At 47.6% G+C, this 70,432-nt stretch overlaps 3 protein-coding genes and 1 pseudogene across 5 annotated transcripts in view; all 4 read right to left on the bottom strand.

Annotated features, from left to right (window-relative positions):
* Positions 1 to 13,689, bottom strand: part of SIGLECL1 (SIGLEC family like 1) — a 15,812-nt gene extending 2,123 nt beyond the window's left edge. The window contains exons 1-6 of one of the 2 annotated variants that reach the window (XM_040458188.1): positions 13,445 to 13,689; positions 12,972 to 13,141; positions 9,627 to 9,745; positions 2,478 to 2,586; positions 742 to 1,023; positions 517 to 622 (exon numbers count right to left, since the gene is read on the bottom strand). In XM_040458188.1, coding sequence (XP_040314122.1) covers positions 517 to 622; positions 742 to 1,023; positions 2,478 to 2,481 — 392 coding nt within the window. In that variant the 5' untranslated portion in view covers positions 2,482 to 2,586; positions 9,627 to 9,745; positions 12,972 to 13,141; positions 13,445 to 13,689. The remainder of the gene's footprint in view (positions 1 to 516; positions 623 to 741; positions 1,024 to 2,477; positions 2,587 to 9,626; positions 9,746 to 12,971; positions 13,142 to 13,444) is intronic. The other variant, XM_040458187.1, reaches the window with a different exon arrangement.
* Positions 13,690 to 24,158: 10,469 nt separating this feature from the next.
* On the bottom strand, positions 24,159 to 31,826 carry LOC121018942 (sialic acid-binding Ig-like lectin 5). 2 transcript variants are annotated; one of them, XM_040458059.1, is made up of 9 exons: positions 31,689 to 31,826; positions 31,199 to 31,603; positions 30,747 to 31,025; positions 30,505 to 30,552; positions 27,022 to 27,243; positions 26,657 to 26,941; positions 26,251 to 26,350; positions 25,878 to 25,959; positions 24,159 to 24,484 (listed from the first exon to the last, which is right to left on the bottom strand). In XM_040458059.1, the coding sequence occupies exons 1-9, from the start codon at positions 31,738 to 31,740 to the stop codon at positions 24,311 to 24,313; spliced, it is 1,647 nt and encodes a 548-aa protein (XP_040313993.1). In that variant the 5' UTR covers positions 31,741 to 31,826; the 3' UTR covers positions 24,159 to 24,310. The 2 variants fall into 2 exon arrangements, with proteins under 2 accessions (XP_040313993.1, XP_040313992.1); XM_040458058.1 differs by having other exon boundaries at positions 27,022 to 27,279; positions 31,689 to 31,824.
* A 10,222-nt stretch (positions 31,827 to 42,048) lies between these two features.
* LOC121018959 (myeloid cell surface antigen CD33-like) lies at positions 42,049 to 50,566 on the bottom strand. The gene is given in 7 exon segments (XM_040458092.1): positions 42,049 to 42,529; positions 47,685 to 47,766; positions 48,055 to 48,151; positions 49,357 to 49,404; positions 49,634 to 49,912; positions 50,051 to 50,428; positions 50,489 to 50,566. Coding segments are annotated over 7 exon segments (1,137 nt in total). The 5' UTR covers positions 50,529 to 50,566; the 3' UTR covers positions 42,049 to 42,316.
* Positions 50,567 to 61,966: 11,400 nt separating this feature from the next.
* On the bottom strand, positions 61,967 to 63,057 carry LOC121018895 (myeloid cell surface antigen CD33-like; annotated as a pseudogene).
* Between the last annotated feature and the right edge of the window lie 7,375 nt (positions 63,058 to 70,432).

The following is a 70,432-nucleotide window of genomic DNA, read 5'->3' as shown; positions in this document are numbered from 1 at the left end:
CTGACCTCTGGCAGCTCTGCCCTTCTCACTCTGGGCTTCTAGCCAATACATTTAGCCAGGTTTCGAGAGTCTTTATGAACTAACACCAAGACGCTTTCTCAACTTCATGTTCAGCCATTTCCCATCACTGTCAATGCATCTGACATTGCACACAGACACCGGCAATTCCTCAAATGTGTCTCTGGGGTCTGCATATGCTACTTTCCACCCAGCAAATGAGCACTCAGCCCCTCAGGGCCGCTTTAGACAGCACCCCGGGGAGCTCCGCTGGCTTCTCTGTGGCTGCCACTTCCTCCTTTGCTTTCTCCTTTATGAAATTCACTGAAAGCCTCTGTCCCTTGGGCCTTGTTTGTGGCTGAGCATAGTCCTGAGGGCCCTGGACTGTGGTGACCATGTCTGGTGCCTCCTTCCCTTACCAGACCCTGAGCTCCTTGGACGCAGGGGTTCTGTCTTTCCCCTTCCCCGCTAGCACCCAGGCCAGGGCCTGCTGGGTACGGTTTTAGCCCTGGTACTCACATGAGTGGGATGACGCAGAAAAACAGCAGTGAGGCTGCAATGGCTCCATAGACAACACCCTGGATCAGCCCTCTCATGAAAGTCTGGGGAAGAAAAGAACTCTTTCCTGGAAGGAGAGAGCATGTGAGAAAGTCTTCTGTCCTGAAAGCTTGGACTTGGAGTTCGAGCTCTGCTCCCTCCCCAGCTCACTCCCTCACCCAGATACCGGGCCCCCTCTACCCTCACTTGGCCTCAGTAGGATGCTCAAAGCATGGGTTCCATTTTGGTTCTTCCCCTCACAGAGAAGGCTTGTGCTCATTCTTGGCTGCTCTGTCAGGCTGATGGTGCTGTTGGCCCAGGGGGCAATTATGGTGGAAGTCACGTGGACACTGCTATCCACACTGTTCGCACCCACGGGAGCCCCTCCCATCCACCACTGCACGGAGGGTGTGGGGATGCCATAGAAGGAACAGCTGCACAGAAGAGTCTTCTCCAAGGAACAAGAAGAATACAGCAGCCTGGCAGGTGCTGTGGGGAGGAAGGATCAGCAATCAGCAAGCAGCCTGACTTCCTTTCTCCACTTCCTCCAGGACCCAGCCTTCTCCTTATTTGTGACTCCCAAAGGAGCTTCCAAAAGACTTTCTGGAAGCCCAGAGGAGCTGGGCTTCACAGACAAGTTCCCCTTCATCCTTTCTCCTCACCTGGCCTCAAAGTGAACGCTGGACCTGACTAATGGCAAGGGAACTTTCTGAGGATCTACATTGCCTCTGAGCCGTTACCTGACCCCCACCGCCACCCCCAGGCTCTTCCTCCCATCCCTCAGGCTCTGCTCCTTCCCCGTTCCATCTGTGATCAATTTCTTCCTCTCTCTCTCTTACTGTCCAGATGCTGTTGGGCAAGTCACTTCCCTTTCTTTATGCTTTCTCAGTTTGGAAAATGGGGGTATTTGCTGAACTGTATCATGCTATTATCGATGTAAGAATAAATGCCCTGGAGCACCTGGGTGAATCAGTCGGTTAAGCATCTGACTCTTGATTTTGGCTCAGGTCATGATCTCACGGTTCCTGAGTTCGAGCCCTACACTGAGCTCTGTGCTGATGGTGTGGAGCCTGCTTGGGATTCTCTCACTCCCTCTTTCTCTCTCTCCCCCCAGTAAGTAAATAAACTTAAAAAAAAAAACAAAAAAAACAATGAATGCCCTATGGTTGGCAGTGTTCCTAGCTGAGTACATGGTAAAATGTTCCCCATTCAATAAATAGAGCACCTTTCTAGATTTTCTTCTTCCCAGTCCCAAGTGGCCTTTGAGCACTCATCCTAAGCAGAGATTGCTATGGTGTTTTCTGAGTAAGAACATTTGAGCCTGCTTCACTCTACACAGAATGGGTGGGATATGTTATCCACTTGGTGACTTTCATCGGTTGATAAATAAGGAACAGTCACCCTCTTCAGGGTCTTCAACAAGGAATCAGTTCTTAGCGTTACTGACAAAGCATATGTTGTCACCGGGAGTCGTTTGAGATTACTGGAAGAAAGGGGTAATTTTCTCTTAAAGAGTACCCCTTGATCTTGGACTTTTCATCTGGGTCACATGGAGGCAGGGGGATGAGGAAGTTTCAGGGACTCTCCCTGACTGCTGTCCTCTGGATTATGTATTTTTACCATCTGGGAAAGCATGCCTGTGGACAGTGACTGACAGACACGGGAAAACTGACTACCCCTGGGTTTTCCAGCATTTTGTGCTTCTTGTACCTTCAACCTCCTTGGCTGAGCGCCCACCCTCACCCCTAACTCCGCTCCCCGACCCAGTCTGCTCTTTGCCCCAGACATCCCCAGCCCTGCCAGGACCCGACACACAGATGTCTAATCCATGTTGGTTATTTGGTACCCTAACCCTTATGTCCTCTTCTCAGACCTCTGCAGCCTAGCCCCGCCCTGGTCCTGGCACCTCAGACACCTCCAGCACTGCCCCTCACCCCACTCACCCATCTGCAGCAGCAGTGGTCCTCAGGAAGAGGAGGGGCCCGGGGTCTTTGCCTCAGCTGGCTCTCGCGTCAGAGCCATGTGGTTCAGAAGGGACGAGACGGCAGGTAACTGAAAGGATGTGGGTGGGAGAGCAGAAAGTATTCTTAGCAAGCCAGGGGCTTCTGTTTCTGGTCATCCTGGAGGTCTGTTCATCCTCAGAAGCAGGAATTACATGGGGTGAGACGTTCAAGAGCATCTAGGGACAGGAAGCACCCCGATGACCTCCGGTGGGGGGGGGTGCCCAATGCTGCATCTCCTTCTTTCTCCGCTGGTCTTTCCCTCCCAGACCCAGCCCACTTGGGAGAAACTCAGTTACCATGTCCCTTGGGTTCTCTCTCAAAGCAAATGGGGTTTCATGGAAGGGCTGTGTGCCTCAGAGGTACAGGACCAGTCCGGGTGTTTGGCATAACCCACAGGAACCATGAGAGGAATTGCCTAGAGCAGGAGCGACTCAGGCCAGGTGGCCAGGGAGGAGTGATGGTCCAGAAAGACAGGCTCTGCATCAACAGCAGAGAGCCGGATGCAGGGCTCTAACTCACGAACCGTGAGATCACGACCTGAGCTGAAGTCAGATACTCAACTGACTGAGCCACTAGGCGCCCCAAGGATGGGACAACCTTAACAGATCCTTTGGGAAAATGGGAATGGACAAGAATTCCTACCTCTGATAGGAGAAGTTCCAAACTTCCTTGCTTTGCAAATGAGATGCTCCACAATTTTGCCTCACCTTTGCTGTTCCCCCCTGCGCCTTTCCCAACATTTTCCACACCAAAGGGAAAGTGCTGCCTTCTCCAGTGTTCACCTTACACATCCTTCCCCCTTTCACAGCTTTTCCTCTGGCAACTCTGCTCCGCCCACCTTCAAATCCTACTCCAGGTTCAAAGCTGAGTTGAGTGCCACTTCCTGCATGCAGCCTCTCCTGATCTCCCTGCCCAGTCAAAAGTGCAGAAATCTCTCCCCTTTCCAGAAGGACCCAGTTATTTCCTTTGTTGTTTCTTGAGGAAAGAGTCAGTTTTTCCCTCCTAGTAGAGTTATTTGTTTTTATGCAGCCAAACAACAACTCCTTATCCTGCTCTTCATTACTAACAAACCCAACTTTGTTTAGTGGTGCGTTGTTGCAAGTTAAAGCACTACTTTGTCCTCCTTTGCAGGTAACTTGGGGCACGTGACATTGTTTTATTGGAAGTGGGCTGAGGGTTCTCGGGAAAGTCTTCCTTTCCTGATATTGTCATTTCTTTCCTCCTTGTCGCTTTCTTCTCTTTCCTCCCTAGAATATGGATGTGATCCTGGAGGTAGAGCAGCCATTTGGCAGCCATGAGGTAACCACGAGGATGAACGCCACTCATGAAGGATATTCTAGCAGAATAGTTTGAGGAGCCCAATCCCTGATGGCCTTGTGTTACTGCTACACCAGCTCTGCACAGCCTATCTCTGTTCATCACTTTGGATGAGGAAGACAAATTTTTATTTGGTTAGGTCATTCTAGTTGGGAAACTAACACAATATCTTAGTAAAGAATCTACCTGAGACTGAGCCCTTTAAGGGAAGGCCCTACATCAAACAGACCTTTGTGACCTCAGAAGAGCTTAGAAAATGACCTTGCTTAGGGTGCCTGGGTGGCTCAGTCTGTTAAGCATCTGACTCTTTTTCTGTTTTTTAAGAGTTTATTTATTTTGAAAGAGAGAGAGAGGGAGGGGCAGAGAGAGAGAGAGAGAGAGAGAGAGAGAGAGAGAATCCCAAGGAGGCTGCATGTGGGCAGCTTGGAGCCCAATGTGGGGCTCGCTCTCACAAACTGTGAGATTGTGACCTGAGCTGAAATCAAGAGATGGACCCTTAAACTGAGCCCCCCCAGGCACCCCAAGGGTCTGACTTTTGATCTCGGCTCAGGTCATGATCTCACAGTTTGTGAGAGCGAGCCCTGTGTCAGGCTCTGTGCTGACAGTGCAGAGGCTACTTGGGATTCTCTCTCTCCCTCTCTATCTGCTCTTCTCCACTCAAAATAAATAGGTAAACATTAAAAAAGAAAGAAAGAAAGTGACCTTGTTTGGTAGTCACTGACAACATGTTCAACTGTCAGTTTTATCTTTTGTGAAACTATCCCCCCCCTTTTTTTTTTTAAATAAAGCATTGACTTAAGAGCAGGGGCCCTGGATTTGAGTACTGATTATATAAGCTATGTCACTGATTCACTGGAGGACCACAGACAAGTCCTTTCCCTCTTTGGCCACGAGTCCGCCATTTCTGCACAAATTCCTGGAAAAGGCAGGATGAGGGGACGTGTCCCTAGTCTATAATACCTTGTGGCAGACACTTCTGGCTTCTGACCCAACAGGTATCCCGGCACCATCATCCCTGTTGCTTCTACTACAGAGCCTTACGATAACAAATATTAATGTTCCCAGGTTCCCTTACATGAATGTCCTGGTAGCCAGGTGACACAGTTTTGGTCAAGGGAAGAAAAAAACCTTTCCAACCATATTGATATTTTACTGTTCCGAAAGGAACCTAGAAGGGGAAAAGAAAGCAAAACCCTAAAATTGAACACACACAAGATCTAGTAAACCAATGAAAACAATGATAACAGAACCATTCTGGAAGAATGTCTATTTCAAGTAACCTTTGAACACAGTGCTCTGACTCTACTGTCTTGAGGGAGACAAAGAGAGTTATCAATACAAACCCTTGGCTTTAAAGAACAAATGCTATTTCCATATTCTGTTCATTGAAAGAGCCTAGAAGCAACGACATATCCCTAGTGATAAACATGCCTAGCACCTATATCTTGGTTTCTAAACAATATCCAACATTGGGCTGGAGCCTGCATAAACCAGCTTTAAAAAGCTGATTATTGGGGCGCCTGGGTGGCTCAGTCGGTTAAGTGTCCGACTTCGGCTCAGGTCATGATCTCACGGTTCGTGAGTTCAAGCCCCGCGTCGGGCTCTGTGCTGATGGCTCAGAGCCTGGAGCCTGTTTCAGATTCTGTGTCTCCCTCTCTCTCTGACCCTCCCCCGTTCATGCTCTGTCTCTCTCTGTCTCAAAAATAAATAAACATTAAAAAAAAAAAGCTGATTATTAAATTTTCAAAAATGTTACAAGCTGGTTGTCAAACACGGCCATTATTAAAAATTAAATTATATAAACTTATAAACAAATTATATTAAAAGCAAAGATGGTAATCACTCGAAACTGATTACTCCCTAATTTTTCTAGTGCATTTTACTGTTATCTGTGTCCTTGAGATTATTTGCATCTATTGTACCTGTATGATGGAAATACCACATAACGGTGTGCTATTGTATCTCTTCCTAACTCTATATGATGAGTTGGTAGCTTGAGACTATCTCCAGTGAGAGTGTCTACACAGCAGAGGTTGGTAATACTACAATTCAAGGCTTCTTTTTCCCTTTGGAGATCCGGCTAGTAAATATTTACTAGCATTCCATTGCTAGTATTTCCCACTCAAAGGAACCCCTTCATGTTGGAACAGCCTTCCATAAACCAAGCAGCTCTTTGTTGGTCAACTGAGAGCTATTCACTGTCACCACCCAAGTGGCAATAGGATCTGGCAGCTCCTCGGGTGGTAAAAGGAGGGGAAAGAGGCCATCTGCTCCCTAATATGATGACTACTTCCTCACATTCCCATGGTACCAGGTTCCCCTGTAAACCATTTCCATTTTATTACAGAACTCTTCTGGGCACGGTCTTCCTTATTATCGTGTTTACCCAAATTACCAAAGATATCATGGATATTTCAGGTTTCAGGATTATTGTACTTCTCTCCGTCCTGTGGGCATTTTCAATCAAAGCTCAATAGCCAGCTAGTTGTCTGTCTCAAATGGAAATTTCCTGATTAAAAAAAAAAAAATCCCAGTGGTTGCCACTGGGTGGTGCTGGCTGGCTTTTGCCATAAACTGCAGTCTGCATAGACTCCCAAGACTTCACTCTAGTGGTTTTATGGTTAGGAGCTGGCCATATTCCCAAATGTAGAATGTGTGCCATCCAAAATCCAAATCAATCAAACGCTGGGTTTCTGACATGTTGTTTTTTTTTTCCTCACCAGATATCCTATATTCTTCAAATTAACAACCTGTGTGGGCCTGGGCAATTTTATTGGTTCCCATTTAGCATATACTGGCTGAAGGGAGGATTTACATGCCTCCTATTTCATAATACTAGGTAAGGGAGGTGTTTCCCAGTCAGACACGGTATGTACTTACATTCAGATAAAGGAGGAGACACAATGGCTTTACATAAAATCTGTTCAAGCATTCTATTTTTCATCTAAACAAACCCTCACTTTAACTCCTTCAATCCTTCTATTCCCATATCTTCCCAATCTAACTATAACTCCCACTAACCTCCAGCTTAAGGAGTCCCAGAAACATCTCTTCTCCTGACCATTTTACCACTAATGTGCATGTGGCTTTGAGTCTCCAGCTAGGCATGGAGCCAAAGAACTGAGGCCCTTTTATTTACTTTTTTAAAAATTAAAAAAAAGTTTTTATTTATTTTTGAGAGAGAGAGAGAGAGAGAGAGAGAGACAGACAGAGCACGAGCAGGGGAGGGGCAGAGAGAGAGAGGGAGACACAGAATCCAAAGCAGGCTCCAAGCTCCAAGCTGTCAGCACAGAGCCTGATGTGGGGCTCAAGCTCGTGAACTGTGATATTGTGACCTGAAATCAGATGCTTAACCGATTAAACCACCCAGGTGCCCCAATCATCATCTTTTTTAAAAAGAATACTTATTTACTTTGAAAGAGAGAGCACGAGTTGGGGAGGGGCCACCCGAGAACCCCTGACCAATCATTACCTTGATTAGGTCATGGGACCATCACCTCAAGCCATTTGAAGTTCAGGTCCCATTGTCATATTTGCCTTTGGACTTTTGAAATTCCTCAAAACTAGGGTAACTAGAACAGATTTTATTAGGATCCTTCAAAGTTGGGGGGGAGGTATCTGAGGCTCCCCCTGGTCTACCCAAACTCCAAAAGCACTGCACTCAGACCTTTGTTTTGATCCCATCAATTTCCATTTTATTCATTTATTTTATTTTTTTAATGTTTATTTTTGAGACAGAAAGAGACAGAGACAGAGCGCTAGTGGCGGAGGGGCAGAGAGAGAGAGAGAGAGAGACAGAGAGAGAGAGACAGAATCTGAAGCAGGTTCCAGGCTCTGGGCTGTCAGCACAGAGCCTGATGTGGGGCTCAAACCCACAAACTGCGAAATATTGACCTGAGCCGAAGTTGGACACTTAACTGACTGAGCCACCCAGGTGCCCTGATTCATAACTATTTAAAGATTTTTCTCTCTGTTGGGATGAGTCCCTTTGACACTCCCTTCATTTTTCTCCGTTCTCTTGTGAATCACTCACTCTAATTTTCTTTGCTACCTATTGTTCCAACATGACTTTTCCCTTTAGTAGCAGCCCTGAGGCCAGCAGCCATAGCTCAGACCGAACCGAACCCAAGCTTGGACCAGCGTTAGGATCCACTCCAGCTCTTTTCTTTCATTATAGGTCTTACAGATAAAAGCAACCAAGGGATGGTTATATTTGGCTGGTTTCTTGAGATTTTGAATTTCCTTATGCACCTAGTGAGTCAATTCCTTCAGAGTTGGATCCATAATTTAAAAAAAAAAGAGGGGCGCCTGGGTGGCGCAGTCGGTTGAGCGTCCGACTTCAGCCAGGTCACGATCTCGCGGTCCGTGAGTTCGAGCCCCGCGTCGGGCTCTGGGCTGATGGCTCAGAGCCTGGAGCCTGTTTCCGATTCTGTGTCTCCCTCTCTCTCTGCCCCTCCCCGTTCATGCTCTGTCTCTCTCTGTCCCAAAAATAAATAAACGTTGAAAAAAAAATTTAAAAAAAAATAAAAAAAAAGAAACACTGGTAACTTTAACTTCCTGTAACTAATTGCAGAACAGTTGCATTTTCATGCCCATGAGTGACTTTGGGGACATGTAGGAATGAAAGGTTCCTCATCCCCTGATTTCACATCTTTGTTCTTCCCAAACCATATGTTTCACTGAGTCAGGTTCTCGCAAATCTCATTTCTGAGGCCAACTGCAAAGTTAGGGAACAGTTCCAAAAAGATGGCCTCACTTCTGACACCAACTGCAGATTTCAGAGGTCTCTAAAACCACCCTCACTTCTAACACCAATTGCAAGTGTTAGGATCCCCATGACTACTCATAGGTTCGATAATTCACTAGAAATATTCACAGAATTCCTGAAAGCTGTTATACTCATGGTTATTATTTATTACAACTGAAGGATTCGTATTAAAATCTAGCCAGGGAAGAAGCACATAGGGCAGAGTCCAGGAAAGTTCCAACCAGAGTTCCCAGCTGTCCTCTCCCTGTGGAGTCATGGACAGTATAACTCATATTTCCTGGTAATGATGTGCGACAATATGCATGGAATATGACGACCTGAGAAGTTCACCCAAGCCTTGTGTCCACAGTTTTTATTGGGCCTTCATCACATGGGCCCGACTGACTGCTCCCAGTCAGTCCCATCACATGGGCTTGGGTCTCTGTCTGTAGGTCCTTCTGAAGTTGAGCTGGTACCACATGATCCAAAGACCTTAAATCACATTGTTACATGATCTGGTGTGGCCGGCCCCTGCCTTGAATCACATTTGCAGACTATTCAGTGTGATGCAAGGCCCCCAGGCAAACAAAGACACTCCTGTCAGGCATGGCATCCTAGGGGCTTAGATATTATTTCCCAGAAGCCAAGGGTGAAGGCCAGATCTTTCTTCAAGCTGGGTTAAATACCTTATCACAAAGAATGATAAATGCCAAATCCAGGGTAGCAGTAATTTCTAGGTTTGAGTGGGAAATGTTTCTGGGGAAAGGATATATAAGAGGTATAACACACATTCCTTTTATACCATTTTCACACCTTTCAATATGTCTGAAATATTTCACAATATTTAAATGAAAATCTGATCATTTGTCATTTATGTAAAAGCTTTATATATGTGTATTACATGAAAATATATATATGTTCACACATAATAGTTATATGTTCATGTATAACACATTCATAAATGCACAAACATAAATGAAACAAAGATCTGGAAAGATACATAATAAGCTGGTACCAGTACTTACCTATGGGTAGAGCAGTGATAAGAGGAAAGATTAAGTAGGATTTTCAGTTTTTATTCTATACACGTTGGCATTGTTTGACACGTAAGTTTGCATTCATGTATTACATTGGGGAACAAATTCTTTTCATAAAGATGAATTAGTAAATGAAAACAAAGACAGGATTGCATAATTAGACCATAATGAAATGTTGAAAATCTTTGACTGAGATAAATATTTATTTATGTACTAATACCTGTCAATTCCACCTGTACATCATCTCATTTACTACTCCCAAGAACCTGAGAGACTGAATATACAATGTCCATACCATATATGGCCCTCAAGCCTCAACTGTATGACATGACTCTGACCCTCACTTTGCAGCAACAAATACAAGAAGCCAAACCACAACCTCTGTGGCAATCGACCCAGTACAGTCAGAACTTGGTCAAAAACTTCCCTGTTTTTTGCCCCTGCTTCCAGCTCAGAACCAACCAAAGAAAGTGGACTCTGCTCCCCAATTCAACCACATAAGATACTCCCACTTTTTCTTTCTTCTTTCTTTCTTTCTTTCTTTCTTTCTTTCTTTCTTTCTGTTTCTTTTGAGAGCAAGAGGGGCAGAGGAAGAGAGAGAGAGGGAGAGAATCTTAATCTTAAGCAGGTGTGGAGCCTGACGTGGGGCTTGATTCCATAACTCTGGGATCGTGACCAGAGCCGAAACCAAGAGTCAGACGCTCAACTGACTGAGCCACCCAAGTGCCCCTAAATTGCCCCCACTTCGAATTAGCTAACCTCCAGCTTCCCCATGATAACACTCTCCTGTCAGACCTTATCTGAAACTCTTTTTCCCACTATGCTGCCTCCCTTTGAGTTGTTGCCACATGCAAGTGATGGTGGCTGACTCTCCTGTTACAGCTCTGAATAAGCAACTTGTTTGTTCTCACTTGGGTAGTCTTCGTTCATTTCCAGGAACCCTGAGGAATTAAGTCTTACAAAGGCCTCCTTATGGAGGAGGAAACTGAAGTGCAAGGTAGTAAGTGATTTCCTTAAATAAGTTAGAGATGGATCTAAAAGTCAAGTTCCGGGGCGCCTGGGTGGCTCAGTCGGTTAAGCGTCCGACTTCGGCTCAGGTCATGATCTCAAGGTTTGCGAGTTTGGGCCCCGCGTTGGGCTGTGTGCTGACAGCTCAGAGCCTGGGTTCTGCTTCACATTCTGTGTCTCCCTCTCTCTCTGCCCCTCCTCTGCTCATGCTCTGGCTCTCTCTGTCTCAAAAACAAATAAAACATTTTTAAAAAATAAAATAAAATATAACTCAAGTTCCTCTTGCTCCACACCAACCTCCCAAGGAGCAGAAAAATGTTTATAAACCACCTACATTCTTTGGCCAACAGGCAACAGAGCAAGGGTAGAAAGTAATATTAAAAGTTTAAACATCCTTGCTCTCATCTCAGAAAAATAAAAATAAAAACCAATCACCTAAAACTTAGGAAACATGTCTCTAAATCAAATGAACTAGCACCTAGGAAGAAATCAAGAGTTGAAAGCTCAGAGTCCTTTGTGACTACCCTCTTTTCTCTCATGGCCTGCAGCCATGTCGGAAAATCCTGTGGGCACTGATTTCAAAATACACTTCCCAGTCACCTCCACTGCTGTCACCCTGGCCCAAGACACCAGGCTCACTCACCCAGATGGCTGCAGGAACCGACTCACTGGCCTTGCTGCTCTACCTTAGTCCCTGTTCATTTTATTCCCCGTGCTGTGGCCAGAGGGAACCTATCAACACTTCAGTAACATCCTGCCCCTTCTCTGCTCAAAATTCTCCAGTGCCTCTCATCTCACTCCAAGTATAAGCCAAAGTTCTGCACGAGGTAGGTAGCCCCTCTCCCTTTACCTCTCTGACCTCACCTCCTGACACTCTACAGAGGCCCTGCTCTCTACTTCAAAGCACAGTCTGAGGGCGCCTGGGTGGCTCAGTCAGTTAAGCACCTGACTCTTGGTTTCAGCTCAGGTCACGATCCCACAATCTCACAGTTTGTGAGATTGAGCCCTGCGTCAGGCTCTGCGCTGACAGCTTGGAGCCTGTTTGGGATTCTCTCTCTGCCCCTCCCCTTCTCCCTCTCTCTCTCTTTCTCTCTCTCTCTAAAAACAAATAAATAGGGGCGCCTGGGTGGCTCAGTTGGTTAAGCGTCCGACTTCAGCTCAGGTCACAATCTCGCGGTCCGTGAGTTCGAGCCCCGCGTCGGGCTCTGGGCTGATGGCTCGGAGCCTGGAGCCTGCTTCCGATTCTGTGTCTCCCTCTCTCTCTGCCCCTCCCCCATTCATGCTCTGTCTCTCTCTGTCTCAAAAATAAATAAAACGTTAAAAAAAATTTTTTTAAAAACAAATAAATAAACTAAAAAAAAAGTACAGTCTGCTTCCTCTAATGAGTCTCAAGAAGCACATTCCTTAGTGGTGGCACTCTCACTCATTCTCTCTAGCAACCAACATTGTGAGCACCTTGTTTACGCCAGGCACTGTTTTAGGGAAAGGGAATTAAATAAGAATAAGAATCCCTGTCTTCATTCTAGCAGGGAGGGAAGGCAGACAATGAATGAGTTGGCAATCAAGATAATTTGATAGCTAGGAAGTACCATGAAGAAAAATAACGCAGGATAATAGGATAGCGGGTTATGGGATGGGGGGAGGGGGGGCAATGGAGAAACAGCTTAGGTAGAGTGGTCAGAGAAAGCCTCTTTGAGGAAGTGACATTTGAGCAGATACCCAGAGGGAGGAAATCCATATCGGCTCCCCTTTTTCCATTGCCAATATATTCCCCCCTTCTCCGATTTAAAACCACATTTGGGGGCGCCTGAGTGGCTCAGTCAGTTAAGTGTCTGACTTCGGCTCAGGTCATGATCTCGTGATTCGTGAGCTCGAGCATGTGACGGGCTCTGTGCTGACAGCTCAGCCTGGAACCTGCTTCCGAATCTGTGTCTCCCTCCCTCTCTGCCCCTACCCCCCCCCCCCCCCCCACACACACTCTGTCTCTGTCTCTCAAAAATAAATAAACATTAAAAAACAAACAAACAAACCACATTTGGATGTTGGAATGAGCCCCGTCTGGGTCCAGGCCCAGGCTTTGCTAGTAAATCACTGAATAACTTGGTCAAATATTTTCTCCTCTCTAGTTTTCCTTTGATTTCCTCATCTGTAACATCAGTGCATTTTCTGATTTGAGGTGTAGTGATCCATCTAGCTCTAAAATTCTGATTTCTTCTTGCTTTTCTCCTGCAAGGCTTTAGAGATACAGGGATGGCTCTTCATGCACCCTCTTTTTTCCTCCCCCTTATACTTCCCTTTGCCCATCTTTTCTCCTCTGCATTTTACCTTTGGCTCTCGTTGCAAGGGCTCCAGGATATTTTTCCTCCTCAGCACGCTTCCGACCGTGTATGACCTTGGCAGAGTCTAAATGCTACAAACGGCTTTTCCGACTCGCTGCGGGAAGCACCCCACTTTTGGACGACTGGCCTACTTATGCTGACTGGAAAGCTGATTTTCTAGGGACACCAAGGACAAACAGTGAAACTGATTAACCCGCTTACACTCGGGATAACCGTGGGACTAATGACTGAACGCCTCACAGGGGGATTAATTTATTAAGAGACGGATTCAGAGGGAGCATAATTAACAGATGAGCAGGGCAGTCTACCAAGTGGGTGGATTATCAGATTCACTGATTAATTGGTTTGCAAGGGGACTACCTTTTTGACTCATAAGGACGCTAATCTGATCCTTAATCAACAGACCGCTTGGTGGGCTTATTAGACTGGTGACCCCCCCTGGCTGCCCTTGAGGCCGACCCGGTAACCGACTTGGTGGCGGGCTGAATGCACACAGGCTCCTGGTGAACTGAGCCTCCCCAGACGAGCAACCCAGAAGTAGTCTCTGTCCCACCGACAGGCTCCAGGGGGCCTCTCAGGTTGCAGAGCCGTCCTGGCACCCAACCGACCCCCCCAGTGACTGCCAAGCCCAGGGCCGTCTGACTGCCAGAGAAGCCCTGCGTTATGGAAGCCCAGTTGGCGGTTCCAACGCGCCAGGCCGCGCATTCAACGGTAGCCAGGAAAGAGAAGAGGCCAGGAGAGGGCGCCCGACGCCAGCCGGCTTCCGTCGGTGGCGCGGGGAAGGTCGGAGGGCAACAGGAGTCCCCTGATCCCGCCTTCCAGCCTTGCATGGGGCGTGTCTACCCTGCAGCCAGTCACCGGCTGCATGGGCGTATCCCGCAGCCAATCAGCGGCTGCACGTGCCTTTCCGCCGCACCCAATCAAGGAGGCCGCTGAAGCTTGGCAACCCCCAGAAATAGTCTTGAGGACTTGAACCGGTTGTGGTGGGAATGTGGGTGCCCGTTTTCCTTTTAGAGAGGCCTTTCTTCATGATGCTAGTGAAAACTCTTCTACCCTGCCTGATTCTGCTGGCTCAAGCTCCTTGTTGCACTCATGAAACACTTTCTTAGCCATTAAACATTTTCTTTTTTTTTTTACGTTTTATTTATTTTTGAGACAGAGACAGAGCATGAACGGGGGAGGGGCAGAGAGAGAGGGAGACACAGAATTGAAAGCAGGCTCCAGGCTCTGAGCCATCAGCCCAGAGCCCCACGTGGGGCTCGAACTCACGGACCGCGAGATCGTGACCTGAGCCGAAGTCGGCCGCCCAACCGACTGAGCCACCCAGGTGCCCCAACCATTAAACATTTTCACGGGTCGCCTGATTGGCTCAGACAGGTGGAGCATCCACTCTTGATCTAGAGGGTGTGAGTTGGAGCCCCACGCTGGGGGTAGATATTACCTAAAAATAAAATCTTTTTTTTTTTTTTTTTTTTAGGACTGCCTGGGTGGCTCAGCCGGTTGAGCCTCCTACTCTTGATTTCTACTGGTCATGATCTCACGGTTAGTGGGTGGGTTAGAGCCCTGTCTGTGGCTCTGTGTTGGCAAGGGGAGCCTGCTTGGGATTCTCTCTCTCCCTGTCTCTCTGCCCCTCACCTGCTTGCGTGCTGTCTCTGTCTCTCAAAAATAAATAAAAACATTAAAAAAATTTTTTTAAAAACTGGGGCGCCTGGGTGGCTCAGTCCGTTAAGTGTCCGACTTTGGCTCAGGTCATGATCTCACGGTGCGTGGGTTGGAGCCCCCATCCAGCTCTGTGCTGAACGCTTGCTCAGAGCCTGGGGCCTGCTTCAGATTATGTGTCTCCTCTCTCTGCCCCTCCTCCACTCATGCTCTGTCTCACTCTGTCTTTCAAAAATACATAAATGTAAAATTAAAAATAAATACAAGTAAATAAATAGAGTTATCGTATTTGTTGTTGAGTTGCAGGACCTTCTTTTATTATCTGTTAATCCTTTATCAGATATCTGACTTGCAAATGTTTTTTTCCATTCTGTGGATTGCTTTTTCACAATGTCAAAAGTGTCATTAGATGCACGAAAATTTTCAATTCTCATGAAGTCCAATTTATCTACTTTGTTGCCTGAGTTTTGGTGCCATGTCTAAAGGATATTGGTCTGTAGTTTCATTTTCTTGTAGTGTCTTTGTCTGGCTTTGGTATCAAGATAAAGTTCGTCTCATAGAATGAGTTAGGAAGTGTTCCCTCCTCTTTGATTTTTTGGAAGAGTTTGAGAAGGGGTGGTATTAATTCTTTATTTATTATGTTTTTCTAAAGATTTTATTTTTAAGTAATCTCTACAGCCAATGTAGGGCTTGAGCTTGCAACCCTGAGATCAAGAGCCACACGCTCTACCAACTGAGCAAGCCAGGTGCCCCTAATTCTTCTTTAAATGTTTGTTAGAACTCACCCATGAAACCATGTGGTCCTGAGATTTTCTTTGTTGGAAGGTTTTTGATTCCTGATTCAATCTTACTAGTTATAGTGTAAGGGTTAAATTGTACTGTAGGGCTAACGCTTAGCTTGAAAGATAACAACTTTGTTCTGATACTGAAGGTCAAAAGATAACAACTTTGCTTTTACTCTTGTAAATCATACTTCATACTCTTGTGAATCAGGCTTTACCAATGAAGGAAACAAAACCTCAAAAAGAGCATCAGAGACAAGGTCAAAGAGATCCACTGGTTGCAACTTAGCGGCAGAAAATCTAAAATAATCACCTCATTCGATAACTGTTTCTGACTCATCTGGCAACTGTTTCTAACTCATCTGGGAACTATTTATCTGTTCTGTCCCAGATAATGATAAAGCGATGTGATCGGCTTTAAAAACTCTGTACCCCGGCTGTTCAGGGCCACACTCTTATCAAGAGTGTTGGTCCCGATCAGTCAGCCTTACCTCTCATTGTAATAAACTTTGTTGTGACTGTCACTGGTGCCCATAGCATTCTGTTTCAGGAGTCGTGTGGATGCAACAATAGGTCTATCAGATTTTTTTGTTTCTGATTGAGTCCTGCTAGATTGTGTGTTTCTAAGAACGTGTTCATTTACCTAGGTTACCCAATTTGTTGGCGTACAATTGATCATAGTACTCTCTTATAATCTTTTTAAAATATTTCTTAGTTGATCTAGCTAAAAGTTGGCCAATTTTGTTGATCTCTTCAAAGAACCAACTTTTGGTCTTGTTGATTTTCTTTATATTGTTATTCTATTTCATCATCTCCATTATAATTTTTATTATTTCGTTCCTTCTGCTAGCTTGGGGCTTAGTCCATTTTTCTTTGTCTTCCTTAATATGTGAAGTTAGGCAGTTTATTTGAAATCCTTCTTCCTTTTTAACATAAGCATTTACAGCTTTATATTTCTCTCTAAGCACTGCTTTCACTGCATCCCATGAATTTTGGCAGGCTGTATTTTAGTTTTCATTTGTCTGCAGTATTTTCTGGTTTTCCTTGTGATTTCTTCATTGATCAAATGGTTGCTTAGGAGCATGTTGTTTTGATTTCCACATATTTGTGAGTTTTCCAGTTTTCCTTCTTATCATCAATTTCTAGTTTTGCTCCACAGGGATCAGAAAAGATGCTTTGCATCATTTCCATCTTTTCAGATTCATTCAGACTACTTTTGTAGCAAGAGGAGTCCTTCCCCTTTTGCAACAGTCTCCTTTTCTTATGGCAATAATCCTTTTGAACAAAGTCTTGCTTTGTCTAAATCCAGGTTCATTTTTTTTTTTTTTTAATGTGGCAGACTGAAGGATGAAGTCCAACCTCCTCAGCCTGGAGACAGGGCCCTTGGAGAGCAGACTCCAGCCAGAGTTTTGGGGAGGAAATTAATCTTGTCTCTTTCACCCCAGGTTACAGCTAGTGCAGACTGTCTGCTCTTGCCCAAAAGCTACCAGGTCATCTCCCACTTCCTTGTGCCTGATGTTATCACTCCCCGGGCTGCTTTTCCTCTTCTCTGCTTGGCCAACTCCTGCTTGCCCCTCAAGGTGTGGCTTAAAAGTGGTTTCCTCTGAAAAGCTTTCTCTTTTTTTCTTTTTCTTCTTTTCTTAAATAAATAAAGTTTATTTATTTTGGGAGAGAGAGAAAGACAGCATGAGTGGGGGAGGGGGAGAGAGACAGAGAGAGAATCCCAAGTAGGCTCTGCACCATCAGCGCAGAGCCCGATACAGGGCTTGAACCCATGAACTGTGAGATTATGACCTGAGCCAAAATTGAGAGTTGGACATTTAACTGGCTGAGCCACCCATCCGCACTTGGAAAGCTTTTTCTTTTCTTTTTTTTAAAACATTTTTTTTTCAACGTTTATTTATTTTTGGGACAGAGAGAGACAGAGCATGAACGGGGGAGGGGCAGAGAGAGAGGGAGACACAGAATCGGAAACAGGCTCCAGGCTCCGAGCCATCAGGCCCAGAGCCCGATGCGGGGCTCGAACTCACGGACCGCGAGATCGTGACCTGGCTGAAGTCGGACGCTTAACCGACTGCGCCACCCAGGCGCCCCTCGTTTTTATTTTTTAAATGTTTATTTTTTTTTTTTACCTTTATTTATTTTTGAGAGACAGAGACAGAGCACTAGTCGGAGAGGGATAGAGAGGGAGACAGAATCCGAAGCAGGCTCCAGGCTCTGAGCCATCAGCACAGAGCCCGACGCGGGGCTCGAACTCACGGACCGCGAGATCGTGACCTGGCTGAAGTCGGACGCTTAACCGACTGCGCCACCCAGGCGCCCCTTGGAAAGCTTTTTCTAATCCTTTTCCCACCCCTGAGGCAGAGGTCAGAGCTTTTGCCCTTGGGTCCTCAGACCATGGGCTCTGCTTATCTGTTTAATATCCCACGCCCATCTTTATACGAGCCTCATCACACTGTGGGTTTTTTTTTTAAGTTTATTTATTCATTTTGAGAGAGAGTGTGTGTGCCTATAAGTGGGAGAGAGGCACACACACGCACACACACACACACACGGACAGACAGAGTCCCAAGCAGGCTCCACTCTGTCATTGCAGATCCTGATGTGGTGCTCAAACTCACAAGATCATGACCTAAGTCAAAGTTGGACACTGAAAACCTGAGCCACCCAGGAGCCCCCACACTGTGTTTTAATAGGTTGCATATTTCTGTCTCTTCCCCAAACCCTGAACTTGAGCTTTTCTGAGGCAGGAACTGTCTTCAGCTCTTCTGAGGCAGGAAGTATCTTCTTCCTCTTGGAAGAAGTGTTCCCATCATATAATGGGCATGCAGCAAAAGTGTAGAGAACAAAGAAATGGAGAGAAAAGCAAGGATTTCCCAAGGTTCCCCTTGTGAATGTGATGTAAAGCTGCGGAAATGTACTTAATTGCTTTGTAACTGGCCAGGAGTCAAGCAGTGTCTGCGGTCACCTTGAAAAGAAGAACTGGGGAAAGTTGTCGGTCATTCTGCATGTGTGAGTGCATAGGAGCTCAACCCTAACCCAGTGGTTCTCAACTGAGCACATTTGTGCACCCTCGCCATGGACATTTTGAAATGTCTGGAGACATTTTTGGTTGTCAAAAATAGGTGTGGGAAGGGGCGCCTGGGTGGCGCAGTCGGTTAAGCATCCGACTTCAGCCAGGTCACGATCTCGCGGTCCGTGAGTTCGAGCCCCGCGTCGGGCTCTGGGCTGATGGCTCAGAGCCTGGAGCCTGTTTCCGATTCTGTGTCTCCCTCTCTCTCTGCCCCTCCCCCGTTCATGCTCTGTCTCTCTCTGTCCCAAAAATAAATAAACGTTGAAAAAAAAAAATTAAAAAAAAAAATAGGTGTGGGAAGCCCCTGGCATCATGTGGGTAGAGACTAGGGCTGCTGCTTAACATCCTACAATGCACAGGACAGCCCCCTGCCCTCCCACACAATGAAGAATGATTCATCTCCTAATGCCCACATATCAATAGTGCTGAGGTTGGTTAGCAATGCCCTAACCCAACCCATGGGAGAATGCAGGGTTGGGGGTGGGGCCCAGGTAGGAAATGCAGCTTGTCTGAGGAAGTGGTATTTGAGCCAGATCTCAAAGGGTAGGTGCGCACTGTGAAGATGGAGAAAGGGGACAATATCACAGTGAGGTGGAACCATGTGAATAAAGCATGGAGAGCACAAGGGGCTGGGGATGTTCAGGAAGTGGCAAGGATGTGGCCAATATGTGTGAGGGGTGGTGGCTGAGGGAAAAGGGTGAGGCAGGTGGCTGTGGGATTGTGGAAATTCTTGAGCAGCCCTCATTGGAGTGGACACCATCTGGAGGGAGAGGGGCAAGGAAGTTAGCAAGTTAGGGACAGATGTGCTGATGGGGAACCCAGAGGCTGGGGAACTGGCTGTTTCAATGGTCCGGGGGTTGGGCAGAGAAGTCAAGTGAGATCTGATCTGGGCATGCAGAGGAAGGGACAAACTGGGAACTTGGTGACTCATGGAAATGGTCACTGAGAGAGGTGGAAGTGAAACTAAATCCTGGCAATGAAGACTTGAAATAAGCCTTACACTTCTTCTTTGCTCACTTGCCTTTCTCTGGAACCACGGGGTTGCCTGCTGGATCCGGGTGTGGGCGGAGAATCTGACATCACATGTCCACACAGGTTGAAGCCTAGAGATGTGTAGCCAGTGGAATGATTACTGGGCAGCGTTTGGCCCTTGGCTGAGTGGACTTTGACCAGCCTCCCGAGGCTGCTCACCACACACTGGGCACAATGCCACCCTGTGCTCATTAATTGCCTGCATTCTCAAATGAGTGAGCTAGGGAGTATTGTTATCCTCACTTGATGGAGGAGCAAGGGGAAACAGCAAGAGGTCAAATGGTGAAGTGGGCATTCGAATCCCAGCAGAATGACTGAAGAACATAAACTATTTTTTTTTAGTCAAGGGGAAATTCATGTAACATAAAATTAACAAAATTTAAAATTAATTCATTTTGGGGCGCCTGGGTGGCGCAGTCGGTTAAGCGTCCAACTTCAGCCAGGTCACGATCTCACGGTCCGTGAGTTCGAGCCCCGCGTCGGGCTCTGGGCCTGATGGCTCGGAGCCTGGAGCCTGTTTCCGATTCTGTGTCTCCCTCTCTCTCTGCCCCTCCCCCGTTCACGCTCTGTCTCTCTCTGTCCCAAAAATAAATAAACGTTGAAAAAAAAATTTTTTTTTAAATAAAATTAATTCATTTAAAAAATATCTCTTTTGAGAGAGACAGAGAGAGATCAGGGGAGGGGCAGACAAAGAGGGGGGCAGAGGATCCAAAGTGGACTCTGTGACAGCAGAGAGCCCAATGTGGGGCTTGATCTCACGAACTGTGAGATCATGACCTGAGCTGAATTTGGACACTTTACTGACAGAGCCACCCAGGAACCCCAAAATTAATGATTTTAAAGTGAATGATTCAGTGGCATTTGGTACATTCACAATGTTGTGTAACCTCTGCCTCTATCTGATTCCAGAACATTTTTATCACCCCAAAAAGAAACCCTTACACCCATTAAAGCAGGCATTCTTCCTTCCCCGCTTTCCACAGCCCCTGGCAGTCCCTCATCTGCTCTCTGTCTCTATGAATTTACCTATTGTGTATATTTCATATAAATGGAATAATATAATATGTGACCTTTGTGTCTGGTGTATTTCATTTAACGTATTTTTGAGGTTTGTGCATGTTGTATGTATCAGGGCTTCGGTCCTTTTTATGGCTGAATAAAATTCCATTACGTGGATAGACCACATTTTGTTCACCCATTCATCCATTGATGGACATTTGGGTTGCTTCTACCTTTTGGCTATTATGAAGGGCCTTAAACATTCAACTGCTTTCCCCTACCACCTTCATAAAGACCACTTAGACGGTCTCTAGATCCTGTGATTAAACTACGGTGGAGAGATGAACAGGGTTTCTGGGGTTCCAGAGGAGGGAGTTCCAGAATCTTCTCCAAGATAGCAGGAAGGGGTGGAAGAAGGTTTCATGCTGGAAGTTGGGCCTTGAGTACTAGTGGGCCTTAGGGACACTTTATACCATGGCCAAGGGGACCTCATTGCCTCCAATGGGGGAGGAGAGGATGTGGACTCACCAGGTTCAAGAAGTGGTTCAGACAGTGGCCTCTTAAAGGAACAGGCAGAGAAGACCCTAGATTGGGGCCTGTGAGTGTGCAGAAGGGGAAGAGGTCTGTTTTGCAAGATACCACTGAGGGCCAGATCAGAAGTTGTGCCCTGGTGGGAAGTTGCAGCTAATACAGGCACAGGAGTATGAGGCTCTCCTTGAAGAGATAGCAGGCACCATGCCAGTGGATGGACATTCCCACACCCTGGGTGGAGAATTGAAGGGAGAAGCCGACTTGAGGGAAGGCACGGAGCCAGTTTGGGATGCATTGAAAGTGAGGAGCCTCTGGTCCTTCAGGGAGAGATGTCCAGGAAAACATAGGGATTTAAAGTCTAGGAGAAAGCCTTGGGCTGGAAATACAAGTTGAAGGCCCTATGCACATCATCCCCTTGCACTCAAGTGCAAAGCATTTCAGAGCTTTCCTGAGCCCACTGCATGTGCTGTGTCCAAGGCTGGGCTCTGAAAACATAGGGTCAGACATAGTGCTGTCCTTGCCTTGGGGGAGCTTATAGTCTGGAGAAATCAGAGTTAGATATTTGCAAGGATAATCTTTTTAAAAAATGTAAACGTAGGGGCACCTGGGTGGCTCAGTCAGTTAAACATCTGATTCTTGGTTTCAGCTCAGGTCATGATCTCTTGGTTTCATGAGATCAAGCCCCACGTTGGGTTCTGGGCTGGCAGCACAGCACCTGCTTGGGATTCTCTCTCTCTCTCTCTGTTTTTCTCTCTCTCTTTCTCTCTCTGTTTCTCTCTCTCTCTCTCTCTCTCTTCCTCCCTCCCTCCCCCACTCACGTGTCTCTACCTCTCAAGAAAGAAAGAAAGAACAATGAATGCAAATTTTGTTAAAGAGTACTATTCATGTAGAAAAGGACACAAATCGCAGTGTGTTACTCAAAAATGTTGCACAGAGTGACCACATCTGAGCAGTTAGGACCCAGATCAAGACACAGATCTTGCCTGGAGCCCTCACGACACCCCCACTGTCCCCTTCCAGTCACTACCCACCCCCCCCAACAGTAGCCAGTATCTTGACTTCTAACAACAAAGATTAGTTTTGCCTGTTTCTGAACCTTATAACAAGGCTGTCACATAGTGGGGACTCTTGTATCTGGGTTCTTCCACTCCACATTATGTTTCTAAGATTCTCCCTTGTTGTATGGGTTGCTCGTTTCCTTCTTCCACTGCATGGATACTCTGTCGACTATCTACCTGTCTTAGTGCTGGTGGGCATTTGGACAGGTTCCCTTTTTCAGCCATTACGACCACAGCTGCCATGAACTTTCTCACACGCATTTGGTGAAATGCTTGTGCGCCCTTCTGTTAGATACACACGTTGCAGTGAAATTGCTGGCTCCTGTGCTCAGTGTTAGTAGAGAGTGACAAACATTTTTCCAAATGGTTGTACCAATTCTCACTCCCCACCCTGGCCCAGCGATATATGAGAGTTTCAGTAACCCTCTCCACATCCTCACCGACACTTTCTATTCTTGTCCACGGGCCATGCTAATAATCTTCTCTGGATCTTCCCAGTTTTAGTATATGTGATGCTGAAGCACACTTGGTATTCTTCAAGAAAAAAAATTTTTTTTAAGTTTATTTATTTATTTAGTGATCTCTACACCCAACGTAGAGCTCAAACTCACGATCCCGAGATCAAGAGCCGCATGCTCTTCCGACTGAGCCAGCCAGGTGCCCCAAGGAAAAAAAAATGTTTATTGTGGTAAAGTATACTGTTTTAAAGGTACAATTAGTGGCATTAAGTACATTCACATTGTGTAACCATCCCCATCATCCATCCCTAGAACTTTTTAAAGTGAAATTCTGTGCCTGTTAAATACCAACTGTCCACCCACTCTCCCAACCTCTCAGCTCTTTGGTAACCACTATGTACATCACTTATTTGTATTGTGGTAAAAACAACAAACCAAAACAAAACAACATAAATGTCTACCATCTTCAACATTTTTTTAGAGAGAGAGAGAAAGCACACACATGCAAGAGGGGGACGGGCAGAGAGAGAGAGAGAGAAAGACGGAAAGAGGGAGAGAGGGAGGGAGGGAGGGAGGGAGAGAATGTTAAGCAGGCTCCATGCTCAGCTAGGAGCTGGGGCCCCATCCCACATCTGTGAGGTCATGACCTGAGCTGAAATCAAAAGTCAGACAACTGTCTGAGCCACCCAGGCGCCCCACTCTTAAACATTTTTAAGTGTACTAGCTGCATGCACATCATTGATCTCTAGAAAATCTTCATCTTGCAGAACTAAAACTCTACCTATTACATAGCAGCTTCCTATTTCCCCCTCCCTGGGGGTTCCCCAAATTTCTAAGAATTTGATTACTTTAGATACTTTGTATAACTGGAATCATGCAGTATTTGTCTTTTGATGGTGGTTTATTTCCCTTAATGTAATGTCTCCAACACTTGATATTCTTGATATTGTTATTATTTTAGCCAATGTGGTCGTTGTGCTGTGGCACAGCATTGGGGGTTTTATTTACATTTCCTTGGCAGCTACTGAAGTTAAACACCTTTCTATCTGCTAATTGGCCCTTTGACTTTCTTTCCTTTTTATTGAGTTGTCTGCTTTTTTCTTACTGACTTTTGGAAGATCCCTATATATTCTTTTTATACTGTGGATGGATCCTTCGTTAGATACATGTATTGGGAAATATCTTCTCCTGTTAGTTACATGCAGAAAGAGATTTACAAGGCGCCTGGGTGGCTCTGTCAGTTAAAATCTAACTTCAGCTCAGATCACGATCTCACCGTTTGTGGGTTCAAGCCCCATGTCGGGCTCTGTGCTGACAGCTCAGAACCTGGACCCTGCTTTGGATTCTGTGTCTCCCTCTCTCTCTGCCCCTCCGCTGCTCACACTCTCTCTCTCTCCTTCAAAATTATTAAACATTAAAAAAATTTAGGGGCACCTGGGTGGCTCAATCGGTTGAGCATCTGACTTTGGCTCTGGTCATGATCTTGTGGTTCATGGGTTCGAGCCCCGCGTCGGGCTCTGTGCTGACAGCTCAGACCCTGGAACCTGATTCAGATTCTGTGTCTCCCTCTCTCTGTTCCCTTCCCCCGCTCATCTGTGCTCTCTCTCTCTCTCTCTCTCTGTCTCTCAATAAATAAATAAACATTAAAAATTTTTTTAAATAAAAATAAAAACATCAGTGCCTGACACGCATTTCCTCAGAGATGCCCTGTCTGGGCTCCGTGGGTGGGGTCGTCATTTCTGGGTCTTGATCTCTGCATACTCGGTGGTCTCCCGGTCCTGAAAGTTGTGTGGCCTCAGCCCGTGGAATGTGAGGGAGGCGTAGTGGAGCTTCCCCTCTTTCTCTGAAGGGAAGGCAGCTGCGGCTGGTGAAAGGGGGTCTGACCGGCTGTCTGACTGGCTGTGATCCTGAGGGGGAGGAAAGAAAGGCATTTGAGCTGGCCTTTGGGTCTGGACAAGGGAAGTAGGGGCTTGGGGAACACTTAACCATTTATCCACTTCGTGCCCATTTCCTGAGCATTCACTCACTCACTCACTCATTTGTAGCTTTAACAAATTTTCATCATAATGGCATTGATTCCTTGCAAATCCCCCCACCACTCCCCTATGGATGATATAACTGTTGTCATTCCATTTTATAGACAGAGTGTGCAAGGTCAAGAAACTCTTTAGGACACACCATCTCTGACCTCAGACAGCCTATCTGACCTCAGACAGACAATCCCAAGAGAGGACCTTGCCTATCAGAGCAAGGAGACAGTATCACATTGTCTTCCTCACACACACATGCAAATTATCTAATTGCACATTGTGATTTGGTGGGCAGAGGAAGGGTGCTGAGGGTGTGGGTGAGAATCACTGAGGCGAGTAGGAGCTCTGCCTCACCCCCCCCGCCCCCACCCAGAGGCTCACAGGGTGCTGGGGACAGGCCTGTGGTTATTACAGGGAGGCATGATGACAGTTTCCCTGCATAAGGCAGGGGAATATTGAAACTGGAGTGTGAAAGGCGATTAGGGGTCTGGCTGGTACAAATGGGGAGGGACAGAGGAAATCATGCATGCAAACGCACAAAGTCACAGAGAATGAGTCCTGCCTGGGGACAGGGAGCTCCTTTTGAGGGCGTGGGACAGATCACAGAACACCAGCCCAAGGAAATTGTGTAAAATACGGTCGCTCCTAGCCACATGTGGCTACTGAGTACGTGAATCATGGCGATTCCTCATGGAGGTGTGCCATGAGTGTGAAATAAACCTTGGATTTCAAAGACTTGGTACCAAAGGAAGGAGAAGAAGAATTAGAAGAAGAAGAAAAAGAAGAAGAAGAAAGAAAAATGCAAACTATCTCATTAATAACCTATACATTGATTACTGATGACGTGATGGTGAAGTAATATTTTGAATATACTGGGTTAAATAAACATATTAAAATAGATCTCATGCTTCTCTCTATTTAAAATTTTTTAGTGTTTATTTATTTTTGAGAGAGAGAGAGAGAGAGAGAAACAGAGCACGAGGAGGGAGGGTCAGAGGGAGAGGGAGACACAGAATCTGAAGCAGGCTCCAGGCTCTGAGCTCAAGAGGGAGACAGTGGGGGCTCAGCAGGGAAGGGTCTAGATGGAGGAGAGGGGAGAGGGAAAGGTGTCTCTCCAGTCTTTCAGATGAGAGCAGCCAGAAATCCCAAGAGAGGACCAAATTTGGTGGGGGGAGGGGTGGTCAAGGAGGGACTCACTTTTGGCATGCCGAGTGAGCCACCTCATGGCCCAGCCCAGGACACCGGATAGAAAGATGCCCACGCCACTCACCTGGGAGACTCTATTCACTGTGGGATGGACGTCATTCCTGTGCACTGCGTTCCCGGCTGATTTCTGCCTGTAGGTCTTCACTCTGAGGAGAGAGATCAGGGCCTTTCAGCCTGGCTGGCTCACTGCTGGGACCCCGGAACTGTCTGGCTGCGGGGACCACAATGAGAACACATCTTCTCTCCTTGCAGACGGCAACCACCCACCCCATGTGGGGAACAGACTGCTGGCCCAGGGGCCCGGAGTCTGAATTCCTGATGCAGCTTCCACCCACTGCGCTCCTCCAGCTCTGGGCTTTGAGTCTGGGAGATTTTTCCGAGTCCCCTCCCTGACCCAAACTCGCGAGGCCCTCGCCCAAACCGGGGCCACCACTCACGCGAAGAAGATGATGAGGCAGAGACACAGAGCAAGCAGGGCCGTGACACCAGCTCCCCCAATCGCCCCCTGGAGCACACCTGTCCTGGGCCCTGGTCTCCCTGCAGGTAAGGGGCACCCGGGGTGAACTCCAGCACCATGAAGCAGGCACCTAAGCCTCCAGCCTTCTGGAATCCATTACCCCGGGTTGTGCCCACTTCTATCCAGGACTGGCTCCTCTGTCCCCCTGTCCCTCTATGGGATCCCAGCCACCTATTCCCCCAGTCCCTCCCCCACCAACCTTCCGGTGACTTGGACCTCTGGCGCCCCTTGGCCCAGAGTCAGAAGCACTTCTCTGCTCCATCCTGCCTCGCGCCTCTCCTTCCTCCAGGCATCACCCTCCCCTCACCCCGACACAGCCCCCTGACCTGGCAACAGCAGGACGGTGGCGCTCTGTTCCCCATGCACATTCCTGGCCTCGCAGCTGAGTCTGAGGCTGGAGCCCAGCGGCTCCATGAAGCTCAGGTTGCTGTTTGCCCAGGGCCCCTCGGAGCTGGAGGTGACGGCCAAGGAGGCATCGCTGTGGTTCCCCTCCAGCAGTCCCTCCCCCAGCCGCCAGTGCAGGGAGGGGGGCAGCTGGGATTGAGCAGAGCAGGTGCAGTGCAACCCCTCACCCTCCCAGGAGCAGGAGGGACCAAACAGCTTCGGGGGTTCTGCAGGACGACAGGAGAGGGATCAGAGGAGCCCCACCTCCCAGGACCCAGGCATCCTTCCCAGGTGTGCTCCAACTCACTCTTCACAAGGAGGCTCAGGGATGCTTCCAAAGAGCCCAGCGGGTGCTGAGCTCGGCAGACGTATATCCCATGGTCCCCCAGTTCCACCCGGGGCAGTTGCAGGATCCCGGGATTTGAGGGTTGTGAGGGCTTCAGGGTCAGGCTGCCCCGGGTCCAGCTCAACTTGGCAAGAGGGTTACTGTTGTGGTCACAGACCAGGTGTAGGGACTGGCCCTCCTGGACTGGGAGAGATGAACCGTTGCCCAGAGCCTCAGGTGCTGGCAAGACAGAGAACAAGTTAAGCCCCGGCCCTCACCAGGGGTATTCTGTCTCCGTCTCTGTCTGTGTCTGTGTCTCTCTCTGTCTCTTTCTTTTCCTCACATCATTTAAGTCTGTTTCTTCTCTTCCACAGCATGATGGGCTCTGACGTTTGGGGTCAGCCCAAGGGGACAGAGCTGGGAGCGGGCACTACAGCCTTTCTAAGAATCCCTCTTGTATTCGTCTGAATTGCCTTGTTTCTCACCCACCTACCTCAGCCATCTGTGCCAACGCAGATCCCAGATTTGCCTCTAAGAACCTGCCGTTCTGTCTTTCACTAAGTTCACAAAGACCCGTCTCAGTTAGCCGGGTCTGAGAGTTCACAGTCTTGTGAGCGAGATGCCCCCAAATCACTGTGATGTGTTTTGTGACAGGGGTCCGTTGTGCGGAGGGAGCCCTGAGGATGGGAGTTCAGTGACACTGTCAGGGCAGGGAGGGCTTCCTGGAGGAGGAGAGGCTACAGCAGAGCAGAAGAGGGGCTGGGAGCTGGCTGGAGGATGATGCTGGTAAGAAGAGCAATTGAGGGAGGCAGACACAGAAAAGGCAGCTACGGCTGGGGTGTGAGAAGGCCCTGCACGTCAGGGAAAATCAAATAGTCCTGTAAGGCTTGAGTGAATGTGTATGCTTGGGAATGTTTACATATGAGGCTTCTGGAGGTTAAAAAAGTAATATTAGACGACAGAAAGGCAGAGGTTTGAAAGGAAATATTGGTACACACAACATTACTGGTAAATGGTTAACAACCAGCTCATTGGGGAGGGAGGAGGGGAGGGGGAAAAAAAAAACCAACCCTGACTTGTGACATTTGCCAATTTCCTTAGTGTAAACACATCCCTCCCGGCCAATTTCTAGCACCCAACTAGGTGTCACTGAACCCAGAGTTGAGGAAGCATGGACACAATTGGCTTCCGCCTACCAGTGAAAGCCAACTCCAGGAAACCAATGAATGCAACACTTCCCCTCAAAAGAAAAAAAAAAAAAAACATGTTTTTGCCTCACAAAGTCACCACATGCTAAGTCAAAGAGGCCATTATTAGGCTGCAAATAAATCCTTTCAACTAACATACAACTGATTTCCTTCATATAAAAAGAGCTTCTTCAAATCACTAAGAAAAAGTCCACAAAGAAATACAAACGATTCTTAGACGTAACAAAACATACACAACATTGTTTACAAAATGATCATTCAAATTAAAATGGCAGTGAGTTCACGTAAGATATCAGCAAGGATGAAATGAAAATGTTCAGCAGTTTGGGATTATAAAAAAAACAACTTCCATACCAAATGATTTGGCAGTCTCTGTAGAAATTACAAACACACCCTTTGATCTGGGACTTTTCTTCTTGAGACAATTATCTTATAGACACATGTACACATATGGGGAATGTTTGTACGAGTTATTTATTGCAGTATTATTTGTCTTATCAAAAGTCTGGAAACCCCGTGGCTTTCCACCAATGGGGACTAATGAAGTACTTTACATTGTAATATACTTCGAATTAGAAGACCATGGAGTCGTCAGGAAGCATGAAGAAGGTTTCCTATGTACTCATAGACAGTCATGGACTAACGTCACTTAGTTGGGACAAATGCATCATGGCGATGTAAGACTTTTAACAACAAGCAAAGCTAGGTGAGGGCTTTATGGAAACTCTGTGTACTATATAAACCTAAATTATGCCACGGTGAAAAGTCTATAAAAAATAATAGCCAAGTGAAATAAGTCAGTTTGAGAAAGACAAATACCATGTGATTTCACTCATATGTGGAATTTCAGAAGCAAAACAAACGAGCTAAGGGGAAAACATAGAGAGAAAGACAAACCAAGAAACAGATTCTTAGCTATAGAGAACAAACTGATGGTTACTGGAGGGGAGGAGGTGGGCAATGGGGAAATAGGTGATGGGGATTAAGGAGGGCACTTGTGAGCACCAGGCGATGTATGCAAGTGTTGAATCACTATTTCATACACTTGAAACTAATATTACGCTATACGTTAACTAACTGGAATTTGAATAAAAACCTTAAAATAATAATAAAGATGTAGAGCAGCGTATACAATATGGTGTGTAGGTATGTGTGTGTTTTTAAATGGAGATGCATAGATTACGTTTAGAAAGATAACCAAGAGGGGAGATACACAGGTGCTGAACAGTATTTTATTCTTATTCAGTTTGCCAGGGACTGGAATGGGTTCCCTTCAAGCTCAATGTCCAAGCCCTAACCCCCAATACGGTGGTATTTGGAGCCCTTTGGATGGGCCTTTGGGAGGTGATAGGGTTAGATGAGCTCATGAGAGTAGGGCACTCAGGATGGGGTTAGTGCTCTTATAAGAAGAGACACCAGACAGCTTTCTTTCTTGCTTTTTTTTAAAAATAATTTTTTAATGTTTATTTATTTCTGAGAGAGAAAGGGAGAGAGAGAGAATGAGCAGGGAAAGGGCAGAGAGAGAGAGAGAGAGAGAGAGAGAGGAAGACATAGAATCCGAAGCAGGCTCCGGACTCTGAGCTGTCAGCACAGATCCTGATGCAGGACTTGAACCCACGACTGCAAGATCATGACCTGAGCCGAAGTCGGACACCCCACCGACTGAACCACCCGGGTGCCCCAGAAAGCATTCTTTCTCTCAGGTGCGCTAGAGAAAACACGGCCGAAAAGCAACCCCTCTCACCCGGAGTGAGCTCTCCCCTGGAACCATATTGGCTGGAACCTTGGAAGCTTGACCTTATATTTGCCAGTCTCCAGAAATGTGAGGAATGAATGTCTGATGCTGAAGTCCCTCAGTCTGTGGTATTTTTTTCTGGCTGCCTGAGCAGACCAACACACTTTACGCTTACTATTTTAAAGAATATCATGTGAATGTTGAAGGAAACTGCAGGAACAGGCAGGGTCCAGATCCTAAGGGAACAGGGCGAGATTTGGGAGGAGGACGCAGCCCTCGCACCAGGGAGCGGCACACCCATCAGGCAGGGAGGTTGTGCAAAACCCCTTGGGAACAGGGTCAGGAGTGGGAGGAAGCCAGTTTGTAAGCTGAGGATCCAGTGCGGGGGGCCATCCCACCTCCGCTACCCCACACCTGGCCCGAGCCTTTCTCCCACCTGAGTTCTAAAACCCCAGCTCTGCTCTGAGGGGTGGAGACAGACGCCCCTTCCGCCAAAGCCTGAGAGAAGAGGTTGCGTCCTACCTGTGCCTTCTCTCAGGAAAACGCTGATGGTCAGGTTCTGGGGCGCATCTGGACAGATAGACAGAATTGTTTTCGGAGACAGGAAGATGAGGGTTGGCCCTATTCTCCCAGAAACCACAGAAATAGGAAAAGGGTGGAGTTGCATGCTTCCTTTCCTTCCTCCCCAGAATTCTAGACCCTGCCTCCCCCACCCCCAGCCCCCACTGTCCTCAGGGACCCTGGCGTCCTGGCCTGGCACTCACAGGACACGTTGAGCTGGATGGTCCTCTCTGTGCTCACGTTAGCTCCAGGGAAGGTCACTCGACAGGTGAGGTTGGTGCCGTGGTCCTGGGGCCCCGGGGTGAGGGTGAGCACCGAGGAGAAGTGTGTCCCGTGGCCCAGGGAGGCGAGGGCATCCCCGATCCAGGAGAAGGTCGGCGGCGTCCCCCTCTTACAGGCCCAGGGCACGCTACAGGTAATGTTCTTGGGCTGGCCAGATTCTAGGGGCCCCTGGATGTGGATGTCAGGTGTCCGCGTGAGAGCTGAGGGAGAAAGAGAGACAGAGACCCAGGCCCTGCGTGTGCCCCCAGAAGCAGCCTCTACACCAGGCCAGCCGTTTCCTCCCAGCCAGGATGGAAATCAGGGGGTCCCCTCCCGGACCTGCCCTGGGGCCCTCAGGACCCATGCATGTCCTCTCTTTGACCCCACTCCTTACTTGTCACATGCAGGAAGAGCCGGTAGTTCTTGAAATGATATTTCCTCCCTATGTAATTGTATTTCACATAAGACCCTCTCTCCACCCTAAAGAAGTATGTCCCCGAGTCCCTTTTCTGTGCGTCTCTGATGTCCAGGGAGCAGTTGTAGTCCCTGAGGTCTTCAGGGAGGTGGAAACGGCCTTGGGTCTCCTGCTGCACTTCACGATTGGGGTTGTTTGTGGCCACTGGAGCACCCTGCTCTGTATTGGTCCCTTCCCGGAACCAGTAGCCGTGAGTTGGGTCCTCCTCAGTGTATTGGACCGAGGGGTAAGAGAAACTGCAGGGCACGAATGCACATAGACCCTCCTGCACCATCATGGGTGTCTGCACTTGCAGGTGAAATCTGGAATCCTGAGACTGGGACCCTGTGGGGAATCAAGGGTCAGTGGCAGCCCCTGCCCGCCCGGTCCTCTCGCCTCCGGCCCCATCCTCTCGCCTTGGCCCACTCACCTGCACACAGCAGCAGCAGCAGCAATGGTGACATCTGTGGGGTAAGAGTCATGGTGCCTTGGTGTTACAGGACGGGGAGGAAGCCCCGATAGGAAGCCCAGGGCTGATGTCTGAAAAGTGACTGTCCATAGAAGAGGAACTTGTCTCCAGCATGCTTTCGGAGGTGGCGTGACCCTTAAAGATTAACCACTCCTACTTTCCAGATGGGGTTCCAGCAATCCACTGCCCCCCCGCCCCGGTCCCTGCCCGTGGCCGGTCCCTCCTGCCCCTCTGTCCCCACCAGGAGGGCAGGCACTACCCGGCCAATGACAGCTTCTAGAAGCCCAGAGGGTCAGTCCTGCCAGTGGTGGGGCTCAGGAAGGGGTTTAACCACTCTGCGCAGGGGAAGCTTGAGGCAAGAAGGACGGGGACAGGTCCCGCCCCCCCACACAGCCAGGTGAGGGAGATGATGATTAATGAATGAATGAACATGACAACTGCATCATCACCATCTCCTTTCGGGGGAGTGGAGTCAAAGGGGAGAGTGTCAGACTTTGTGTCTGGTCTTGAAAACTTCCCTAACACCCAAAAAGACAGAGACACTCCAGGCCACGCAAGCTCCTGTTGGTAGAGCGCGAGCTGGTAAGAACACAGGCAGGGTTTGTAGGAAACCCCATTGCTCTGTGCAGCTAGGAGGTGAGTTCCCAGGTCTGAATGGCCAGAGTGGATGGGACCAGGACTCCGAGGGGGATCTTGAGCTTCTTGATCAGCTCATAGCCCCCTGCCCCAGGCTTCCCTGGGGTTGCATGCACCAGGCCATGCCTGGGAATTGGGCATTTGCTGCAAGATGACAGCACAGCATGATGTTGAGGGAGAATGCCCAGGTGTGCCTGGCCCTCCCAGCCTCCAAGCCTCAGTTTCCTCTGGAGTCCCATGGAAGGATCACAGTCAATACTTTGTCTGGGGGAGAATCCCACAGGAGGACAGAGGTGGGCATTTTCAGCAGATGCAGGTGTGGCCATCTTGCATGTCAAATGCCTGGTCCTGTCCATTCCTCAGTGGTCATTCTGAGTCCTGCCTGTAGTAAGAAGCTCCTGGTGGTCAGCCCTGCCCTGAAGCTTCTTGGTGGTACTGTGTTGTGATAACCCTAGCAAACCAGTGCATGGGGTTTTTGAGAAGACGGATGTGTTCATACAAGAAAAGTGCTCCCAGCAGGCTGGTCTGGCCCACCCTGGGCAAAGTCCGCACAGTGGCCAGTGGCGGGCCTGTAGGAGAGGGCTGATCTGAAGACGGAGGAAAAGGGAAGGGACAGATTTGGTAACGGTCTCTTCTGTGCTCGGATCTCTGCCTCACTCTTACTTAACCCCAGCCACACCTCCCCTTCTCTCCCCAGGACAGGACAGGCTCTGTGGGCCCCTGTTCCAGCTGGTCCCTCTGCTGGCTGAGCTGCTCCCGTCTTCGGAGCAGGGAGTCCTGGAGGCTGGGCTGAGTTAAGGCTGACCTTGGGGGAGCAACTCCAGCCAGGGCCAGGACGGGGGAATCAGAGACACAGTCACAGCCTGGGGTGGACAGGGCTGACCCAGGAGCGAGGATGGGGCTGTCGGAGCCCGGAGGAGGGGGTGAGGATGTGCCTGGACGATGGGACAGCTGAGCCAGAGCTGGAGGGTGAGAAGGGTTTTCTGGGAGGCAGGCTTGTCTTATTCCAGAGAGCAGGTGGTGTGAGCAGACCGGGGGTCTGCCTGCAGCTCTGGCTGTGTTCTGGTCAGCCCCTGTGCATGTCAGTCATCAGGCTCTCTGCTCCAGGGGCCAAAGAAATCCAGTCTGATCTGAACCACCACGTTCCCCCACCCCCTCCTCCGCCTCCCATCTTCCTCCCTCTCCTCCCCCTCCTCCGCTCCTCCCCCTCCTCTCCTCCTCCTCCTCCTCCCCTCGCCCCCTCCTTCTTTCTCCCCTCCCACCCTTCCTCATCTTCCTCCTTGTCCTCCTCCCATCTTCTTCCCCCTCCTCCCCTTCTCTCCATATTCCTTCCCCTCCTCCCCATCTTACTCCTCCTCCCTAACTTCCTTCCCCTTCCTCTTCCCATCTTCCCCCTCCTCCTAACTCCCTTCCCTCCTCCTCTTCTCCTCCTCATCTTCCTCCTCCTCCTGTCTTCCTCCCTTTCCTCCTTCCCCACTCCTCCTCCTTCCCTCCTCCCCTTCTCCTCCCCATCTTCTTCCTCCTCCTCCTCCTCCTCCTTCTGTTTTGGGAAAGAGAACGGTAACTGAACCACCCGATGAGCTCTGCAGCCAATGAAGCTCATAGGTGTCCCAAGCAGGGGACCCTGGTTCCTCTGACCAGGTCTCTTCATCAACACCCAAGTTATCAGGAAGACGCCCCAAGGGCTTCCTCAGGGAGCCTAGAGTCAGGGTAGAAGGCGCTGGAGTATCCAAAAAGATGTTCTATTGGGTTGGGATGGGCCCAGGACCATGGGAAGATCTTTCCAAGCACCCTTGGGGGGCTCCTAGTATGTCCCATGAACTCCTCTCACACCCCCCATGGGGCCCTCAGAGAAGGATTGAGAGGGAACTCCAGGAACAGAGACACTTTGTAGTGCACCTGGGCCTCCCACATTGGCCCATGACCCCAGAGCCCAGCCATTTTTGCCCCCTGCTCTTTCACTCCCGCTCCCCTTAGGTGACTTCACTTTGCTTCTCACTGGTCCTGGCTTCGTGTCCATCTTCCAAAGACCAAGAGATGTTTCCATCATCCCTGTCCATTCCCTGGTGATTGGCCTCAGTTCTTCCAGACACAGGCCAGCAGCTGGGCTGGCGAGGTCTCTGGATCTGCCGATTCAAGGACAGCAGGGACAGGTGGATGGTGATGTTGGTGGGCAGGGGAGGTGTGTACGAGAACAAAAAGGTGGCCCACATGGCAGAAAGTGGCACAGAGTCACAGGGCACCTCGACCTTTCTCTTCTGCTGGGACATTGGATCTGTCTGGTCTGAGAACTAGGACCTCAGCCTTCCCAGAGCAAAGCTCCCTGCGTGAGGAGTCAGTGGCTAATGCCTCATCTTGTGTGGTTGTGGTGTTTGTGTATCTGTAGTGTATGTGTCTGTGTATATGCATGTGTACTTGTGTCTGTAGTCTCTGTGTGTGCCTCTGTTGTGTGTGTGTTTCTTTGGTTTGTGTATATATATGTGTGTGTGTGTGTTTGCTGTCTGTGTGTGCATGTCTGAGGTATGTGTGTCTGTGTATATTTGAAGTGTGTATGTGTCTGTGTATCTATGCGTGTCTGTGGTTTTTGTGTGTATTTCTGTATTGTGTCTGTATATATGTGTGTGTGATTTCTGTGTGAGTATTTTGAGCTGTGTCTGTGATCTCTATATATGTATCTTTGAAGTACATATGTGTCTGTATTTGTGTGTATGTGTGTCTGTGTCCTCTCTGTGCATATTTAAGTTGTGTGTATGTGTCTATATAAAGGCTTGTGGTGCGTGTGTGTATATGTGTGTGCACTCAAACGTCAGTTTCTCAATGATAACATCCACGGACAACATATTGAAGAGTATAATCCATTTCATATCCCCTATATATCTTTCTCTTTTGTTTTTCTTCAAACTCCTTATCATGAATCAATATAACACATAATCTGCTTAATTATTGTCTGTCTCTCTTGTCATTAAAATGTAAGCTTCCCAAAGGAACTTGTATCTCCCATCTACTGCTGAATCCACTCTGACTATAAAGATGGCTGGCATAACATTAGGGGATCAATGAATACTTGCTTTGAGAATTGTAAGGATGTTGGGGTGCCTGGCTGGCTCGGTTGGTGGACCACGTGAATTTTCATCTTGGGGTTGTGGGTTCGAGCTCCATGTTGAGTGTAGAGATTACTTAAAAAAATAAAATCTTAAAAAAAAGAATTGGGGCACCTCGGTGGCTTGGTTGGTCGAGCGTCTGACTTTGGCTCAGGTCATGATCTTGCAGTTCGTGGGTTCCAGCCCAGCGTCGGGCTCTGTGCTGACAGCTCCAGAGCCTGGTTCCGATTCTGTCTCCCTCTGTCTGCCCCTCCCCCGCTTCCTCTCTGTCTGTCTTTCTCTCAAAAATAAATAAACATTTAAAAAAAGAATTGTAAGAATATTTAGAATAAGTGAAATAAGATTGCTGGCTGTCTCCAATGAAAACGTATGTATTCTTTTTTTTTTTTAATTTTTTAATGTTTATTTTTGAGAGAGAGAGAGACAGTGCAAGTTGGGGGGCGGTGCAGAAAGAGAGGGAGACACAGAATCTGAAGCAGGCTCCAGGCTCCAAGCCATCAGCACAGAGTCCAATGCGGGGCTCAAACTCTCAAACCGGGAGATCATGACCTGAGCCAAAGTCAACACTTAACCGTCTGAGCCACCCAGGTGCCCCAAAAAGTATGTATTCTTTAGAGCATGCCCTTTTGGGGTTATCTGATTCTAGCATTTTATTGCCTTTGAACTATTTTATTTTAATTTAATTTAATTTTAATTTTAATTAAAAATTTTTTTAACGTTTACTGATTTTTGAGAGAGAGAGAGCATGAGAAAGAGAGAGACAGCATGAGCAGAGGGAGAGGCAGAAAGAGAGAGGGAGACACAGAATCCGAAGCAGGCTCCAGGCTCATGACCCATCAGCACAGAGCCCAACATGGTGCTCGAACTCAAAAACCGTGAGATCATGACCTGAGCTGAAGTCGGACACTTAACCGACTGAGCCACTCAGGTGCCCCAAATTTTATTTTATTTTTAATATTTGTTTATTTTTGAGAGAGAGAGGCAGACAGCAAGCAGGGGAGGGGCAGACAGAGAGGGAGACACAGAATCCAAAGTAAGCTCCAGGCTCAGCTGTCAGGACAGAGCCCGACACTGGGCTCCAATTCATGGGAGCCATAAGTTGGATGCTTAACCAACTGAGCCACCAAGGCACCCCTCTCTGAACTATTTTAAATGCTATGATTTATAGATAACTAATAACAATGCAAATAGTTCTTGTCCACAGACATGCATATACATTCTATCTGGCTGGGGTGGGGGTGGGGGACCTGAATCTTCCTACCAAGCAAGTTTTACATGCTTCACAAATTCATTTCAATGTTCCTTTACCCCATACAAATTTGTGCATCTTTATTTTTTTTTCAACATTTATTTATTTTTGGGACAGAGAGAGAGAGACAGAGCATGAATGGGGGAAGGGCAGAGAGAGAGGGAGACACAGAATCAGAAACAGGCTCCAGGCTCTGAGCCATCAGCCCAGAGCCTGACGCGGGGCTCGAACTCACAGACCGCGAGATTGTGACCTGGCTGAAGTCGGACGCCTAACCGACTGCACCACCCAGGCGCCCCAGTTTGTGCATCTTTAATTTCTGCCTGGTCCCCTCGTTCATAATGAATTAAATAAAATGCTGTTCAGTGGGTATAAAGTTTCAATCATGCAAGGTAAAAAAGTTCTACAACATAGTGACTACAATTAACACTAATGTACGCTTAAAATTTTGTTAAGAGGTTAGATCTGATAGTGTGTGTGGGGTTTTTTTTTGCCAAAATAAAAAATCTCTTTTTTTAAATTTAAATTTTAGTTAGTTAACACACAGTGCAATATGGGTTTCAGGTGTAGAATTTAGTGATTCATCACTTACATACAACACCTAGTGCTGAAAAAATCTTTAACACATGTTTATTTTATATCTATGTGCGGGTCATGATGTTGCCTTTAAAAATGTTATTCTTTGGGGTGCCTGGGTGGCTCAGTCGTTTGAGTGTCCAACTTCAGCTCAGGGCATGATCTCACAGTTCGTGGGTTCAAGCCCCACATCAGGCTGCCTGCTGTCAGCCTGTCAGTGTGGGGCCCACTTCAGATCCTCTGTTCCCCTCTCTTTACCCCTCCCCCAGCTTGTACTTTCCCCAAAATAAATAAATATTTTTTAAAATTTTTTATTCTTTGATAGAATAAATAAATTAGTCTGGGCTTCTGTGCATGTGTTGGCTGTTGGCTTATGGTGTGCTGTAGGCATTAGAAACTGGTCCCTGCCCGCCCTGAGCCAAGTAAGGTGGTCCATGTAACAGCTTGAGCTCATCTTAAAGGATTTTGCTATTTCCACTTGGGCAACTGGGAGCCAATGGAGGGTTAGAAGCTGGAAATGACACTTGGGCTTTTAGAATTCTCTCTGGCTTCTCTGTGGAGAACAGATTGGAGGTGGGCAGAAAGCAGGTGAGAAGATGAATTTCCTTGACTGTGTATTTCTGTTCCCAAGATAGAAAGTGAGTCCTTGGGAGCAAGAATGTGCATTTCTCACAAGCAATTGTAGACTTGGTTTGCACCCTGTAATGACAAATTCTATAGGAGGTGATAAATATGTGTCAAGTGGCAATATTTATATAAAGGTAAACACACAAGTAGTAGAATCTTGCAAAAGGTATAGCTTCAATTTTGGTGAAGAAGATGACATAAAAAATGACTTTCCTCTCCTTGCATCTACTCACTCACAACCATAGGGAGTAGTTTGGGAGACCAGAAGTGACAGGTGAACAAAAGTTTATTCATTTGTGTGTGTGTTCAGGGGCAGAGAGAAATCAGCAAAGTGCCTCCTTATTGTGCAGACGTGGGTGAGGGGTGGAGAGAAAGGTTTGGGAGACAATGATTAAGTGCCCCCATGTCTGGCCCCTCCTTTGGACTCCCATGTCCAGGACTTTACCTTATCCTAAGAGGCAAATAATCTCCAGTTCTTCTCATCTTTTCTAGAAGTTTCCAACTCTGCCTGTGAAAACCTGAGTGTCCTGTAGAATGCTGGCTGTGTGGGTGAATAGTGGTGAACCTTGCTCTGGTGTTTGGGGGACTCAGATAAGGGGTTGCCTGGGTAGGAGCCTGATTGCCTGGTGTAGTAGACCCTGGAGGGGCCACAGGGGAGGAAGCCAGCTCCCATGTGGGCACTCCTGAGCAGGGTGAGGACCAGAAAGAGGAACATATGAGGGGATTTGGGCAGGCATGAAGTTCCTGTTTCCAACCCTATCGGCAGGACCCAGGCTTCCTGCCACTTCCCAGCTCTGGGGCTCAAGACATCCTGGGTTAGTAACTGTAAGAGTTGCCGGGGCAGTAGTTGAGGTGCGAGCCTTGGAGTGGTTGAGACCACGTAAGAGGGACAAGGAGGCTCCCAGACAGAAATGTGAGGAAACATGGAAAAAGGAAAAACCCACCCCAGACTGAAAGAGTGAAAACAATTTAAATGGAGAAAGAAAAAAAAAAAAAGCATCTCTGAAGTTATTCAGGCTTGGTAGGAAGACAGCTACAAAATTAAACAGAAACCTTATTTCTCCCAAGGTCTTACAACAGGTCTAAATACCATAAGGACCTCCTCTTTGAGTGATTAATACTTTCTTGCCAGAAATTCCCAAGACTGGCTTTATTATTCCATCTAATTACTGGAGACACCCATGCCTAAACCTCACCTCAGGACAGCACCTAATCCCCGGTTGACACCTTTTTGGGACAAAGCGCCCGAGTCTGACGAGGGAAGCACACACTACGGGGTCCCAGACATACCTGACCAACATCATTGACCTAGGATGTCACCAGACCCTTCCCTGGGCTCCTCCCACTCTGCCCTGGGGGCTGATAAATGGCTCTCCGGGAGGTCGCTCTCCGTCCACCAGGAGACGCTGACGCCTGGAGAGCCCTAGGCAGGGGAGCTGGTGCTGTCCGTGGTGCTGAAACAGGGTCGCATTTTGAGCTCCGGTACCTCCCCGCTCAGCAGAAGGGCTTGACCCAGATGCTTATGTTCCACTTTAAGGCCAGGAGGTCAAGTGGGTGGAGTTGGATGGAGCCAGAGGAGCAGTCAAGAGTGAGTGGTGCTGGCCTCTCTCTCCTTCATCTACGACCCCTCCTGTTCACTCTCAGGCATTGTTGCTCCTGTGGATGACGTCTGTCTGCCCCATTTGGTTGAGCCTTCTTGCTAAGGCCCTCTGCTTACTGGCCTCTGTATGCTCCTTTAATATAGCTTACTTCATCACACACACACACACACACACACACACACACACACACACACACACACACACACACACCTTCTGAAAGTGAGGAAGCTAGTCTTTACATTTGACAAAGGAGAACTTAGCGTCAGGGTCAGAAGTATTAGACAGCATGCTTGGATCTCTTTGTCCCTTTCTGTCCATCTGCCTCAGTGTTTCTAAGCAGGAGATATCTCAAGTCTGATGAGGAAGGTAAGCATTTTCTGGACACTTGTTTCCAGCTCTAACTGATTCCCCTTGTGGTGGTGGTCCTGCCTGATTGTCAGAAGAGCTCCCCTTCCATCCAGGAGAGAAATGAGCCTACCTGGCTCCCTCCTGTTTCTCAGTCAGGACTTGGGAAACAATGGGTCTGAGTGTCTTTCCTCTGATAGGTGGGGGTGGGTGGGTGGGGACTGAGATGTTCTGCCTCTGTGTTGTTCCCCTAGTCCTGGGGTCCCAAGCCAATTCACCTCGTACTCACAATGTTTCAGAATCCTCTTTTGGTTCTTGCACAACTTACAGGATTTTTAGTTGTGAGTGGAGGGAGGAATGATGGGTTGATGATAACTTGTCTGGGTTGGAAATCTAACCATTAACTTTTAATGTTTTCAACAGATGGTTGGCTCATGTCACCCAGCTTGACATTAACATAAACAGAAGTCTGACTCAGCTGTCCCTCCTGGATGTAAGGCAGAGAGAGTTAGGCCACAGACATTTTTTTCACACCACACCAAAATCCTCCATTTGTTTTTAGGTGTTACTTTATGATTTTATGGCATTATGCTTTATCCTTGACATGGATTCGGTGCTACTGGGGGGTTTGGGACTGTTTTATTCAAGATGATTTTTATTTTAAGTAAAATGTTCATTTTTTTTTAGGAGGAAGATTAAAAATTCCTGCTTGCCTTCACCATCTCAACCCTGACATCTATTTTTTTTAAGTTTATTTTGGGGATAAGAAGGTGCCAAATAGATGATGACCTAGTGATGGGTCTTCCTGGAGGAGAAATGTGGATGCAAGAAGATGGTGAGGAATGCACAAGCATGGGAACACTTAGAGAATGATAGGAAGGATCGCTGAGCTAGGATATGGAGATGCACAAATAGACTGGGAAACATTAAAAACAACCTGGAATTGGGGTGCCTGGGTGGCTCAGTCGGTTAAACGTCCAACTTCGGCTCAGGTCATGATCTCATGGTTTGTGAATTCAAGCCCCGCATTGGGCTCTCTGCTGACAGCTCAGAGCCTGGAGCCTGCTTCGGATTCTGTGTCTCCTTCTCTCTCTGCCCCTCCCCTGCTCAAGCTCTGTCTCTGTATAGGACTCTGTCAAAAATAAATAAAAGTTAAAAAAAAACAACCTGTAATGGAGGTCAGAAAACTATAGCTAGTGGGCTGCCTACTTTTGTAAATAAAATTTTGTTGGAACACATCCACTTTAATTCATTTCTAGCATGTCTATGGCTGCATTTGCACTATAAACACAGGGTTGGATAGTTGCTACAGAGACCATACAGCTTGCAAAGCCTAAAATATATGCTCTCTGCCCCTCTGAAAAAAAAAATTCCTGCCCCCTGATCTGGAAAGTCAAATTAGAGGCTTATAAATTAGTCTTTGGGGCTGAGGAGATGGAGAGGTATTTTGACTGTGGTCAGCCCTGATTTTTAGGAGGTTGTGTAAATGTTAATATGTGATTTTGCCTCTAACAGGACTAGTAGGAAGCAGGCAGGAAGGAAAGGGAGGACTCAGAAGGGGAGAGGGATGATGCTGGAGGCCAAGTCAGGGAAGAGATCCATGGGGAGGGTTTTCTTCGTCTGATAAATATTCAGTAATATTTACCATTAAGTACTATGTATGCATATAGAGTTTATTTTTTCCAGCTTTATTAAGATATAATTGACACATAACATTGTGTAATTTTATTTATTTATTTTTTAATGTTTACTTATTTTTGAGAGAGACAGTGTAAGCCATGGAGGGGCAGACACACACACACACACACACACACACACAATCCGAAACAGTCCCAATCTGAAAAAGGCTCCAGGCTCTGAGCTGTCAGCACAGAGTCCGAAGTGGGGCTCAAACTCATGATCTGTGAGATCATGACCTGAGCCGAAGTCAGACGCTTAACCGACTGAGCCACCCAGGTGCCCCTACATTGTGTAAATTTAAAGTGTACAATGTAATGATTTGATATATGTGTACATTGCAAAATGATTGCCACATGGGAGGATTTCGAGTACAGAGTGAGACTGACTCATTGCTGATGTGGTGTCCGGGACAGAACATATCCAGCCTCTAAGTGAAATGTCACTGACACCTTTCTGTCCAAGGGGGAAAGAACCAATGTGCACCAAAGTCTCACAACGCAGCAGGATTTGTGCTGTGTGTTTTCCATATGCACTTTAATCCTCATGGAAGCCCTTACATCCATTTTGTAAAGCAGAAAACTGAGACATGGAGGAGTAAGGTGGCTTGCCTGACATCATAGTGCTAACAAATGAAAGAGCCTTGAATCCATGCCAGGCCTCTCTGATTGCAAAGCCTTAGTTCCAATACAGCAAGAAACTCACATATAGTAGTTTATAAGTCCATTGCCTATGGGGATGTTAAGTCTCCAAGAACCAGCCTTTGGGTCCCCCTTCCTAGAGGATATGGACGCTCCCTCTGAGGCTGTTTGCTCCAGGTGGTTTGTCACTTTGTATTGACCTCTGAATATTCTGTGCAGTGTTCTCCTTCATCTTGTGAAAGCTGATGGAGGCATAATGCAGCTCCTCCTCCATTTCCAAGGTGGGGGGCACCCCTGCAGAGCTCGTGGGCTCAGCAAGCAGTTCTGGCTCAGACTCCTGCTGGTAACCCTGTGTGGAGAGCAAAGAAGGGCTCAGAGCAGGGCTCTTGGGGTGGGGGTGGGGGGTAAGGTGAGAAGGCAGAGAGGGTCCATGAAGTGAATTTGACTCGATAGGACATTGCTTTCTTCCACTCTTTTATCAAACATTTCTTATTTAGCAAATATAACACTACTGATTGCTCTCAAATTTTACTGAGCACTCACTCAGACCTATGTGGAAAATAGTTTACATAGAGAGAAACTAATTGTCAGAGAGGTTAGGTGCTACCCGGGGCCACACATCTGTTGATCATGAACTCAATCCTGGTGACTCTGGCATGGGACATGCAGGAGGGTGTTTATGAAAAGTTGACTTTTCTTCTGGGTATGTCTCCTTTGTTCTCACACTGTTACCTACATCCACAACACTTCTGACACCAGATTTGTGGGGTTTTCCCCACAGCAAGCAATTCTCCAACACCAGCTGAGTGGCCTGCAGTTCACTTCAATTCTGACACTCCCTACCCAGAGATAATGCCGGATCCCACACATTAAGGGCTCAGTCTTACAAGGCTAACCTCACCCCCAATTCACCTGCCAATAGGAAGTCGAGGTTGTAACCCGTGCTTCTGGACAACTGGCTATAAATTCGTGGTTGCCATAACACCTATCTCAGGTTTCATTAATTTGCTAGAGTGGCTCATAGAACTCAGGAAAGCAGTTTGCTGTTTACCAGCTTATTATAAAAGGATGTGATAAAAGACACAGATGAACATCCAAATGGAAGAGGTGCCTAGGGTGAGGTAGGGGTGGGGAGTGGCAGGAGCTTCCACACCCTCTCCAGATGTACTGTTAGCATCTCCGTGTTGGAAGATTCCAACTTGGAACTTCCTTGAGCTCCATACTTTTGGGATGTTAATGGAGACTTCATCATATAGACATGATGGATCACTAATTTCATTTCTAGCATCTCCCCCCTCTCTGGATAATGGGGATTGGGGATGAAAATACTGAGCTTCTAATCATGGCTTGGTCTTTCTTGTGATCTGCTCATCCAGAAGCCCACCCAGAGTCACCTTGTTAGAACAAAAGATGCTCCTATCACCCAGAAGGTTCCAAGGGATGTAGAAGTATGACCATTTTCTGTTGCAGATTAATTTCTCAAGATTTATGGCAACATTTCTCAAGAGCATTTGCACTTCCTCTCCTCCCATTTTCTCTTGAACTCATTCCAATCAAGAAAACTTCCTCCACTGGGCAACCAGATCTGCTTTTCTCAAGATTAACTGTGACACCATGTGCTAAATTTAAATGGTCATTTCTCAGAACTGATCTTACTGGGATTACTACCATTTGAAACAAATAAGCGTTCTCTTCTCCTTGAAACTTCATCTCCCTTTGGCTACCAGGACCCAAATCTACACTCTTTTTGTCATTTCTTTTTTTTTTCTCAGTGGTCTTCTTGTTGTTTTCACCTTGTAGCCCTGTCTCTCCCAGGGTTCTGTCTGTGGACCTCTTCTCTTCCTTGTGGCTTCATCCCCTATCAGACCTTGATGTGTATGCTCCCCAAATCTCTGTGCCTCCTACCTGGACCCCTCTCCTGAGCTCCAGACCCTTGACATCTAACTTGTCTTCTTCATTTGGACATCTCAGAGGCACCTGAAGCTTATAGTAACCAAAATAAAGTTTGAACCCCCCTGAGAAATATACTCCTGCAGAGATGGCAATTTCAGGAATTGGTGGTTCAATTATTTATGTTGCTCAAGGCAACCACATCAGAGTCATCTTTGGTATCTATGGACATGTATGGGCATCTATGGGTATTTATGACATCTATTAACATGTCTGGACATGCATGGACACCTGTGGATATTTATGGCATCTGTGGAGTCATTTTTGGCATTTATCACATCCATGTGGTGGAGGCAGTGAACTATCTCTGCTCACATCACACACATACTCTACCATTCCATTAGCAAATCCTGATTCATCATTGTTACCCATTGGACTATGTCTTATGGACTGAATTGTGTCTCCTTGGATTTATATGTTGAAGCTCTAACACCCAGTGCGCTGTATTTGGGGATGGGGCTTTTAAAAAAGTAATTAGGTTTAAGTGAGGTCATTAAGATAGGGCCCAAAATGACTTACGTCCTCATAAGAAGAAGAGACCCTGGAGATGTGTGTGCATAGAGAAAAGGCCACGTGAGGACATAGAGAGAAGGTAGTAATCTGCAAGCCAAGGGGAGAGTTTTCAGGAGAAACTAACCCTGCCATCACCTTGATCTTGGACTTCCAGCATAACAAAATATATGTTTCTGTAGTTTAAGACACTCAGTCTGCAGTATCTTGTTATGGGAGCCTACATTATCTCTTGCCTGGATTACTTGAGTTTCTTCCTATTTGGTGTCCTCTTTTCCTAGCCTGATATAGGTATTCTCAGCACAGCAGACAGAGCGATCCCATTAAAATGAGCATCAGTTCATGTCTGTGAAATAATAAAAGATAAATGTGTATCAGAAGACAGACAGAGAGAGAGAGAGAGAGAGAGAGAGAGAGAGATCTGCCCTTGGTTCCTGTACAGATTTCCTAAGACCCTTTTAAATTTCCTAAGTGATAAGAGTGCTAGGAGCATCTTCTGGTCTAATGTTTGGTCTTTGACCCTGGTTCTTGACACAGAGTTCCTAACTCCCTTGGGATTTCCTGGACAACAGCAGTGTCTTTTGTTCTAATGATGCAAATCTTGGTTGGCTCCTGGATGGAGGCTGGTCACAGAAATACAAAGCTGCGGTTAGAAGCTTGGAACTTCCAGCCCCATGTCCTCATCCCCCAGGAAGGGGAGAGGGGTGGGAAATAGAGGTAATGATCAATCATGTCTATGTCCATAAAAATCCCAATAGTATGGGGGTGGTTGTTAGGCAGCTTCTGGGTTGGTAAATATGTGGAGGGTGGCATACCTGGAAATAACTTGGGAGCTCCACACATCTCTTCTATCTGGATGTTCATCTGTATCCTTCATCATATACTTTTATAATAAACTGGTACACAGTAAATAAAATGCTTTCCTGAGTTCTGTGGGCCTCTCTGACAAAGTAATTGAAACCGAGGAAGGGGGTCGTGGGAACACCCGATTTATAGCCAGTTGGTTAGAAGCACAAGTGACAACTTGAGCTTGCGGTTTGTGTCTTAAGGGCGGTGGGGCTGTCTTATGGGCTGAGCCCTTATCTGTGGGATGTGATGCTAGCTCCAGATAGATAGTGTCAGAATTGAGTTGAGTTGTACAGTAGGACCTCCAGATGGTGTCAGAGAGGATTATTTGGTGTGGTGAAAACCACACACACATTTAGAGACCAAAAGAGTTAGAAGTTAGGTATTTTGGATGAGTAGTAGTTCTGTGTGGTTTTCCTTTACGTTATCAGCCTTCTCAAAATACAAAGGTAATTATGGTGAACTGCAGGGCTTTGTAATGTCTGCAGCCCCCATGCCTCTCTCCATCTTCATTTCCTACCCATCGTTACCCACTGCCCCCCTCCCACACAGCTCTGTTCAAACACACTGTCCAACTTGTTGTTTTCCCCACACACCAGTCATGCCGCAACCTCAGGACCCCCAAACCTTGTTTAGAGCCATAGTGATTCTCTCAGGGTTCACGCTGTGCTCCCTCACTTCCTGCGGGTGTCTTCTCAAAGACTCCAGTGCCAGGACTGACACCTCTCATTCTTCCATCTAATGCCCCTCCATAGCACTATTTCCTGACAATTTCTTGCATATTTTCACTACCTGTATGTTCACTGTTTTCTCCACACACACACCCCTCAATAAATGTAAGTCCTTGACAGCAGGGACATTTTATATTTGTAACATACATATTTGTAAAAACAGAGATATTTCCCAAGTATCCAGAACAATTGACAAGTGGAAGATATTTGCAAAGGAATGAATGAAGGCAAGGTGATTGCAGATCATGTACTCAGAAACCTCAGTGATGTCCACCTTAGAGTTTTAAATGAATAAATGAAAATTAGAGCTTGGAGATGAGCAGGACTAGGGCAGATTGACATAGACACATGAGAAGGTGAGCACAGCGGAGCAATGATTCTGAGATGCAAAACGCTCGCTATGCTTGAGGCGAGTGAGCAGGCTGGTGTCAGAGAGACAGAAGCATTGAAGGGGACCTTGGGTTTCCTGCCCCAAATCTCATACCAAGTTGTGTGGGCACCCGACTTGCAGCAGTGTGGAGATGCAGTGCTTTTCAAACTTGGTCATGTGGGACAAGGGTTCTGCCTGGAGGTGATGCTAACATGCCAGGGAGGAGAAGCGGGGAGGGCTGCAGCAGGGTAAGGACTAAGAGGGGAGCTCAGCTCAAAGGGAGTGGATGCATTATGCTGTACTGTGGAGAAGCACAGGCCTGCACACCCTGCAGCACATTGGTGTGAGAAGTGCAGGGCTGGGGCGGGACAGGGTTGGGTCGCTGGCAGGGTATTAGGGACACAAGTGCCATCAGGGAGGTGAGTGATCAGCAGGAAGAGTATGTTTAGGAGCATATTAACCATATGTTTGTGATGCTTTGGCATCTGGGGCCCTGCTAATCCTAGAGGAACTGCCCCTGCCAGGACTAGCCAATCTCTAGAGATGTTAAAGGACTTGCCTTGCAAGCATCTCTTTCATATGCAAACCAACCCATCCAAATCTCACACCCAAACCCTCCTTTATCCAGCTCTTACATTCTGGGTCACTATTCTTCTGCCTAATCACCCCAGGGCCAAGTACCAAGCAACTAGGGACGGCCCCAACACCCCAGAGCTTGCTGAAATGATTCAAACTAGCCAATCTTAAACTCACTTACCCCTTCTCAGCATGCCTTTCCTGTGGAAACTCCAATAAAGGCTCCCATCTGTGTCTCTCTATGCCCCCTCTGCCTTTTGGTCGACCTCAACCCTGTCCATGTGGTCTTATGTGTGATCATGTGTCCTTCTTCCTGGGAACTTGAGTAACAGGGTGCCTTTTCAGTGGCAATCACCTCTTGATCTGTTGGCCTCAGACACTGAATAATAATAAAACCTACATTTTCAACTAAGCAGGAAGGTGATGAGCTCATTTCTGGATGTGCTGAATGGAGCATGGCTGTGCGCCACCCCAGGAGATGTAGAGGAGAATCTGCACACCAGAATGCCCACATCACTCACCAGGGGAGCTGGCCCTACAACTGAGTGGATGCCGTCCACGCCCGCTGCTCTCCGGGATGCTGTCTTCCTACAGGTCTTCACTCTGATGAGAGAACCAGGGTCTCTGACATAGGGTCCCTCTCTTGAGGCTGGAGTGAGCTACTATGGCAGGTCAATGGTGGAGTGAGCCCAGAAGCCTTCATATCAAGACTTTGTAACAAGGTGCCCCGGCTCCTGGACTTCTGGAACCAGGGCTGGGAACATACTCATGCTTGGCCCAATGGTATCAGCTGGATTCTTACCATGACTGCACCTTTCGCCCTTGCTGTAGGGCCTCACAACCCCTGCAGGTCCCGCTTCTTCCCTTCTCGCCCACATCAACACAGCTCACCCAAAGAAGATGAGGCAGAGGCAGAGAGCAAGCAGCGTGGTGACACCAGCTCCCCAAATGGCACCTTTAATCATTCCTGCCATGGTCTCCAGGTTCCCTGTAGACAGAGACACTTGGGGTCAACTCCAATCTTGACAACTCCAGCATACTGAGAGGGGTACTCGTCCCCTCCCATCCAGGGTTCAGCTCTGAGGGTCTCCCACCCACTGTAGGACCTCAGCCTCCACCAGAAGGACATGGTCTGAGTGATACCATGTAGCTCTCACACTCCTGTTCAGCTACTACCATTTTTTCTAGGACGCAGGTTCTTCTCTGCAACAGATCCCAGATCTGTCTGCAGCAGGATCGTGGGGCTCTGGGCCCCGTGGGCGTGCCAGAGAGAGAGACATATGCACACAGCATATGTCTCTGTGGGATGTGGAAAGATCTTGTCCTTCCTTCTCTCCAGGGAAGCTGTTTGAATCTCCTCTCCTGGCCTCCACTGACCCTGTCTCAGGGCCAAAGGTGGTCTCTTATGCTTCCAGAAGTGGGTGGAAGCAGCCAAGTATATATACTGTGAGCCTAACACACTCAGGGTGAGGGATGTGTCTCTGGGCACCACCTGTCAACCATTTGGTGGGCACTGAAAGAGTCCAAAAGGAGCTCACTGTCCAGGTGGGAACCAGATGTCACTGTCAATGGGAATAGAACAGTGAGGGAAAGCCTGGGCTCAGAGAGAGGTCAAGGTGAGAGCTGAGGATTCACAGTCAAAAAATGTCCCGGAGACATTTGGGGACAGTGAAACTACTCTGCACGATACCACTAGATGGATACATGTCATTATGAATTGTCCAACCCATAGAATGCACAACACCAAGAATGAACCCTAATGTCAACTATGGACTTTTGGTGATAAAGGCAATTACATGTAGGTTTGATTGTGACAAAGGTATTCTCTGGTGGGGGACACAGAGAGTGGAGAGGCTATGCATACAAAAGCAGGGGCTTGGGGGAAATCTCTCTACCTTCAGCTCAATTTTGTTATGAACCTAAAACTCCCCACCTCCCTCTAAAAATAAAGTCTCCTAAAAATGCCCCAAGGCCTTCAATGACTGGAGGAAGATAAAGAGTATACTCAAGATGGTAGGGAGAAAATAGCAGGTCACCCTGGCAAGACCAGAGTGGGAGGGGATGAGAGAGGAGGGCTGAGGGGGGTTCTCATGTCTAACTACAGCCCACCACACATCTACCCACTGACTCTGAAAGTCCCGCTCTGAAAGAAACTGCTAGTCAGTGCTCCGTGGACAGGAGGCTTCTTCCCACCTTTGTCATCCACTAGGCAGACATCAGCTGTCGAGTTCTGTGTGGCACCTAGGATGGGAGGACAGGATTTCCCTCTTTAGTGAGGAAGGGTGATGTGAGATGCATGTGGACATCCTCCCACCCCCAGAAGCCACAGAAACACAGGAGGGACAGGACTTGAGTCATTCGAGGTCCCCTCCTCAGCCAGGCCTCCAGGACTAAAGCACCAGCATCCAGAACCTGGACTTCATGCCCCTCACCCCCTCAGGCACTCAGGTCATCCTGGCCCTACACTCACAGGTGACACTGAGCTGGACGGTCCTTTCCACCATCACACCAGCTGCAGGGAACTTCACCTGACAGGTGAGGTTGGTACCATGGTCCTGGGGCCGTGGGGTGAGGGTGAGCACTGAGGAGAGGTGGGTCCTGGGGCCCAGGGAGGTGAGAGCCACTGACATCCAGGAGAAGATGGGGGGCGTGCCCTGCTCACAGGCCCAGGGCACAGAGCAGGTCAGGTTCTTGGGGTGTCCACACTCCAAGGTCTCAGGGATGAGGATGTCAGGTGTGTGGGTGAGGGCTGGTGAGGAGAGGGGGAGACACAGGGATCAGAAAGAGGGTCTGAGGTGCCGCCCTGAAAGAAGCCTCAGGCTTCTGTCAAGGTTGTCCCGGGACCCCTATCCTTCCCCTGTGGCCTCCCCTGCAGTGTGCTCCTTACCTGTCACACGCACAGAGAGCTGATTCTGTTTGTAACTATACCTTATATTAATCCCTGTCTCCACCCTAAAGACGTACGTCCCGGAGTCCCTTCTCTGTGCATCTCTGATGTCCAGGGAGCAGTCATGGTCCCGAGGGTCTCCAAGGAGGCGGAATCGGTCCTGGGTCTCCTTCTGTACTTTTCAATCTGGGTTGTTTGTGGCCACTGGAGCATCCAAATATATGTGGGCCCTTCCCCGGAACCAGTAGCCATGAACAGGGTTAGGCAAGTAGCTCGTGGGTTTGGAGAATTTGCAGGGCACGTATACACACAGGCCCTCCTGCACTGTCAGTGACTCCTGCACTTGCAGCCAGTATCTTTCATCCTGAGCCTGGGACCCTGTGGAGAAGGCAGGGTCAGCGGCAGTCCCCAGCTTCCCTCTCCCCTCGGCCCACTCACCTGCCCATAGCAGGAGCAGCAGCAGCGGTGGCAGCAGCATCTAGAGACAGAGGGTGTCTGGGCTTCCTGTGGGTGAAGAAGGGAAGGCAGAGGGAGGGAAGCTGAGGAGGACCCACGGGAAGCTGGGGAGGAGCATGAGGTCTCACGATTTCACAAAGGGGGAACTGCCGCTGCGGAGCTCACCCCCTCTCTGCACAGAGCCTGTGACCCCCGCACTCCCAGTCCAAGACCCGGGAGACCCACCCAGGAGGAGAGACCAAGAACAGACCCTGTATCCTGCCTCCCATCTCCACTCTTCCCTCCACCACTGGAGCCTGGACCAGGACCTCTGAGAGCATCTGAGGCATGGGACACAGTGAGTCTCCTAAGATCCTCCCATCTGAGGTGCTTGTCTGAGCAGCATGGTCTACACCAAGGAGCTAATCAACTCTTGTCTACAGCTGGAGGGTCACAGCCTCGTCTGGACCGAGTGGTCAGTCCTGCAAGGTGGAGGATTCTTTAGGTGTGTGAGCATCTGGGGCATAAGAAAAGAAGGGGGCCACGGTGAGGTGAAGGCAGGATTCCTTCATTGATTCACTGATGGATTCTCCAAATACTTGGTGAACATCTGTGTTGGGGGACCTGAAGACAAGACACATGGGGTTGACCTGGTCCATCCTGCAACAGGGACCCCACCCAAGGCGCCACTTCCTCTGCAGATACGCTGTGCTTTCACTTTGTCCCTGTTAGGTTCACAGCTGCAGGCATGTGTGACCTTGCAATGTCTCTGCTGGCCTACTGCCGGTTATTTTCTAAATATTCAAGGATGGGTCCATTTTTGGTTTTTTGCTTCTATTATGCTGATACATGAAGTTTCAGTGGCATCTCCAAACGGAAAACCATGTAGCGTCTTCACGTCAAACAAAAGGGAGAACACAAGTTCATGAGCCAGTGGACACTCTTTTCCATGAATGCTGTCTATACAGTCATTTGTGGACTGAAGTAATATGTTTGGTTGCTCATCATACAGATTAGCATTTCCCGTCATGTAAAAACTGATTCTCAAGGTGAAATTGGCTCAAAACACATAATATTCCAGAAAACATGAGTGGCATGAATATACGGCTGCAATTAAAATTTTAGGTTCTGCTCATGTATTTTTCCATCTCACTCTGTGGAGTATACATCTGGCAAATCCTTGATGTCTCTATTTACAATATGCATATATAATAGCATTTGCCGTCAACCATTTGTAAAATCTTCAAAACACAATAGTATCTAAATATATGTTCCATAAACATTACTACCATAGAGACACTTTTGCACCTTATCTGATAAGTGAGGAATTGAGTCTCCAATAAGTGAAATCATACCTTATTCTGGATTATTAAAAATGTACGATTGTGGCACATAATGGAGAAGCCAATGCAGTTGGTTTTACAGTAAAGAAAGTTATACCATTTTCATGGACTGGGAAGATCTGTGAGTTCTCATTATGTTTCTTTAATGAACTTTGTACTTCTTATAAGACGGAATATAACTACTTGAAGTGCGCTTTTCTATGAATCCTGACAAATGTATACCTCCACAATCCGGACGTGAACGTAACCACCATCTCAACTGGGTTTCTGGCACCTCTGTGCAGCTCATCAAGCCATCTCCAGCCCCAGGTAACCATTGATCTGTTCCCTTCATGCCAATTTGAGAATTTCCTAGAAATGTACACTTTGTGTCTTCTGTATTCTCTCACTCAGCACAATAATTTTGAAATTGATCCAAGTCGTATTTATAGTTCATAATGCATTTATTACTATGTATTATGCCATTCATGGGTATATTGTAATCTTTTATTTATTCACCTATTGATAGACATTTGAGATTTTCAAGTTTGGGCTATGAATAGGAAGGTAAAACCTTTTTATGGACATGTTTATATACTATATAAACTATATATATATATGTATATACACACATATATATGTATATACATATATACACATACATATGTATATATACATATATACATATATATGTATATATATATATATAAAAAACACCCCCATGAGTATATAAAAAAAGGATATTTGTGAGACTGACATAACAATGTGTGTCAACTATACTTCAATAACAAAATAGACATAAAAACTGCTAAAAGAGAAAAAAGAGTCCCTCCCCAAAATGTCATTATTAGGCCAAAGAGTAACTGCGTGTCTCACACTAGCAGGAATTGCTACACGACTCTCCATAATGGTTTTAACCTTTACTACTCCTATCCACAATATTTCAGAATTCTGGTACTTCCGCATTCTTGTTAATATTTGGTATTGTCAGCCTTTTAAAAATTTTAGCAATTTTGCAGAAGTTTAGTGTATCTTGTGTTTTTTAATTCTTTTTCTGTTTATTTATTTTTAAGAGAGAGAGTGTGTGTGCAGGGAAAGGGCAGAGAGAAAAAAAAGAGAGAGAGAGAATCTCAAGCAGGCTCTACCAGGTTGGCGAAGAACCTGATGTGGGCCTCGAACTCAGTAACTGTGAGATCATGACCTGAGTCGAAATCGAGAGTTGAACACTTAACCGACTGGCTACCCAGGGGCCTCTTTAATTCTCAATGCATTTTAATTTTAGACATAGTGAGATTCACCTGTTAACATGTACAATTCTTGAAATTTGACTGATATATAGAATTATGTAATCATAACCACAGTCAAGGTACTGAAGAGTGCCATTCCCCAAGAGCTTCTTTCCTCCTGTCGCTTGGTGGCCAAGTCCTCCCTCCTCCCATAACCTCTGCAAAAATGCTGGTCTGTTCTCCATTCCTCTTATTTTGCTGTTTACAGAATGTCATAGAAACGGAATCATGCAAGAGTCTGGCTTCATTCATTTGGCCTAATGCATTAGAAGGTCCTCCATATTGTTGAGTATGTATGCTAATAATTTGTACAATCTTGCATACACTAACCCCTGGGAGACCATTGGGGTTGTTTTCTGTTTTGGGGTGACTATGAATAAAATAACTGTCAACATTCACATGCAGGTTTTGTGGGAACGTGTTTTTGTTTCTCCTGGGTAAATATCTAGGCATTAGGTCCTCAGTCCCACATTTGGTGTAGGTTTGACTGAGACACGATTGCCAAACTGTTCTCCACAGTGGCTGTACCATTTGGTGTTTCCACCAGCAATGTGTGTGGTGGGTCCTGGTTGCTCCACACTCTCTTTCATATTGGATATTACCAGGATTTTTCTCTTATTTTCATTTGGATTCTTTAGCCTTTGTAAGGGGAGTGCACTGGTATCTCATCCTGGTTCTAATCTGTGATTTCCTAAGGACAGGTGATGCTGGGCATGTTTTCATGTGCTCATTCTCCATTCTTTTTCCTTCTTTGGTGAAGTGGTTGATCGAATCTTTGGCTGCTTTGTTTTTACTGAAGCAAAATATGCATAACAGAACCTCTACCCTTTTAACCATTTTAATTCTTTAGGTCAGTGGCATTGTAGGGCGACCACCACCATCCATCTCTACAACCTTTTCCATCATCCCAATGTGACATTTTGTGCCTGTTAAATTAATAAGCCTCCATTCCCCCACCCATCTCTTGACCTTCACAGCCATCATTGTATTTTCTGTCTGTAAACTTGAGCTCTCTAGATACTTGGGGTAATGGAATCATACAGTATTTGTCCTTTTGTGACTAGCTTATTTCACTCACAGTAATGTCCTCAATCCACATTGTAGAATGTGTCAAACGTTCATTCTTTTTAAGACTGTGTAATATTCCACCTTTTGTTTTTGTGTTTATCTGTTGTTAGACCCTTGGGTTGTTTCTGCCGTTTTCACTGTCATGAATCATGCTGCTATGAACACGGATGTAGAAATATCTATTCAATTCCTGATTTTGAGCTTTTGTGTATATACTCAGACATGAGGTTCCTATCTCCTATGGTAATTCAATTTTTTTTTTTATTTTTTTTAACGTTTATTTATTTTTGGGACAGAGGGAGACAGAGCATGAACGGGGGAGGGGCAGAGAGAGAGGGAGACACAGAATCGGAAGCAGGCTCCAGGCTCTGAGCCATCAGCCCAGAGCCCGACGCGGGGCTCGAACTCATGGACCGCGAGATGGTGACCTGAGCTGAAGTTGGACGCTTAACCGACTGAGCCACCCAGGCGCCCCTCAATTTTTAATTTTTTGAGGAACTGCCACACTGAATTACACAGCCAATGCACCCTTTATAATCTCAAGAGTAAAACACAGGACTTCCACAATCTCTGCCTCCTTGCCAACACTTGTGATTTCCTGGGTTTTGTTTTGCGTTGTTTTTTATGATACCATCACTGTGTGGTTGTAATCTGCATTTGGCTGATATTGGATTTTGACCATCTTTTCATGCACTTAGTGGTCATTTGTATACTTTGTGAAAAAAATCTATTCAAATCCTTTGTCAATTTGTAAACAGGGTTGTTTCGTTTCTATTTTTTTACACAGTTAGGTTTCGTTTGTTTACTCATTGTTTGGTTTTGAGAGTCCTTGGTATATACTGGATACAACTCATTCATCAGATATATATTTGTAGGTATTTTCTCTCTGTCTGCCACTTCTCTTTTAGCTCTGTTAAGAGTGGCTTTTACAGAACAGCAGGTGCCTGGTCCCCAAGATGTGTGCCATGCCTGTGGTGACCCACTAGTGTATCAGGTCATGGAGGAACAAAGTAGAGGAAGTCTGGGGACTAATGGAGGCATTTAGGGGTGCAAAAATCACTTGATCAGTGCTGTGGACTGAACAATGTCCCCAAAGTAACCTCTGTCTTAATCCCTGAAACCTGTAGATGTTACCTTACAAGGAAACAGGGTCTTTGCAGATGTGATGAAGTTAGAGATATGGACTTGGAGATCATCCTAGATTATCTGGGTTGGGCCCTAAACCTATCACAGTGTCCTTCTAAAGGGGAAGCAGAGGGTGACCTGCTACACACAGAGTAGCATGAGGCGACATGACCAGAGAAACACTGAGTGGAACAGTGACACCACAGATTAAGGGAGCCAGCAGCCACCATCACCCAGAAGAAGCAGGAGGAGTCTCTCCTTGAGCCTCAGGAGGGTGTGGAGCCCAACCAGTCCCGATTTCTGTTCAGCAAAACTGAATTGGGATTCTGGGGTTCAGAATACAGTACCCCAAGTTGTGTCCCTTGGGCATAATGACCCTTTCAGACTGAAAGAATTTTAAAAATGGCAGTTGAGTATGGGAACCAATTTGACAATAAACTTCATACATTGAAAATAAAATAAAATGACCCCAAAAAGCTAAAAAAAAAAAAAAGGCAGTTGAGGAAGGACTTTGTGACCTTCCCCTGCAGTGGGTCTCACTGAGAGGTGCTCTCCCTCTACCCGGAGGAAAGGAGCATCACATCTCTGAAGACAGATGGACAAAAGACAGATGAGAAGATGGCCTTGCCAAGCCCTCTGTTACTACCCACAGCTCAAACTCTGTTCTTCTGGGTGTGGCCCTGAGTTTCCACTCTTCATCAGATCTATCTTTAAAAAACCACTGAGATTTAACCATTTATTTGGGTCTTCATTTCCTTATGAGGGCTCCTGTGCCACATAAATCTCATATTAAATACACTTTCATGCTTTCCTGTCCTTCACCTGTCCTGTGTTACAGGTCCCAGGGGAGAACTTAGCAGGGCAGAGGGAAGAAATGTGCTTCATTCCTTACACAGCTTTCTGGCCTCCTTGTGAGGGATTGATTACGTTTCCTTTGTTTTAAGACACTGAGAGTGTGTCCTTTGTGACAACAGAAGCTGATACAGGAGGGAAGTTGGAGATGCCCTCTCCAGGAGCAATGCAGAGAAACACAGAGAACAACCCTCATTCTCCAGACCCTTCTTGGCTCTCTCTTTTTCCCCCACACACCACACCCATTACCCTGTTTGTTTTATCCTCATAATGTGTCCAAAATAAATGCCCACTCTTTTTGGTTCGAGCCAACATCACTTCCTGTCTTCAGTAGGCATCATTTCCCTTCCCCATCTCTGTTGTGCTGTCATGGACCCATTCAGGCCAGTCCTGAGCAGAGCAGCCACAGGGATCCTATTAAAAGGAAAGTTCTATCATATCTCTGCTCTCCTCAAAGGCTTCAGATTGTTGCATTTTCAGCAAGGCTCACATGGTCTGCACCCCCACTGGGTGTCCACCCCCTCTGGGTCTCTTCCCCTATGAGGTCTGCACACCCAGGGGGTCTGCACCATCCTCCCAGCATCCCCACCTGACGCTCCTGTGCTCTCAATCTTGGCCACTTGTTTCCAGTGAAACACCAAGCCAGCTCCCACGTCAGAGCTCTTACATTCACTGTGCCTTCTTTTCCATTTTCTTGGAGTAATTTTCTCTTAAGCAAACACAGAACCTGCCTTGTCACTGCCTCAAGTCTTTGCTCAAATGTCACCTCCTCCTACTCTCAGTTGTAGAACATGCTCCCCAATATGTCACGTGCCACTCAGTCTACATGGTTTCTCTCCAAAAACATTTTCTACCCAGTGTGCTCTGTATTATTTCCTCTTTATTTCTTTTGATTTATATCCTTCTTGACTACAGAATGACATCTTCTTGATTATAATGATTTTTTTTTGCTATGTTCACAGATGCACCCTGACACCTACAAGGTGGTGTGTCAATAGTACTTGTTGAAGGAGTCTGTAAATAGCTGAATATTACTTCACTCAAAACCATATGAGACTCTCACTCTCACACACACACTTGTGCATACACACAGCTGGGTGGCATTTACTATTGAGCCTGAAGGTAACCAGGACTTGGAAATGTAGGAATGGGGAAAGTCTCATGCAAAGTCTTATAGTCAAAAGATCTCTAACATGGCTGGGTGTGGAGAAGTTGCAAGATGCAGGGAGAGGTAGGGATCTGGGTGGGGAGCCCAGAAGGGAACAGACCATGCCAGGTCTTCGAATCTAGCCTGTTTGCACCTCGGTCTTGGCCATGGAGAGGAATTGTAGCTCTTCATACTGTGGAGGAAGTGGACAATAATGGCGTCCTGAGGGGCGCCTGGGTGGCTCATTCGGTTAAGCGGCCGACTTCGGCTCAGGTCATGATCTCGTGGTCCGTGAGTTCAAGCCCTGCATCGGGCTCTGTGCTGACAGCTCAGAGCCTGGAGCCTGTTTCAGATTCTGTGTCTCCCTCTCTCTGACCCTCCCCTGTTCATGCTCTGTCTCTCTCTGTCTCAATAAATAAACATTTAAAAAAAATAATAATAATAATAATGGCGTCCTGAGACTCCTTCTGGAGGCCTGTGTTGAGGAGGCAGGTGGGTTAGAGGCCTAGAGAAGAGACCACAGGAACAAGCAGGGTCAGGATGGGGAGGAGATGAGCATGAGGATGAGCAGGAGGAAGGATGGACAAGACTGAGTGATGTGTTGGATCAGGCAGAAGGGAGGGAGGTCACGGTGGAGAACCACACCCCAGTTCTGGCCTTAAAGATGAGGCCATGCCAGCCATGTGAGGGAATCTCAGTGGAGATGAAGGTTCAAGAGGAATGTGGCAGCTCAACCTTGGCCATGCTAAGTGAAGCAATCCTGGGGCCATCCTGGAGGAGGTGATGGTGGGATGTTGGGTGGTGGGCTGCCCACATCACTTACCTGAGGGATTAACTGGGGGTGGTATTGGCCTCCTCCACGCCCCCTGCAGGCCTGGCTCTCTCCTTCCTGAGGAATCTCAGTCTGAGAGAAGACACCAGGGCCTTTCGGTCTGGTCCTGGGAATGCAGGGCCAACTGATTCACTCCGGTTCCCAGCTAAGGGGCTGGAGGGCAGACAAGGTGGGAGAGTGCAGGTATGGCCCCATAGACAGCCGTGAACACAGCAGGTACAGCCCGTCCTGTCCTGGACACTGTGGAATCCTCACACCTGGTTGCCCTCCCCCCTGCCCTGCCCTCTGACCTGTTCAGTCCCTCCTGCACTGGGTCTGAGACTCAGCCACATGTCCTCACCCTCCCCATGCTTCCCCTCCCCCTGGGGCAGTGCTTACATGAGGATGATGAAGCAGAGGAGGAAGAGCAGAGTCTTGACAGTCACTTCCCCAGTGGCTACTAGAGCCACCATGTCAGGGACCCTGACTGTCCTGTAGGAACAAGGGATAAGGACAAAATTCATGTGCTTGATTGCAACCCTGAGTCCTCTGCTCCCTGTAGTATTCTTGACATTGGCTCTCAAGTCCTTCCTGCACCATTGGATGGGGGACCACCTGTGCCCGGGCCTCACCCCACCCTGTGCCCTGGCTTTCCAACAGTAGGATGGGAAAAATATGCATAAGTGGGACTTCATCGAAATGAATCCTTTTATTTTTTTATTTTTTTATTTTTTAATTTTTTTTAACGTTTATTTATTTTTGAGATAGAGAGAGAGACAGAGCATGAATGGGGGAGGGTCAGAGAGAGGGAGACGCAGAATCCGAAACAGGCTCCAGGCTCTGAGCTGTCAGCACAGAGCCGGACGCGGGGCTCGAACTCACAAACCGCGAGATCATGACCTGAGCCGAAGTCGGCCGCCCAACTGACTGAGCCATGCAGGCGCCCCGAAATGAATCCTTTTATTCATCTATTAGCCCTATTGAGAAAGTAAAAAGCCAACCTATTGAGTGGGAGAAAAAAATTACCAATGATAGATCTGATAAGGGAGTAGTATCCAGCACATAAAAAGAACACTTACAACTCAACAACAAAAAGACAAACAACCGAATTTAAAACCAGACGTTTGCAACAACGTGGGTGGAACTAGAGTGTATTATGCCAAGCAAAATAATCAGAGAAAGAGAGATATCGTATTATTTCACTCATATGTGGAATTTAAGAAACACAACACATGAACATAGGGGAAGGAAAGGAAAAAGAAAATAAAAACAGAGAGGGAGGAAAACCATAAGACACTCTTAAAAACACAGAATATACTGAGGGTGCTGGAGAGGAGGTGGTTAGGGGATGGACTAGATGGGTGATGGGCATTAAGAAGGGCACTTGTTAGGATGAGCACTGGGTGTTATATGCAAGTGATGAACCCGAAAATATACTCCTGACACCATTATTACACCATATGTTAACTAACTTGGATTTAAATTTAAATAATAAATAAATAAATAAATAAATAAATAAGTGTCTGGAATGGGGTCCAGCAACCTACAGTTTACAGATTTGCCAGGAGATTTTCCTCCACAACAGCGTTGGATAATCACTCTCTTAACTAACATGTAACATTTTACAGTAGCAAAAACTCAAAAATACACTGAAAAATAATAACATAAAATAAAAATAGGAACAGGACTTAAATAAGTTCTGCACAGAAGATATACATATGACAAATATGTCCAAAAACAAACAAACAAAAAAAAGAACGACATCATTAGTCATTACGTAAATGCAAATCGGACTGCACTGACATACTCCTTCACACCCACTGGTAGGCTATCATTATTTTTTAAAGGAAAATAACAATACTGGTGAAAATATTTAGAAACTGGAAGCCTCACACACTGCTGGTGGGAATGTCAAATGGTGTTGTCACTGTGGCAAACAGTCTGGTATTACCCTCAGAAAGTTAAGACATAGAAACCACCTTTTGACCTAGCATTTACACTCCTGAACATATGCACTTGACCTAGCATTTACACTCCTGAAATGGAAAACAGTGTTCAACAACACCATGTCCTCTGATGTTCATAGTAGCATTCTAATAACCCCAAGGAGAAGCCAGCCAAATGTCCATCAGCTCATAAATGGAAGAACAGAATGTAGTACATCCATACAATAGAACGACAAAAGAGAATTAGTACTCATACATGTTCTACGTGTGATCCTTGGAAAGGTTTTGTAAAATGAAAGAAACCAGACACCGAAGGCCATGCTTTGGGGGATTTCATTTAGTTGACATATTCCACAGTAGGCAAATCACCAGAGACAGAAGTCAGATTAGTGGTTTCCCAGGTCAGGAGGAGGGGGAATGCGGGGGTCATTGCCTAACAGGTATGGGTGTCCCTTTGGGGTGATGACAATGCAGGGTGGATGGAATCAGGCAGTGGTGATAGTCGCACAACATTGGGACATCCTAAAAGCCATCTATTGTGCACTTAAACATGGCTGCAATGGAGAGTTACCTTTTAGGTGAATTTTTCCTCAAAAAAAAAAAAAAAATAATGCATATCCATAAAATGCATATCCATAAAAGTACCATATGGAGAGATTGGTTCCCACCTGGTTCTGGAAAAGATCAAAAAGTTTCACCCCATTCAGAGTTGGTGGAAACACATACTTTTCACCCCGGCTGTTGGGAATATAACCTTGCCCAACCTCTGTGGAGAAAACTTGGCCACGTCTCTCAAAAGTAGAAAGAAGGTAAGGGGCACCTGGGTGGCTCGGTCAGTTGGGCATCCGACTTCGGCTCAGGTCATGATCTTGCAGTCCGTGAGCTCAAGCCCCACGTTGGGCTCTGTGCTGACAGCTCAGAGCCTGGAGCCTGCTTCGGATTCTGCGTGTCTTTCTATCTCTCTCTGCCCCTCCCCTGCTCGCACTTTGTCTCTCTCTCTCTCTCAAAAAAAAAGAACGTAAGATCCTGCTCTTCTGGTTCTAGGAATTTATCCCATAGACCTAGACACACATACATGGAATGAGATACAAGATGATCAACTGCAGTTTTTCTGTTGGTGGAATAAAATGGACACTGCGTTTTTCCATTAGTAGAAGATGCATGCAGCAGAACACAGCCATGTGAAGGAATACTGCACAGTCACGGATAAGAAGGAGGACAGCCTGTGCCACTGATAGCAAAGGGCCCCTATATCCTTTGTGCAAACACAGCAATGCTCAGAGCAGCCCACGGACCCTGGTCATTTGCCAGGAGGGGACTGGGTATCTGAGGACAGATTCTGCTGTGCATTCTGAATACTTGTCCATGTGAACATATTACCTGTACAGAAGTATTAAATAAGTACTTGTTAGGGAAAATAAAAGACAGAGCAGGAAGAGTCATCAGGAGACGCATGATAAGGTGCCTGGAGAGGCAGATGGCCAGGTGGCCCTGTTCTACTGGTTCTCCTGGTAACAGGGGGGAGAGCAGAAATGGGGGGGGGGGGGGCGGAGCCGTTGGGGACAGCTGCTCACAGAGCATGGGAGCTGGAGAGGAGGAGGGACCACTGGGTTCACCCACAGGGGTGCCTGGTCCCCAGAGTCAGTCAAAATGAGGCAGGGACCCAGCTCTTTCCTGAGCTTGGAAGAGGCCCAAGTCCCTACAGCCTGGGAGAAGGCTGCTTCCTACCTGTGCTGTGTCCCAGGCAGACCCTGAATGATGGGTTCTGTGTGGCACCTAGGATGGAAGGACGAGATTTCCCTCTCCAATGGGGTGGGGTGCTGTGAGATACATGTAGACATCCCCCCACCGCCAGAAGCCACAGAACACGGGAGAGACAGGGCTTGAATCCTCCTAGGTCCCCTACTCAGCCAGGCCTCCAGGACTAAAGCATCAGCATCAGCACCCAGACCTGGACCTCCTGCCCCCCATCCCCCTCAGGCACCCAGGTGGTCCTGGCCCCACACTCACAGGTGACATGGAGCTGGACGGCCCTTTCCACCATCACACCAATTGTAGGGAACTTCACCTGACAGGTGACGTTGGTGCCGTGGTCCTGGAGCCGTGGGGTGAGAGTGAGCACTGAGGAGAGGTGAGTCCTGGGGTCCAGGCAGGTGAGGGAGGCTGACGTCCAAGAGAAGATGGGGGGTGTGCCCCGCTCACAGGCTCAGGGCACAGAGCGGGTCAGGTTACTGGGGGGTGTCCAGACTCCAGGGTCTTAGGGATGAGGATGTCAGGTGTGTGGGTCAGGGCTGGGGGGAAGTGGGGAGACACGGGGATCAGAAGGTGAGTCCACAGTGTGGCCCTGAGAGAAGCCTCAGGATTTGGTCCAGCTCCTGACTCTGAGGCCTGACATATGTTACCCCCAACCCGTCCCAGGTTGTCCTGGGACCTTACCCATCACTTGCACAGAGCGCTGGGTCTGTGTGTAACTATATCTCAAATAAGGCCCTCTCTCCACCCTAAAGACATATGTCCCCAAGTCACTTCTCTGTGCATCTCTGATGTCCAGGAAGCAATTGTAGTCCCGGGGGTTTCCAAGGAGGTGGAATGGGCCCTGGGTCTCCTGCTGCAATTGTTGACGGGGGTTGTTTGTGGCCACTGGAGCATCCCGGTGTATACTGACCCCTTCCCGAAACCAGTATCCGTGAGCTGGGGCATTGTCACTGTATTGGACCAGGGGGTAAGAGAAACTGGAATGCACAAAACACACACAGGCCCTTCTGCACCGTCACGGACTCTCGCACTCGCAGCTGGAAGCTGGGATCCTGAGCCCGGGACCCTGCAGGGAATTGAGGGTCAGTAGCGGCCCCCGCCCGCCTGGCCCTCTCCCCTCCGCCCACTCACCTGCCCACAACAGGGGCAGCAGCAGAGGCAACAACATCTTAGAGACAGATGTCTGGGCTTCCTGTGGGTGAAGAAGGGAAGGCAGAGGGAGGCTGAGGGGGGCCCACGGGAAGCTGGGGAGGAGCACGAGGCCTCACGATTTCGCAAAAGGGGAACTGCCGCTGTGGAGCTCACCCCCTCTCTGCACAGAGCCTGTGACACCCTGAAAGAGCAGACCCAGGCCGGCCGACTAGTGACTGTGTCCCCGACATGGCCGCAGAAAGAAGTTCCCGCTCTAACCTCAGACCACGCATCCCCCCCTTGAGTAAATTATGTTTTCTAAGATGAAACATAGGGGTTTCATCAGGCTACTGATTGATGCATTCTTCAGAAGTCTGAGCTGGGAGGAAGGGGAGTGTGAGAGGCATGGAAAGTGTGAGTTGAAGAGGGAGGGCTTCTCTCAGGGGCCAGAGGCAGGAGCCCTCAACCCTGTCCAGGCTTAGAATGACCTGGGAGCATTTTAATAACTGACCCCTCCCCAAACCAGTTAAATCAGAGTCTCTGGGGATGGCATTTGGTGCTAGGTATTTATATAGCACAGCAAGGCTGACAGCCAATGGTTAATAGGTGACCAGTGAGAAACGTTCTGTATACACTGAGGCCAAACATGTTAAACAACCTCAGACACAGTGGTTCTTAAACTTCAGGTGCATCAGAATCTCCTGGAAGACTTGTTCAAACACAGATTGCTGAGCCCCACCCCCAGAGTTTCTGATTCAGTAGGTCTGTGACCACCAGGCCCAACATTTGCATTTTTAACAAGTTCCAGGTGACTCTGATAATTGCTGACCTGGGACCACACTTTGGCAGCCAATCGGCTGAGGCCACGACCCTTCCCCAGCCAATCGGCTAAGACCATGATCCCTATAAAACCTTTGTGCTTTTGAAACTCATTCTCTCTCTCTCTCCGGTATCTCACCACTGCCTCGGGTGCAGGTAGGGGATTGAGCTCGAGCTAGCTCGAATGAAGGCTCTTTGCTTTTGCATCAGACTTGGCTCCCTGGTGGTCTTTGGGGATCACAAATTCTGGGCATGACAACCCCTCGGCCTGAGACCCAGGAGACCCACCCAGGGAGGAGAGACCAGGAGCAGACCTCCGGGCACTTCCCTCTGTCACCGGAGCCTGGTTTACAGGGATGTGGGTCCTGCCTGTGGGGGCGGCCTCGACTTTGCTGGAGGCCTGTCCTGATGGGGGAAAGTGCAGCAGTGATGTCTGAGATCTCCTCAGCACGAGTGCTGGAGAGTGGGTGTCCTAAGTCCTGCTGCTCAGGCTGTGGGCCCATTTGCTCTGGGGAAGCAGTCACTTCTTGGCCTGGCTCGATTTATAGCCTCTGTGTGTCTACCCCTGTCATTCTTTTTTTGTTTTCTTTCCAAAATAGGAAAGGCTTTTTTCTTTTCCTTTCTTTTCTTTCTTTCTTTTCTTTCTTTTCTTTCTTCCTTTTCTTTCTTTCTTTCTTTCTTTCTTTCTTTCTTTCTTTCTAATTTAATTTACATCCAAGTTAGTTAGCATACAGTGCAACAATAACCTCAGGAGTAGATTCCTTAGTGCCCCTTACCCATTTAGCCCATCCCTCCTCCCACAAGCCCTCCAGGAACCCTCAGTTTGTTCTCCATATTTATGAGTCTCTTCTGTTTTGTCCCCCTCCCTGTTTTTACATTATTTTTGTTTCCCTTCCCTTATGTTCATCTGTTTTGTCTCTTAAAGTCCTCCTATGAGTGAAGTCTTATGATATTTGTCTTTCTCTAATTTCGCTTAGCATGATACCCTCCAGTTCCATCCACGTAGTTGCAAATGGCAAGATTTCATTCTTTTTGATTACCGAGTAATACTCCATTGTGTGTATACACACACACACACACACACACACACACATATATATATACCACATCTTTATCCATTCATCCATCGATGGATATTTGGGGTCTTTCCATACTTTGGCTATTGTTCATAGTGCTGCTATAAGCATTGGGGTGCATGTTTCCCAGAAAGGCTGTATTTTTAAGACTAAACAAATAGCACAAACGTAGATCTGTCATTCTTAAGCAGGGGCGTTGCCTGCACCCCACCCCACCCCCCCAGCCAGGGGACCATTGGCAGTGTCTTGACACATTTGATGGTCATAGCTTAGGACGAGGGTGTGTCTGGCAATTAGTGGGTTGAGACTAGGGAATGCATTTAAATATACCTCTGATGTGCAGGATGGCTCCCCCTGCAAAAAATCCTTCAGCTCCAAGGTTCAGTAGTCCTGAGGTTCAGAAAGCCTGGTCTAGAGGTGCCTGGGTGGCTCTGTCAGTTAAGCATCCGACTTCAGCTCAGGTCATGATCTCACAGTTCGTGAGTTCAAGACCTGCGTTTGGCTCTGTTGCTGACAGCTGGGAGCCTGGAGCCTGCTTCCGATTCTGTGTCTTCCTCTCTCTCTGCCCCTCCCCTGCCAGCACTCTGTCTATCTCTTAAAACATTTCTAAAAAATGTAAAAAAAAAAAAATTCCTGGTCTAGACTTGAGAGACATCTTCCAGGAGTGGGGTCTTGGAGGTTCTGCATGAGTGTCCAGCCTGTGAGAGATGAGTAAGGGTCTTGGGTGAAGTGAAGAAGACAGCCACTCATTCACTCACTCAACAGGTCCAGGGTGAACATCTGCTCTGTGTTAGGGCTGGAGGCACAGCAAACCCAGCTCCTGCCCTTGAGATGCGCCCCGTCGGGGGCAGAGACACACGGTCCACAGGCACCTGCCTGGTAGAGGCCATGAGGGCCGCGGGGCTGCAGACTCTGTCGCCAGGTGCTTCGGGGGCACGAATGACCAGAGTGGACATGGCCTGGACTCTCAAGGGACAGGAAGGAAGGTTCCCTGCTATAGGACCCTGCTGTGGACCCAAGGTCAATGCAGAGGCAAAATTGGGCTGAGCAGGGCAAGAGCTGTTTGCACCTCACACTGTGGTCCCCCTGCTCACATGGCCCTCCGGGGCCTCCAGGTCTCATGTGGGCCTTGTTTCCCGCCCCCTTGCTCCTGCCCTGCCACATAGTCATCCTGCCAGCCCAGCTGGAGGCCACCCCTGCACCCACCGAAGGTGTTAGCTTCAGGCAGTGCAGGTGTCTAAGTGCCTTCCAGATGCTGCTTGCTCCTTGCCATCAGCTCTCTGACCTCCTCTGTGGGCAGACTGGCTTGTCCATTCCACCCCATTCATTGGACATCTGTGAGTGCAATGTCGTGCTCGCTGCGTCGGTGAGGGAGGGCTTCCTACCCGAGGGTGATGGAGACACTGAACGTGTGACACCCACTGTTGGGCAAATGACATCAATAGCAGATTATCAGTCACATGTATTCACTGCCTTGGGGAAGAGGACGCACACAACGCAGACCCCATGGGGGCTGCACCCAGGAACACAGTGGACAACCAGGGCACGTGGGAGGCTGGCTCTGTAGCGACAAGAGTAAGTGGTGACTCATGGTTCCTGCTGGCGGATTCGAAGGGCTTGTTTGAATAATTCCACGGGCTGAAAGGGAACTCATCTTAGTCCGCTCAGGCTTCCGTAATAAAACACCATAGGGGTGCCAGGGTGGCTCGGTTGGTTAAGCGTCCGATTTCGGCTCAGGTCATATCTCATGGTTTGTGGGTTCCAGCCCCACGTCAGTCTCCACACTGTCAGCACAGAGCCTGCTTGGGATTCTCCCTCTCTCTGCCTCCCCTCCACTCTCTCTGCCCCTCCTCCTCTCTCTCTCTCTTTCTATCTCAAAATAAATAAATAAACATTCTAAAATAAAATAGAACAAAATAAATACCATAGACTGGAGGTGCTTGAACAACAGAAATTTATTCCTCACAGGTCTGGACGGTGGGAAGTCTGAGATTTACAGAGTCAGCAGATTGGGTTCCTGGTGAGTACATACTTTCTGGCCTGTAGGCAGCCACCTTCTCACAGTGTCCTCTCACAGTGACCTTTCCTCTTTACAAAGATGTGGTGACAGAGGAAAGAAAGGGGGAGGGAGGGAGGAAGAAGGATCACTCTCTCTTCCTCTTTTTACAAGGTCACCAATCTTAGGACTCTCCTCCTACGATCTCATTTAATCTTAATTGTCTCTGAAAATACAATCACATTGGGGGTTGGGGCTCCATCGTATGAATTGGGGGCGGTGGGGCACAATTCAGTCTACGTCATTCAGGTTCCATGGGGACCCCACATTCCATCCTTGTCCTCTCTGTAGGCAGTTTCATATCTGTCACATGCAAGGAAAGGAAGCCATATAAGTAATTAAATTTTGCATTTCCTCTTTTCACTCGAAAGACTTCTGTCGCATCCTCCATCATCCTGTGGTCAATGATGCTCAAGGCACAGTTCTATTTCCCAGGGTCTCCAAGGAGGCAGAAGCATCCTGGAGTCACGACCTGTCATAGGTGGTCCAAGTGGGTCGTGGCCACTGGAGCATCCTGACCAAGCTCGTCCCTGCTCTGGACCCAGAAGCCATCCTGAGGGTAGGAGATGTTTCAAGACGTGGGGGGCGCATGGCTTTCTTGTATCATCACAAACTTGCTGGTCCGCTTCCAGCTTGAAATCCTGATGCTCAGCCTGTGACCCCAGTGGGGTGGGGTGGGGTGGAGCGAGGGTCTCTGCCTCAGCCCCCCTGCCATACCTGCTCACCCCTGGATGGCAGGGACAGCTGCAGCTCTGGGAAGCGATGGGCCAAACGCTTTGCTGGGATTTTCTCTCTCAAGGAATCATGAGCCGTGGGACCAAGAGGAAGTTCCAACAGGAAGGCGAAGTGACATTGATGTATGTGCGCAGAAACGGAACCTCAAACCCATTCCCTATCAGAGCTAGACTGTCTTAGGAGATTGTGCTCTCTCCCCATTTTTCAGAGGGGGCTGCTGAAATTCGGAGAGGGCAACAGACATGCTGCCCAAAGGCACCTGGTAAGGCAAGACTGGCTCCCCGTCCCCAGGCTGCCTGCCCATGTCCTGACCTTTGGTACCTGCTCTAATGGGCAGGTATCAGGGAGTCATGTGATTTTTGCTGAGGATTAGTTCTGGAGTGGCCCAAGGTGGAGTTAAAGGCAGAAGGCTAGGAAGAACCCCGAGTGAGTTGACGGGAGATTTCCACGCATTCATTGATTTAACAAACAGAGTGAACACATTCACTGTGTCGGGGGCTGCAGCTAAGACCTGGCCTCACTTCTCCCTGCTTAGTGGGGTGGTCCCTAGGCGATTCCGGAATTTCATGACCCGAGCAAGAACCGGGAAGACCAGGTGAGGTGGGGCTTTCCTTCCAGGTTTTCGCCTGGTTCACCAGGCACTGGATCCCAACATCTGTGTTTTGAGAGGACAGGACCCGCCCGTCTCCTTGGTCATGTTGCTGGCCGTGCTCCATGACCGCATAAGGGCAGGGCTCATCACAGGACTCAGCGAGCGAATGCTTGAATGAATGAATGAATGAATGAAGGCTGTTCCAAACACTCCTCCCGATGCACAGCGCCAGACTGCTCCTGATCCGGCTTCCCAGGGCAGTCTTTTCCTTACGGATGTTTTCGCTTCAGACAGTACCTCCTCTTGTCACGGTTCACACGTGGGGCTGTTTCTCTTGTTTTTCGCACACTCTGAGCAGCCTGTATGCGTCTGCGCCCCAGAGCTGCCTGACATCACCCAGCGCTGTGTATTCTGTGGTTGGAAGAACAATTTGTGTCCTAGAAAATGGACTTGCACCAGTGTGCAATGGGGTTTTGTTACAAAATATCCTGTGCAGCCCAAGATAAAAAGCCATCCTCTCTCTTTGCAGTTGTGCCTGGAATGTTACTTTTATTTGAAAAAAAAAATTTTTTTTAACGTTTATTTATTTTTGAGACAGAGAGAGACAGAGCATGAACGGGGGAGGGGCACACAGAATCCGAAACAGGCTCCAGGCTCTGAGCTGTCAGCACAGAGCCCGACGTGGGGCTCAAACTCATGGACCGTGAGATCATGACCGGAGCCGAAGTCGGACGCTTAAGGGACCAAGCCACCCAGGCGCCCTGGAATGTTACTTTTAAGCAACCTCCCCTCTAACGCTGAGCAAGTCAAAACAGAGGGTGAAACCTCAGCACAGCCAACAGAGGACAAATGAGTGTGTCCTTGACTGTTGAGATCTTCTTCCTGTGGGAATCTGCAGAGGCAGAAACACAAGTTGTGGCCACCAGAGGATAGTCGTGATCCCTCAAATTCTTGAGGTAGCAATGATCCCTCTCCATTTTAACAGCAATGATGAGGTTCACAGCTGTCATATTCTTTTTTTTTTTTTTAAATGTTTATTTATTTTTGGCACAGAGAGAGACAGAGCATGAGTGGTGGAGGGGAAGAGAGAGAGGGAGACACAGAATTTGAGGCAGATTCCAGGCTCTGAGCTGTCAGCACAGGACCCAACACTGGGCTCGAACTCACGGACTGTGAGATCATGACCTGAGCCAAAGTCAGATGCTCAACCGACCGAGCCACCCAGGTACCCAAGAGCCACAGTTTTAGGTTCCAAAAATAAACATAAAAAAAGAAGAAATCATGGATGACTATGAACTTAAAGACTATTGTAGAAATTACAACTTCTTTTTTAAAAATAAATTTTAACATTTATTTATTTTTCAGACAGAGAGAGACAGAGCATGAACGGGGGAGGGTCAGAGAGAGGGAGACCCAGAATCCGAAGCTGGCTGCTGGCTCTAGGCTCTGAGCCGTCAGCACAGAGGCCGACACGGGGCTCGAACTCATGGACCGCAAGATCGTGACCTGAGTTGAAGTCGGACGCTTAACCTACTGAGCCACCCTGGTGCCCCTCTTTTTTTTTTTTTTAAAGACAGTACCTAGTGTACCTATTGAGGTACGATTGCTATATGAAAAAATGGCACATATTTAACGTGCTATTTGAACTTCTGCATACACCCGTAAAATCATGACCATGATCCTGACGATCCTGGTCACAAACATGCCTACCACCTCTCAAAAGTTCCCCTATGCCTCTATGCTTTTTTTTTTGGTTTTGGTTTTGTCTGTTTGTTGTTGTTGTTGTTGTAAAACAACAACAACAACAACAGCAGAATAAAACTTAACATGAGCATCTGACTCTTGATTTCGGCCCAGGTCATGATTAGTTTGTGAGTTCAAGCCTCTCATTGGGCTCCGTGCTGACAACGTGGAACCTGCTTGGGATTCTCTCTCTCTCCCTCTTTCTCTGCTCCTCTTCCTGTTCACTCTCTGTCTTTCAAAAATAAACAAAACTTTAAAAAGTATTTTAAAAAAAGAATAACTATGACTAAAACAATTTGTTAATGGGTACCTAATATGAAAAGATGTAAATTGTGACATCAAAAATATAAAGTGTTGGGGCACCTGGGTAGCTCAGTTGGTTGTCCGACTTCGGCTCAGGTCATGATCTCATGGTTCGTGAGTTCCAATCCCACGTTGGGCTCTGTGCTGACAGCTCAGAGCCTGGAACCTGCTTCCGAGTCT

This window comes from Herpailurus yagouaroundi, unplaced genomic scaffold (assembly GCF_014898765.1).
Source record: "Herpailurus yagouaroundi ecotype Mexico unplaced genomic scaffold, PumYag 220, whole genome shotgun sequence".
Lineage (NCBI taxonomy): Eukaryota > Metazoa > Chordata > Mammalia > Carnivora > Felidae > Herpailurus > Herpailurus yagouaroundi.
This window is presented reverse-complemented; position numbering and strand designations above follow the sequence as displayed.

Coding starts and splice junctions, on each gene's coding strand:
- LOC121018942 (XM_040458058.1), bottom strand. CDS start 31,740: ATGACTCTTACCCCACAGATGTCACCATTGCTGCTGCTGCTGCTGTGT. Junction 30,553..30,746: donor CATCCAGCTCAACGTGTCCT/GTGAGTGCCAGG, acceptor CTATCTGTCCAG/ATGCGCCCCAGAACCTGACC. Junction 25,960..26,250: donor TGCCTCATCATCTTCTTCGC/GTGAGTGGTGGC, acceptor CTCTCTCCTCAG/AGTGAAGACCTACAGGCAGA.